Source organism: Elgaria multicarinata, chromosome 1 (genome assembly GCF_023053635.1).
Source record: "Elgaria multicarinata webbii isolate HBS135686 ecotype San Diego chromosome 1, rElgMul1.1.pri, whole genome shotgun sequence".
Lineage (NCBI taxonomy): Eukaryota > Metazoa > Chordata > Lepidosauria > Squamata > Anguidae > Elgaria > Elgaria multicarinata.
In genome coordinates, this window is record NC_086171.1 from 114,783,278 (window position 1) to 114,844,225 (window position 60,948).

Genomic DNA, 60,948 nt, shown 5'->3' on the forward strand with positions numbered 1-60,948 from the left:
TTTTGTAAATGTAGAAAACAAGGAAATCGGGTTTAGCATAGATGTACTATTTGATGGGCTAATTTACCACATGCACAAAGCTTTTGCATACATTCAAAAATATGAACCCTGCCCCCCAAACACACCTGTACTCTGAATTGTTACAGTACAGATTTCTAATCAGTCCCCTCATTCTGGGTAGCTTTAGATTACATGAGCTTTGAAAAATCCTAAGGGGGGAAAGAGATGAACCCATCCCAGATAAAAGATATTTAAAAGAGAACCCCGTTAAAAAAAAAATTGAAATACTCCTCTGTGCCACTTAAATCTCACAGTTGATACAACTGGCATTTTTGTTCTTACCTAAGGAACCTGGCACATCACTGTGTCCTTCCATTGCATATTATTGCTGGCATTTGAATTTTACTCAAGAGCCAGATGTTAAAGCCATAATGTCTCCACTCCCAATAGTAGGTGGATGGGTGGATGGCTACAGTTTATTCCTCTTTCTATTAATGACTGCTAAGAGGTTTTTTAAAAAATCATAGCTTTGCTACTGCACAGAAACATTTCATGCCTGAAGTCACAGACAGTGCTATTCCAGGTTTCAGAAGATCCTTGAGCAAGACATCTCAATGACTCTACCTTTACACCACCATTGTTACCAACTGCTATTGCTCGTCATCAGCCCAGTAGCCAGGTTGGGGCAAATGGATGTAACCCCTCCAAGCTGTGCTTTGCCCCTGCTAGAATTTGTGTGTGTGTGCACGTGTGGGAAATTGTCTTTTTCATTTGCGACATGACAGACAATGACAGCCTCGATTTCAAGAATGACCGCTTGTTTTAAGAACAGGAGCAATTTCAGGATAGGACCATCCAAAATATTCAGTGAATAAGGCAGGTCTCTGGAAGAGCCCCCGAAAGTTTGCTCACTGAAGTTTTTTCCTACTTCAGGGTGGATTTTTCATGATCACAATCACTCACTCTACAATTACTTAAATGATCCTGAAAAGAAAATAGCCTTGAGCAACATAACCTTGAAGAGTTAAATATTATGGGCCAAAGTAAGACTCTACCCTTGGGGTCTGCTTTTCAGTTCCATTCTCTACCCAGCCAGCAATAAATAAGCATGTTTGGCTGCAGTAATAAGCAGTTGTTTATTCTGCAGTTACTATGATAAGTAGAATGGGACTGCTAAAGGGTCAATTAAAGAGATAACTTAAGGTGACCTGGAAAAAAACCCTACCCTAAGTTACCTTTTACTCTTTTAAAGCATTCACTATACTCACAATCATAGTGGCTATATTTTCTTCCTTTTCTTGAGGACTGGATGGCAAGGGATGAAAGCAGCCCTAGAGGAATAGAAACAGCGCTGGGCACACTATAGTTAGTTGGCTGAATGGCCACTTAGGTTGTAACTCACGCCTAATTTCTGATTTTTCCCAATGTGTGCAGCTTAGCATGAGACCTCTTCAGGGATGCTGGGCAGAAAAATCAACCCAGCAACCAGTAAAACAAAAATAAATAAATCCAATAGCTTTTCACAATTAGTTTCCAAATGCTTGGTTAGTCCTTTATATAACAATCAGTTAAAACGTTTTCCCTTGATTGTCCGAGAGGAAGAGAAATCAGGAACGAGACTAGAAGAGGGAATCCTCAAGGAGGAATGAACAAACACAACCTGAAGTGTTTGTTTTCTTTCTGCCGTTCCCTAAACTTGTAGCATAGATAAGTGTGGTGTGGGTCCTTAGAAGCCTGACCATGCTTACCCTTGATGCTAGCCCTGGTAAGAATCCAAGAGCAGTTTAGCATTGCGCATCAGCAGTAAGGTCACCATTACATGTTGTGCAGTCTTGTTTTACTGATTGCATGTCAGCTGTTCTAGGAGCCTTTTTGGCCAAGGAGCAAGATAAAAATACTTTAAAGAAACAAACAGAGCTGCTGTTGAAAATGGCAGCCCTGTGTCAAACTCTCCCCTTTCCAAACTTCTGCTTTACACTTAGGCACACAGTCTGTTTTGTTTCTCCTCAATTCACCAGCACAGTGATGTGGAGTAGAGGCAGGAAAATGCAGGCATGGCGTGACGATACAATGAAAGAAGAACTACTACTTCCAGTGCCACTGGGATAATATGAGAAGACCTAGACTGGATAAGAGGAGTCCATGCTATATTTCCTCCTCACATGCATGTATCAGGATTGGTGGAAGCTAACTCCCCTCCTGCTACCTCCCAGAACTTCCCTAAAAATGATCCCCCTGAGATTGTGGCCCCTGCTGAGTGGTGTGAACTCATGGCTATTTTATACCCTCTGTCAACAGAAAGACTGGATCCTGAAAACAGTTATGATTTCAGGTCATCAATTGACAGGCAAATCGCAGAGGGCATTGGGAAACACTTTTAAACTGGAAGATGTGGTGGCCTTGGGTCTTTTGCAGTGTTTACAATTAATGGGTAGGATAAAGAAACGGCCCATTTTGCCTTGGACCAGGGCAAAATTAGAGCCAAGATTTGAAGATAAGAGCAGACCAGCACAAACACAGCAGAAAAAAAATAGTCTTTCAGGGGCATAAATCAATTGTGAATTAACATTAACAGCACGCCTCCTCCCATATGTACCTACCCGGACCTTAAGATCATCTACAGGGGCCCTTCTCCGTGAGCCCCTGCCAAAGGAAGTGAGGCAGGTGGCTACTAGGAGGAGGGCTTTCTCCGCTGTGGCACCCCGGTTGTGGAATGAGCTCCCCAGAGAGGTCCGCCTGGCGCCTACACTGTACTCCTTTCGTCGCCAGCTGAAGACCTTTTTATTCACTCAGTATTTTAACACTTAATTTTAACTTAAATTTAAATTATACTGTTTTAACTCTGTATTTTAACCTTATATCAATTTTGCTGCGTGGTTTTATCCTGGTTGTGCTTTTTATATTGTATTTTGTATTTGTATTTTTAACTTGTTGGTTGTTTTATGATGATTTTAATTTTTGTGAACCGCCCAGAGAGCTTCGGCTATTGGGCGGTATAAAAATGTAATAAATAAAATAAAATAAAAATAAATAAAATAAACATTTACCAGAAGGCTCACATGATGGCAAATCTAAGTTCCCATCAACACACATTCTGACTGAAGGAGATATGATGACATATCCTTTAACGCAGACAAATTCCATTAAATCGGCATGTCGAATCAATTCTGAACGTCTTTGCCCACCATGCAAAAGCAGGTTTCTGTCATCCAGCTGTTGTTTTGTGATACTGCAAGGTGCTGAAAGAAAAGGGGGTGGGGGAAATGGGTTATACTGCTAGATCTGACTTCAGGCTATTTGTATTAATGTAAGGTATCTTGCACCACTGTTGGCTACAAATCTATGCCAGTAGCTTGCACAATTCCACTGTGTATTCAGCATGTTAGCTCCATTTCTTTAGAAATATAGCCTACTTACCCAAACACTTTGGTGGAGGCGTCCATCCTTCTTCTTTGCACGTTGTCCAGTCAGACCCTTCCAGGTCATAGCCAGGGTGGCATGTGTATTGTACTCTGTCACCTATCCAATATTCTTTTTTTGTATTCTTCACAATATCTCCAAAATCTATTTCAGGTTGTTTACACACTGAAATTATATTTAGCATTACAATAGTCAATATTTATTTATTGTCTTCCCTTTCAAAGCAGCACAACAAGTAAGGAAAGCTATATGCCCCTCAAGTTAAATGCAAGTCAGTGGTTTTTTCCATGCTAGCCCTTTTCACTGGAATTGCTATACCTTGTCCATTCACTTGTTCAGTCCATTGCATCCCAGTCCTTTTGGTATTTTCCTCTCTTGCTTTCTCAGGACTGATTTGTGGCATTTATTGCTAACAATTTATAGCTGTGACAGACTTTGCTGTGGACAGGAAATGCTAGGCCTTTACGTTATTATTATTATTATTATTATTATTATTATTATTATTATTATTTATTTATATAGCACCATCAATGTACATGGTGCTGTACAGAGTAAAACAGTAAATAGCAAGACCCTGCCGCATAGGCTTACAATCTAATAAAATCATAGTAAAACAATAAGGAGGGGAAGAGAATGCAAACAGGTACAGGGTAGGGTAAGCAGGCACAGGGTAGGGAAAAACTAACAGTAGAAAGTAACAGTAGAAGTCTGCACAACATCAAGTTTTAAAAGCTTTAGGAAAAAGAAAAGTTTTTAGTTGAGCTTTAAAAGCTGTGGTTGAACTTGTAGTTCTCAAATGTTCTGGAAGAGCGTTCCAGGCGTAAGGGGCAGCAGATGAAAATGGATGAAGCCGAGCAAGGGAAGTAGAGGCCCTTGGGCAGGCAAGAAACATGGCATCAGAGGAGCGAAGAGCTCGAGCGGGGCGATAGTGTGAGATGAGAGAGGAGAGATAGGAAGGAGCTAGACCGTGAAAAGCTTTGAAGGTTAACAGGAGAAGTTTATATTGGATTCTGAAGTGAATTGGAAGCCAGTGAAGAGATTTCAGAAGCGGAGTAACATGGTCGGAGCGGCGAGCTAAGAAGATGATCTTTGCGGCAGAGTGGTGAACAGAAACCAACGGACTGATGTGAGAAGAAGGAAGGCCAGAGAGAAGAAGGTTGCAGTAGTCCAACCGTGAAATAACCAGTGCATGAACAAGCGTCTTGGCAGAAGAGACAGACAAAAATCCTTTGCCTTTAGTTAAACGCTTCCTGTTTGCAGGTTCAGCCATTTTGTTTCTTGGTGAGAATGGCCTGGGGGATCATCATATATACTTAGAGCTACCTTATTCTCAGACTGCCTATCCCTGTAGAAGGGGGAAGTATCCATAGGCTTGGGGAATCCCCAAGCTTTGCAGAATTATGCATTCATGTATTTTAGAAAACATGGGGGTGGGGGCAAAACAGCCCAATAAGGACAAAGCATACTCAGCGAGCATGGAATGATGATTGGTGTGGAGGGAGGGCATAAAGGCAGAAGAAAGTGCTGGTATGTAACTGTACCATTTAAGGCCATGAGTTCTGATAATGCTCTGAGATGTAGCTTGGGTTAGGTATCAGAGCTTGAGCAGGTATCAGGTTGGGTCAGAGCTCTCAGTAAACAAAGCTGAACAGGATCAGCACCACAGCAAGCCCCAAGTGGGGCTGGAAACCAGACAGGACTGTCCGTATGTTTCTCCAATGGGAACTTAGCAGCCCTTAGGCTGGTTGGCTCCACCTCTACCATTACTGAGCCTTTGACCCTTCCAGAGGCCTGGCCTGTTTTAGCAGCCTCAGCCTGTGGCAATGTGGGGCTGATTGGGGCTTGCTAGTATCCTCATGGAACAAGTCCTCAAAGCCTGAGGACAGAAATGGCACCTCCTCTGAACACAGGGGAGTCATCGCCTAGGGTTCTCCTGGAGAACTGGGTCCTGGGGAGATGCCTTTCCATTGGTTAGTCTTCTTTTACCAGAGCTTCTTCTGAGGACAAGAGTTCAAAATAATGGCTTGCAGTACTGGTCCATGATAGGAGTGGAATGACTGAAAACCTCAACTGGAGCACTCCAGTTTTATTGCAGGTCTCACTTGTTAGTAATGAATAGCCCATTAATTCCCAGCCTTTCTTAACTGGCCCATCAGTTTCTGTTCCCACAGGGTCGGTGGGTCGGGTGTCTTTAATTACTTGTTTCCTCCCAGCATTCTTTTTTCCCCTGTCATTATTCTGCCATTAAAATTAAAAGAAGTAGGAGAAAAGGCCAATGATTTAAGCCTTTAAACCCACAATGCACTGATCAGGAAGCAACAAAGCAGGGTGAGCATACAAGGAGAAAGTTTTTAACATTGCCAGGGACCTTTCCTGAATGAGGTTTGGCTGTGAACACAGAGGCCTTAGCTAGACCAGCGGTTATCCGGGGCTGATACCCGGGATCGCCCCTGTGCATCCACATGACGCACAGGGGATCCCAGGCTCAGGCAGGGATCAACCCTCCCTTGCCCTGGGATAATGGGCACCACTTTGGGCCTGGTTTTTCCCACGGACTTCGAGCATGTGGCCCATTGAAGCGGCTTCTCCCCAGCTTTGTGCGATTACTCACGGGTAGCCAGGAGCGCTGCACCCATCCGGGCTAGAGTGGGGGGAGCAGGGATATTTTTTAAAAAACCTACCTGCCATCGCTGAAGCGCTCCTGCTCTGCTGGCCCTTTAAAAAAAAAATTAAAAAATGGTGGGCGTGACAGCTCTCCTCCAGAGCTTGTCGCGCCTCATGTGTGAACAAGGACAAGATCCTACGATAGTTGCATCACGGGATCTCCCCTCCTCTAGCCCAGATTTACAGGTAGATCTAGTAAGGCCAGATTTTAGGTGGATTTTAACCATGGGGAATAGCACTGCTGGATAATATAGCATATATCAACCTACCCCAATCTGATACGCTCTAGGTGTTTTGGACTTTGACTTACAGCAACCCCAGCCAGCATAGGCAATTGTCAGGAATCCTTGGAGTTATCATCCAAAACATCCAGGAGGCACTGGGTTGTGGAAGGCTGGCATCTATGAACTACCTCCAGTTTAACTTTTGTAAACTGTCCAGAGAGCTTTGGCTATGGGGCGGTATATAAATGTAATAAAGTACAATAAATAAATAATTCTACTTCCAGCTAATTCTGGAATAGCAAAGCTTTAGCAGTGCTTTAAAAGCTCTTGTGTGGAAGCAACCACATATATCCTCTTTCCAGGCGTATTCCTCTTTCAAATTGTATAAGCTGTTCCAATTTTTGTTAACGAACAATGTTGAAATACTTCAGTACTTAGTTATGAACGTATTCCGTTTATTTAGATAGATGAAACTAAAGTGTTGTAGACTGGGTTGGGTAAAATGCAAGTAAATTGTATTTGATGTTGTTGTGAGCATAAGACTGATATTGCTGCCACTGCTAGGGTGGTAGAGAGGACAGGGCTCCTTCTGCACCTTCTGTAGCTGTGCAGGAAAGGGAATATTAGTAGGCATGGCTGGTCACACACACCATCTCTTCTTCTCTTAAATCTCTCCGCCATGCAGCATCCATGCTGAAAAAGTCAAGGAGTCTTCATTGGATGCTTTCTTCAAGTGTGGGGGGAAATGTCTCTTCTAGCTTGCTTAGTAGTGCATTTTCCTCACTCTACTTGCTGGGAGGAGCTCACTTGGGACTGGAGCTAGTGTGATTTAAGATGCGGCTGGGATGAGTCACTAAAAACTTGCTTTTTATAAGGCAGCTCCGTCCCCTTCCTGGCCTCTTCAGATTCAGCATGGCAACCCGCTCACCCATCCTTTTAAGTAGGATAGGATTAGCCAGCCAGAGGCAGTGACAGACTATTTTGCGTCCTAGGCAAGCCCCCCCCACAAAAAAAAATTGCCAACTTTGATTCAGCTGTTCAACAAGAGTTTCTGAACTATTATATTTTCCTTTTATTATGTTTTTTCTTAAAAGAGCTAATTTGTATAAAACAGTGACCCTTAAAGGTCAGGTACTGCGCCCCTCTGAGGTCTGCGCCCTAGGCGGCTGCCTAATTGGCCTAAAGGTAGCACCGGCCCTGTAGCCAGCACCTTCAGGGCTGGGTCAGAATTTGCAGGGGTGGGGGTGTTGCACTGTTTTCCACCTGCTCCATACTATGTACAATTTGTGATGTGGTGGAACAGAATTTGGCCGTTCGGCTTGTACAATACCACCCACAGTGACCAATAGCAATGAGAGCAACAAATCACAAACCCAACCATCACAATAACCATTTTATAACAGCCATAGGCAGTAATGTATAGGAAATACAACAATTTAATTATTATTTTTACCAGTGATAGTATACAAAAAAAATGATGTAAAGGAGCATTTCAATAACCTAAATGTAACAACATAAATAATAGTCTACGAAGCCATTCATTACATGCAATATAATCTGGCATAAACCCAACGCCCTTCATTAAGCAACATAATAAAAAAAATATCATACGAAGCAGCCGTATTATAATTGGAATAATTCATGATAATCAGAACTCTACAGCATCTGTAACAAATAGAGCAGGTATTTTTCCTGCATTAATTGCTTGTCTATCATCTTTATAACTTACCCCTTTGGGAAGTGCAGCATATCCACAGAAGAAATGAAACAATACAGACCAGCCACCTCTTCATTGTGCTTCAGGCAGCTTAACAATTATTTCCTATTTTTTTCCAAGGATTGACATTGCGTAGATCTTTCTCCTCCTTATTTATTCTGACCTTATGCCTATGTTTGGAGTAGCATCTAGGAAGAGAATGCATGATTACATTTAGACATTTCAACTGTTAAACCCCAATTGCTGTCAATTTTGTACTGCAATTCTGGTAGTAAGAATTTAATGCAAAATCCAGTTCTTCAAGCAGAACCACTGAATCATCAAATTCTATGTGAAACATTTGCCAAAGGGCTTTAAGAAAAAGGGCCAGATGATGGCAGGGGGGAAAAAGGCTTTGTATGTTCTGCATGATCAGAACACATCTTAGTAAGGCTGTTGCTCAAAGGTAAAGCACATGCTTATTATTTATTTATTTATTTATTTATTACATTTCTATACCACCCAATAGCCGGAGCTCTCTGGGCAGTTCACAAAAATTAAAAACATTCAAAGTATAAAACAACAGTATAAAACCATAATATAAAATACAACATAAAAGCTCAACCAGATAAAAACAGCAGCAATGCAAAGTTACAAATTTAAAACACCAAGTTAAAATTTATTTATAGACTGTTAAAATTCTGGGAGAATAAAAAGGTCTTCACCTGGCATCTAAAAGCATATAATGTAGGTGCCAAGCGAACCTCCTTAGGGAGCTCATTCCACAGCCAGGGTGCCACAGCAGAGAAGGCCCTCCTCCTGGTAGCCACCTGCCTCACTTCCTTTGGCAGGGGCTCATGGAGAAGGACCCCTGAGGATGACCTTAGGGTCCAGGCAGGTACATACGGGAGGAACCGTTCCTTCAGATAGCCTGGCCCCAAGCTGTTTAGGGCTTTAAATGTTAATACCAGCACTTTGAATCGGGCCCAGACCTGGACTGGCAGCCAATGAAGCTGGAAAAGGACTAGCGTGATGTGGTCTCGTCGGCCAGTCCCTGTTAGTAACCGTGCTGTACCAGTTAAAGTTTCCAGACCGTTTTCAAAGGCAGCCCCTTGTATAACGCATTGCAGTAATCCAAGCGAGAGGTTATCAGAGCATGGATAACTGTAGCTAGGCTATCTCTGTCCAGATAAGGGCGCAGCTGGTATATCAGCCTAAGCTGATAAAAGGTGCTCTTTGCCACTGAGTTCACCTGTGCTTCAAGTGACAGTTCTGGATCCAAGAGCACCCCCAAACTATGGACCCGATCCGTTAGGGAGAGTGCAACCCCATCCAGGACAGAGCAAACATCACCTCGCCGGACAGATGAACCACCTGCTAACAGTTTATTTTGCAGAAGGGCTTTGCAGAAGAGCCCAGGTTCAATCCCTGACATTTCCAGGTAGGGCTGGGAAAGGCTGGCTTCTGAAACCCTGGAGAACCACTGACAGTGTAGATGAGACATCTACAACGTGCCGTCCTCCAGATTTTTTTTACTTCAACTCCCATCAGCTCCAGTGTAGTGGAATATGCATTGCAGCGGGTAGAATTGATAAGAATCCGTTGTCTCTTGTAAGCATGACTATTTCTGTATGTATGTGTTGTGAGATAACTATGAGTAATAAAGATTTTTCTTGGAAATGGAGGGAAGCTGTCACGAATGGGTGGGTCAAGGGCTGGAATCAGCACGTAGCTTACCTTAGGAGGGATACATCCATCTGGGTGTTACTAGTATCAGTGGCAGACCTGGTTACATTGAGAAAAATGAGAATGGTGGTATGACCAGGTCCGAAACTAAAGTTGAGGTCATTGGTATCATGAAGGTCATAAAAAACCAAGGTTTCATCAGTTTAAGGGAGAGATTCTGGGAGAACAAGAAACCTGCTATGCCTTCCACTTAGGTAAATATGAACCTTTGATATTGACTTTTAGATTGAGAGGAACCTAGGTTTTACTCTATCAACAATATGCTTGCTGCTATTCTTGGTGTACTTTTAGTGATTATAACTTGTGTGTATTTAGGAATGTTTGTGATCTGCCTCATTTTAGCTAAAGAAAGCTTGTTATTCTCATAGACTGATAGAGCAATAAAAATGTATTTGTCACCAGCAAGCGTGGGTGATGGTCAGGAAAGCTGTGAGTTGTAGTCCAAAACATCTAGAGAGCCACAGGTTGGGGAAGGCTAGTGTAGACAATAATGAGCTAGGTGGACCAATGATCTTGCTCAATATAAGGCAGTTCATATGTTCATACCTCATTCCCCTCAATCTGGCACAATCCTGATGTGATATGGGATGGACGGACAGACACACACACACAAACACACACACAAAATCCTGAGACTGATATGATCAAGGCAGCATTTTGTAGTTTAAGACTGATGTCTTCACTTTTCCAGACTCATCAGGCCACATCTGCTTTTACAGGAAATTAAAAGTGACAGAACATAATGATCACACATCTTTAACATCTCATCTACCTTGGCCCTGTGATTGTTTGATTGATTGATTAAAACATTTGTATCCTGCCCTATATCACTAAGATCTCAGGGCAGCATACAGGCAAAATCAGAGCAATGTAAGCATAAATAATATACACAGCTAAAAACATAAATCATTAACAAATTAAAACCAGTAGAACATGTTTAAAAGCAATAAAAACGATTGGAGATGTCAAGGATTGGAGATGCCAAAGCCCCCCTATACATCCAAAACATGGGCTGTACCACTGAGTTGTGGCTGTTCCCAACAATAAACAAAAACAAAAACACATCAAGAGTCAGCCTAAAAGCAAGAGTTGTCAAGGGATCAAAACATCACAGCAAAGGGGTGTGACTTTCTGGATTAGATGAGTAATGGTGCAGGACAACAATGATAGTGTCAGCATTAATAACAAGGTCTAATGTCAAGGGTAGGCATGTCTGGGCACTGCCAAGGGCCCACACCCCAGCAGGGGCCCACAGAAAAGAACCACCTGGAATTTCTCCTTCTGACGATTGCAACCTGATTGTACGACCTGCCTCTCACTCTGGCTGAGACAATGGTGATGGTGAGAAGGGGAGCAGAAGATGTCATCATCTCTGCCTTTCAAGCAAACAAGTGGTAGCAATAACAAGAAAGCAGATGAGGAGCAATGGCAGCTGGTGACAATAGTGATGAGAAGGTAGACTCACTGAGGGAGGAGGCCTACTGAGTGTGTCTTACCCAAGGGCCCTCAAAACCTGGAGTTAGCACTGTCGGTGACTCATTTTCAAAGCTGAGGCAAGGAACCCTTTTGTACGGGCACATGATCTCATGATGATCTCCACAGTAAAAACAGCTCCTTCAGAGGTAGCATATTTGTTTACATACTACCCTATGAAATAAGAGACCAAAGTAATGCCAACTTCAAAACTGAGAAATCTGAGAGCCACCCACCAGTGAAGAATTTCCATGATGCTCCAAACGTGAATAAGCTGAAAATGTCCAGAAAAGCAATGCAAGGAGCAGGTGGTAAAAGAGTAATAGGAGTGCAACATTCTGAAAGAAGATGGAGCACTCTGTGGTCATGTCATTATGATGGCACTGAAGCAGAACATTCAGTTGGCAAAGGCACGCTTCCATCCTCTGGGGCCTTTGCTTTATCACAGAAAATTGGTTGGGGAGTGTGTTTGTTTTTCCTTACTGGCTACACAGTCCTCTGCTTCTACCTTCATATTTTGTGAATTAGGCAGAAGCAGTGAGAGCTACAAAATTTTGGGTTTTTTCCAGACAGAGTACACTTTGTGCTACCAGTCAAAAGACATTGGGAAGCTATTCCATCTTTCCTTCATTAACGGATTTCCAATTGTAAGAAAACAGATGGAAGAAGCAGTGGAAAAACACAGGAGGAATACAATTGGAAGACGACAACATCTGGACCCTCTGTATAATTCAATGAATGAGGCAGGGTCATAGCATAATAAAATCATCCTCTGGAGGCACCATTAGTCTTTTCAAGCTCCTACTGTGTTTCTACACCTACCTCATCATTACAACCTTTGCCGAAAACAAATCTCAGATATTTTGTTATAAGGAGATAGTTAAACAGACTGCCACTCACTGTCTTCTAAAGATTTCACCCTCCCTTTCACCAGGTTGCTAAGCAACAGCTTGAAGGAGTAACTGTCAATGGGCCTGATAGAGACAGACCAGGGACTGAGGGAAGACATTTCACTGTGTGCCTGGGGGTAGGGGTATACATGATACTGAAGAGAAATGGTTTGTCAGAGAAAGTGGACAAATAAGCCCTGGTTTCCTGAGTCCTGAGGCAGGTTGAACCAGAGAGGCACTGAAAGACAAACCAGCTAATCCAAGACACATAGAACAGAACTAGGCATCAGAAGAAGGAACTCTCCCTAATTCCTAGCACTTTCTGCAAGAGATTGGCTTTGTAATGTGTCCTGGGAGACTATAGGAATACAAACATAATGTTGGTGGTATTGTTCTGTTCAGAGAGCCAGGAATCAGCTAAAGTTTAGATTCTAAACCTTGTTTCTTTTCTCAACTCTGCAATTTGCTACAAATAAACCATATGTAATTTTGAGTTCATCAGCTGAGTAACATCCTTGTGTGCACTTCTATGTCCGGGGAGGTGGGGTGGGGGACCTCCACAGAGCTTTAAGCCTTAAAGTTTAAGGGAAAGACAGGAAAATTCACCAACTTGCAACGTGTTATACGTAGGGTGCCTTTGAAAACGGTCCGGAAACTTCAGCTGGTACAAGCCCACTGACTAATAGGGACTGGTCGGCGAGATCACATCACATCAGTCCTTCTACAACTTGATTGGCTGCCAGTCCAGGTCCGGGCCCGTTTCAAAGTGCTGGTACTAACATTCAAAGCCCTAAACAGCTTGGGGCCAGGTTATCTGAAGGAACGCCTCCTCCCATATGTACCTGCCCAGACCCTAAGGTCATCCTCAGGGGTCCTTCTCTGTGACCCCCTGCCAAAGGAAGTGAGGCAGGTGGCTACTAGGAAGAGGGCTTTCTCTGCTGTGGCACCCCGGTTGTGGAATGAGCTCCCCAGAGAGGTTCGCTTGGTGCCTACATTGTTTTCTTTCTGTCACCAGCTGAAGACCTTTTTGTTTTCTCAGTATTTTAACACCTAATTTAATTTAAATTTAAACTTTGCTGTTTTAATCTCATATTTTAACCTATATCAATTTTTGCTGTGTGGTTTTATCCAATTTGTGCTTTCTATGTTGTATTTTGTATTTGTGTTTTTAAATTGTTGGTTGTTTTTGTGCTCTTCATGGTTTTAATTTTTGTGGACCGCCCAGAGAGCTTCAGCTATTGGGTGGTATAAAAATGTAATAAATAAATAAATAAATAAATAAATAAATAAATAAATAAATATCTTGAATTTCAGGCAATTAGCAGTTAGTAATGTCATGGCAATGTAAATGTTTCTGACTCCATGCATGCATGTGTTGTCCCTCAAAGGGGTGAAAGGCTCGCTACCCTGGTGCGTAAATATCTAAACAAACACGAGGCTGGAGAATGCTCTTAATCATTTTTGCTTCTGATACTGCAGTATGGGGGTGCTCTCTGGTTCTACAAAATTGAGGCACCCAGAACAAAAGGATCTTACAGTTTATATATGTTCTGATTACACAGGGGGTGTTACTTTCTTTCCAACCCCTTGATTGGTCAGGGTGGAGTTAGCAAATTAAGTTACATTCAATTAGTAAGTTAAGGTGCACAATCTCAATGAGTCATAGGTTACAATCTATGCTCCATATGTCTTTGTCTGCTAGCACATGATGTCCACCATTAAGGAATGCAAATCTGGAATGCAAATAAGGAATGCAAATCATGTAGCCACCTGCAGCCACCCTTTGGCAGAGAAGCCATCTTTAACCCTTGACACATTACATTCTTTCACAAGATAAAATCCCTCCCTGCCGCTATCACATGCATGCGTACAAATATATATATAATTCAGCTTTTGATGGATCTATCTTGTTTAGTGCTAAATGAAAACTATTCATCTGTACAAGACATTATTTATGCAGAATAAGGGATGTCATTTCATAATTTCAAGACACATGAACAATGCATTTTCTTTGGTTTCAGATGGCATTATAGCCTGTTCTGGCTATCCTGAACAGGGTAGACTAAATGTATGGTTAGGGCCTCCCCTCTGTGTTGCTTTGCATGGCATTCACCCCACCCCACTGCCCTGCAGTTCAGACTTAGCTATATTGAGCAGCCATATGGAGTGAAGACTAGGAAGACTAGTCAGGACCTGGAAGGATATAAGGCATGAGTCCATAATCTTTTTGGCCCTGAGGTCCCCACACAGTATTGATTCAGGGCTGGAGGCTACACATGCAGACAGGCATGCACTTACAAACACACATATACCCCCTCTTCCCCCTCTCTCTCTCTCTCACACACACACTGCCCCTCAAAAGCCAGAAGGATGCCCTCTGAGTGTTAGTTTCTGGAGTGTCCTCCCAGAAGCAGCTGTCTCAGTGTTGATTCCTAGAGCATCCTCAGGGAAGCAGGCCCTCTGAGTGCTGATGCCTAGAGTGTCTTGAACAGTGGTGGCAGCAAATTAGGTTGTAATTCTGGCTGTGGGAGTCATTGGACCCATAAATAACACATGGTGTGTGTGCATGTGGCCTGCAGGTTTTGACCTCCTGATATAAGGCAGCAGCTAAAGCTGGATTGGTTTGAACAAGTTGCTTGCACTCAGTGAGCTGTCCATGGTCCTGCAAGCCTAGTCTGGAGCTGTCCTTTGTGCTTCTTCAGAACTCCAGCCCTGTATTGTCTTAATGTGTTTACTCAGCAAGTGAAGGTCTATAGGGAAACTCGGCTCACAGGGACATTGAGGGGAGGGGGTTAAGTGCCTGCCCACATTGGCCCCCCCCCACGTTAACCTTAAATGCTTGCAGGCAAATGTCTGATTAGGGCCATGATTACCATTATTAGTAAGTTATATGGTAACCATATATTATTTAGCTATGAAGTGACATACATGACACTTTTTTTTTCATTTGTATTTTATTTTTAGGTGTTTCCATATTAATAAATTTGACATTTCATCACATGAAAAATGGGATGGCAATGCAAACAGGAACCAGAGGGAAAGATAGGTGATAGACTTGAGGAGAGGAAGGTAGAATAGACAGGGAATTGCAAAAAGTACACCTAATTAAAAAGCTGGGGCAAAGCTTCACTCAGTATTCCAGGAGAGGCTGATTTTCTAGAAACTCAAAGCAGTGTCACTGTAAAAAAAATTACAAAGCCATATTAAACAACAACAACAAGAAGCAGCAATGTAAGCCACCTAATCAACAACAACAATAATATTAGGGAGAGAAAGTGGGTGGGTGGGTGGGATTTTACCTAGTATAGGAACAGAAAATAAACAGTAGCAGGCAGGTACTAAAATATTGGAATCACATATTTTTATTTTATATAATTATTTGCACAAGGACAATTGAGTCCCTTTGAATGTCTCACACACCTCAGGCCCTGGGCAGATTATTTGTTATCAGGAACAAGCTACAGGTGAAGCTAAATGTGTCATTCATCTAACATGCTTTGTAAATGCAAATTTCATCAGCTAGAGTGTGGCTAATAATTAATGGAATCAGAACAGGAAAGGAGGGGGAAATTAACCGTGTCTTATATGGTGTGTGGTCCTGAGGAAAATACCTTTTCTGAGGTTGGTATATGCTTTGCAGGTGAATCCTTTTTAGAATGAGGATTGGATTATCTTAATCTCAAAGGAGCACAAAGTCATGTCTGTACCAGGCTCGAACAAGCCTTTCTTCCTGTGGAATTGTGACTTTAAGATCTTTTCAGCCATTTGGGGTAACAGATTTTGAACCAAAATAATATATACTGAATGCAAATATTATAAGAATGGGCAGAAATTGTCAGATAATGTTCTGAAGATATGGAACGTTATACACCTCACTAACAAACGAGTAATCCTATTCTAAAATGTTAATGTAAATTAGCATTTGACAAGAGGGAAATCACCTCTTAAATCACTTAAAGTACTTAGTACAACTGTAGAATACTTAGGGCAGAATCCAAAGCGGTTCCTATGCTCCCGCCGATTCCCTTGCACTGCACCAAATCCGTTGTGCGAGCGGCCCCCACCGCTTGTGCAATGATGACTTCAGGCTTCTGGGGCAACCCAAAATGAGCAGAAGTGCTCATTTCTGGAAAAAGGCAGGTTTATTTATTTATTTAAACATATATATCACCCTATATCAATAAGATCTCAGGGCAACATACAGATAAAAGCATACAGTATAAAAACAGTAAACAGCTCACATAAGGGAACTCCTCCAACATGCCTCCTTCCTGAAATGAGTATTTCTGCTCCTTTAAGGACTTCCTGTAGGAAGTGCTAGATCTGTGTTGCATAAATGGTGACCCCACTTGCACAATGGAATTGGTGGAAGCCACCACTTGCAGAAGGGAATTGGCGGGGCTGTAAGCGCCTCATTGGACTCTGCTTTTTGAGTTAATAAAGTGGATTAAAGTACTTTACAGGCAGGATTAGGACAGACAATAATTTTTTAGAGATATTTTTTTCCTACAAAAGCAAGGGTGCCCTTTATCACACATCTTGTTTACTTCCGCAATAAAACATTGGAGATCACCACTCAGTAAGAGGAAAAAATTAAAAAGTTTAAAGTCTGAAAAAAATAACTGAAAATCTCTCTTTATGCAGATGATATAGCATGACAAACGCATCTACTGTATATTAGACCAGACTGAACAATTAGAGTGAAGCGATACATGAAATGAAGTCTGAAAAACTGGGATTTCAGATTTCAGTTTCAAATGTTCAGAGGCAAAACAGAGAATCTTAGTGCACTAAGTGCAATAGAACCCTGCACAGATCCCCACTTGAATGAGCACCAGAAATACTATTACTACTACTACTTCTATAATAATAATAATAATAATAATAATAATAATAATAATAATAATAATAATAATGTGGTATGAATTCTCTGCAAATTAATTAGGAAATACTTACTTCTTTATATACATCTTGGATATATCCATCTTCCCTTTAGACATTGTTTTCTAAAAGGTGATGACAACGGATCCTTGTGATATCCCACTTTACACTCAAACTCCATCCAGTAATCTGATGCTGTAATGGATGTTGATTTAGTGATCCATCTCAGCTGTATATTGTTACGCTCCATGTCAGCTTCATTTGCTCTACAGGTTTCTGAAGAAAAGCACAAATAATCCACCAGTTGTAGATGAACCCGATACTGGATAAATCTGTTTTCAATGGTTTGGGGCTTGGTAGCAAGGAGATGTTGTCATTCACAATGGCTGCAATCACACCAAGCAAAGAGCAAATTTAGTCTCTGCTCATTGGTGTCACCAACTGTGCCCATGTATTTACTTTCTCTTGTATAAGAGTAAATGATTGCCATTCAATAGGGAAAAATAAACCCTTGACCTTAGTGACATTGTTCACTGAGGGCAAATTCTGTCCTCAGGCTCTGACACCAGGTAGCCTCACTGACAAGAGTACCGCAAAATGGTGCAATGTTTATCTAACACGCTTTCATTATAATATTGGTCATTTTACTAACAGAACAAGAGTAGTCAGGATTAGAGATTGTATGCTTACCAACACATCTGGGCACACCTCTCCAATGACCGTTTAAACACTTTGCAAGTGGCGTGCCTTCCATTACAAACAGCCTGTAGCACTGATACATCACGGATGCCCCTGTTGAGTATTCTTGCCTTGAGCTGGTGAAGAGCATTGCATTTTCAATAGCAGGTGGAGGACCACAATTTCTTGGGATCTCTACAACAGAAATATTGAATGAGATGATGTATCAGAGAATGCCCACTAGCAGCAAATGCCATGTTGAAGGTACTATGACACTGTGCTTTAAGGAAATGAAAGAATGCAATGGTGAAATCATCTTGATTCTGAAAATGAAACCAAATGGTGAAGGGCTTTTTCCTCTTAACATTTTTATTGGGTTGTATGGTATAATCAGTTAGTGTCCCACCTACCACCACCCATCTCCTCCCATACCCCTATCTTGTTATGAACCCTGCATTAAGTAAGCGGCCTAACCATGGCTTTGCGTGTTGTCTGAACAGGCCCTATGTGACCACCTGAGTTTGAGACTGTAGGTCGTACAATTTAAATGCATATTTCTTTGTTTACACAAGCTGGATGATGCCTGGAATGTATCTAAAGTATAAGGATTTGTGCCCCCAACAGGATTTCATGCTGGATTTTTGTGTTTTAAGGTACTGCAGTTCTGCATCTTACCTGGATCAGTCAGTAGGTTCCTCAGGTCATCATAAGCAACTTGTGCCTGCTGGCTTACTTTGACTGAAAGAGAAAGACGGAGAATGTGCAAAAGAGGGTAGTAAGCTGAAGTGTCACCTATCTTTTTTGGGGAGTGGGGGGAAACCAGCTTAATTTTACATAAATGTCAGTAGTAATGTATTCACTTCTGGACTTGTAATCCCTGGTTGGATGGTGGTGGTGAACAACTGTGTTGCCTTCTCTTTGACCTATGTAAATCAAAGTAATGGCTATCTCACATTCTCATCCACTGAGAAAGGGAGTATGGTACACTTTTCAATGACAAATTAGCCTACCGTTTCTGAGGAGAGTGGGGAATGTAGTCATGTTCTATCCCAGGACCATCAAGAAATAATTCTTAAGCAACCAAGAATATCAAATATAACAAGGCCTAGCTCATATTTCAGTAATTGCTTTTCCATTCTGTTGAAGCATAAACCCTGTCAGTAACCCTGTCTTATTAATTCCTAAGATTTTAAAAATAGATCAATCAGCCTATCATTTATTTAGTTACTGTTTTTAAAGAACTATGTCAATCAATGCTTTCACCAAGAAAAAAATATATGCCAGGTCCGTATGTTACCGATCAGGTTTTGAGCTCACAGCAGAGGGTTGCTCTGTTGTTATCTGGATCCAAGCCAATATTATTTAAGCACACTTTCTGTGACGTTGCTCATTTATTCATTGCTATTGCTCTTTTTGAGCCATTGCTGTTAAACTCTTATGTTAGTGTGTGTGTGTGTGTTTTAGATTTAGTTTAGCTTTGTTTTTAATGCTGTAAAGGGGGTTGATTTAGGGTGGAAGATTTTTTTTAAAAAAAGAGTGGCAAAGTATATAAAATAAACTCTGTCCCTTCCTTACTGAATGGAGGCACTTCCTCATTCAACAAGTGCTTGTCCCTGACTCATGGCCAACCATTGCTCAGTCAGCAATATTCCACAGTCTTGAGGGATACATTTGCACTCTAGGAGTTTGTTGTGGTCCTGGTTTTCCCACAGTCCTTGCCACTGCACCATCACCTTGGATTTGAACACAATTGGGGTGGGGACTGGGGAGGATCACTAATGGCATCCCTGTGTGTAGCAGTGGAGATGATGCCAGCCTTGCCAGCCAGTCTAACAAAACAACAACAGCACCATGGTAATCTAGAGAATGGAAGACTTCAACTGACGACACCACATCATGCCAGTCCTTTTCCAGCTTCATCGGCTGCCAGTCCAGGTCCGGGCCCGATTCAAAGTGCTAGTAATAACATTTAAAGCCCTTAATGGCTTGGGGCCAAGCTGTCTGAAGGAACGCCTCCTCTCATATGTACCTCCCTAAGGTCATCCTCAGGAGTCCTTCTCTGTGAGCCCCTGCCAAAGGAAGTGAGGCAGGTGGCTATCAGGAGGAGGGCCTTCTCTGCTGTGGCACCCCGGCTATGGAATGAGCTCCCTAAGGAGGTTCGCTTGGCACCTACATTATATGCCTTTAGACGCCAGGTGAAGACCTTTTTATTCTCCCAGTATTTTAACAGTCCGTAAATTAAATTTAACTTGGTGTTTTAAATTTGTAATTTTGCATTGCTGCTGTTTTTATCTGGTTGAGCTTTTATATTATTTATTTATTTATTTATTATTTATTTATTTAAAATATTTATATACCACTCCCCATTGAAAAATTTCAGAGCAGAGTACAAGATAAAATGAAAATAAAAACAGAATAAAAAAGTTAAAACAAAATTTTAAAAGAAGCAAAAACAGAAATCCAAGGCTGCATGTTAAAGAAAGGCTTCTTGGAATAAAGATGTTTTCAGGAGGCGCTGAAAGGAGTACAAGGTTGGCGCCTGCCTGACCTCCAGAGGCAGGGAATTCCACAGGAGGGGCGCCACCATGCTGAAGGCTCTTCCCCTGGTGGATTCCAATCGGAGGATGGATCTATGTGGAACCACCAGGAGCAGGCCCTCGGATGACCTCAGTGACCAGGCAGGTTGGTAAGGAAGAAGGCGCTCTCTCAGGTATCCTGGTCCCAAGTTGTTAGGGCTTTATATTGTATTTTATATTATGATTTTATACTGTTGTTTTATACTTTGAATGGTTTTAATTTTTGTGAACCGCCCAGAGAGCTCCGGCTATTGGGCGGTATAGAAATGCAATAAATAAATAAATTAAATTAAATAAACTGGGAAAAGATGAGAAAGGGCTCATCTACACCAAGCAGGACATTCCATTATGAAAGCGACATATAAAAGGCAGGAGCCACAGTACTGTAGGGGTATTGAAGTGCACTGCAGGATCTTATGTGAACTGCCCAGGGAGCTTCAGCTATGGGGCATTATACAAATGCAGTGTATACCCTAATAGAAAGGGTTTTTTTTCTTGCATTTGAATAACTTTTTAAATCAAGTATTATTATAAGTTTTAACAAAATAAAACAAGACAAAAACAAAAAAATGCAAGTGTAACTACATACTTCAAAGGTCTCGGTTTTGAATTTTACAATGTTCTAAATGAAAAACTTAACATTTTGGAAAGTACACTTGAGTAACTTACCTTGTTGGAAAGTACATGTCCATAGAAGGCACAGAATGATATATCCAAACCAGCCCATGTCAGTATTCCAGGCTGTTGTCTATGTTCCTGCACTTCACAGTTTGGGCTCTTAACCAATGTCTCTAGGAACTGTCCTTGCAAAGGTCTTTTACCTTCTCTTCTTGTTCCCACAAATTAATTATTTACTCCTAGCCATACTGCAAAGTCCATCACGGTCCTTTCGTTGCTGCAAACAAAATGGATTATAAGATAGTTCTTTGAGGAAATTGCCTAGACACTAAACCTCAACAAAGATTCTCCAAACATTTGTGTGAATGAGGGGTGGGAAGGGAAACTTCTGAATAAATCAATAATAGAACTAGATCAGATTTTTAGCACCCTAACACCACACACTATACCAATATGCCCAATCATCCATCTCTTTGGTACAAAGCAGGTTAAGGAGGGGGGATTTTGGAGCAGACAAGTATCTGCTTCCCACATACTACTTCTCCATTCTAAATCATGTCCCCTTTAAAAGATATTTATTTATTTATTGCATTTATATCCTGCCTTTTCCCCTCTTGCAAGGAACCCAAGGTGGCTTACATAGTCCTCCTCCTCTCCATTTTATTCTTACATCAACCATGTGAGGTTGTATTGGATTGACCACAAATGCTGGTGGCATGGTCCTCAAGGTGCCCAAAATGGTTACTGAAGAAAGTGATTGTTTTACACACACACACACAAAGCTGTCTTGTCTTGGAGCTGCAAGCCCCAGGCAATTAAGCATGTTTCCTAGAAGGTAATTAGGAATCCAGAGAATTAATCAAATAATAAGGTAACTGGTACCAATTGAGAAGACACAAGCAAGTTCACAATGAATTCTGAGTAAATGAAATAAAAAATAATGGTCAGGTTGACCCTAGATAGAATCCAAAGAGAAAATAGTATTTGGTCACTGTAGTATAGCTCGTGCAGCTTTAACTGTTGTGATGAAGAGGGAATTTCACCAGGTGCTGCAGGCATACAAATGACACCTGCTGAAATTCCCTTTTCTACGCAACTGTTAAAGATACAGGAGCACTGTCCTCCTTTCCATATGGTCACCCTAATCTCTGTATCCTGTTACCTTCCTAGCTTTGTTGTGTGTTTGGACCTCTGTGCTACTGACCCCTGGAAATTTTCTTGACTTTGCTTTGGACTGTGTTTATATTTGATTGATCTCCTAGCTTTTGACCCTGGCTGCCTCTCAGACCTTGCTCTGGAAAAAAGACCCTGTGTCCAGTAAACTCTGTTTGACTATTTGCCTGTTAATTGACACCCCTATTGTATACATCCCTATATTTTCTTAGCAAGAGCCAGCCCCAGTTTAGAGCAGGACAACCCCTGCTTTATCCATATTTACTAGGGATGTGCTCCGCTTCTCTTCGGTTCAGAGAAGCAGGAGCGAGGCGGCCTAATTCGCCTCCGGAAAAGGCGGAGGCGAAGAGAGTCAGGGGAGCTGCGGATCGAGGCGAAGAGGATCGCCTCAATCCGGAGCTTCGCCTGCAGGTAAGTGGGGGGGAGGGGGACTAATCTGGCGCTGCCAGTGCCGCCATCCATGCGGCGGCGGCAGTGCCAGGTAAGGGCCGAGGCCTCTTCCAGCTTCAACCAGGGCCTCAATTGAAGCCCGTGACGGAGGAAGGTAAGGGGGTGGGGGCCTGGCCTACCTGGCGCCGCCGGCGCCGCCATCCATGCACCAGCGGTGCCAGCGGTGCCAGGTAAGGGAGCAGGGAGGAGGGACGCTTACCTTCCTCCGTTGTGGGCTTCAATTGAGGTCCAGGTTGAAGCCAGAAGTGAAGGCCGAGGCCTCTTCCGGCTTCAACCAGGGCCTCAATTGAAGCCCGCAACGGAGGAAGGTAAGGGGGCAGGGGCAGGGGCCTGGCCTACCTGGCACCACCGGTGCCGCCATCCATGCGGCGGCGGCGCCAGGTAAGGGAGCAGGGAGGAGGGACGCTTACCTTCCTCTGTTGCGGGCTTCAATTGAGGCCCCGGTTGAAGCCGGACGTGAAGGCCGAGGCCTCTTCTGGCTTCAACTGGGGCCTCAATTGAAGCCCGCAACGGAGGAAGGTAAGGGGGCGGGGTGGGTGGGTGGCTTATCTTGCGCCGCTGCTGCCTCCGCCATCCATATAGTGACGGCAGCAAAGCCAGATCTTGCTCCGCGGAGCGGGAGACGGGCGGAGTGGCGCGAAGAGGATCGGGCCCGATCCGGATTTTCCGGATCGGGCCACGAAGTGGATTGGGGGGTCCGTGCACACCCCTAATATTTACACATGTAAAGGAAAACTATTATGAATTTGCTCCACTGCTAATACATTCTTTCTGTTGCTTTCAGACTTGCAAGTTGAGATCCATTATAATGTAATTGAACAACAGGCATTTCAATCCATCCATTTCCCTATCTATAATCTTCTGCTGTTTGGTTTATTGGGCTTGTTTTTGCTGTTGTTGTTACCATAGATAAACAAGCTTTGCTATCCTCCTAGAATCTTATCTGGTATGACTGGTAACTGAAAGTTTAGTTAGGTAAGATATTGATCCTGTCCACATTCATACTTTCCAAGGAAGGAAGAAAAGGAGGGAGGGAGGGCCCAGAGCTACACCACATAGGTCTTCATCAGTGCACAACTGTAGTTAATACTTAAGAGCAGAAAGTTCTATTTTTGGGAGCACATCCCAAGGGTTTTCTTTGGATGAGTCCCTACCACCGCCACTGCTGATTGTATTAACAGTACAGAGAGACCACAAAAAGACCTATCAAGTGATGTGAGGGTCCCCCACAACAGTCATTCTTTTGGGGTTGTTCCTCCAAACTAATCCCCCTTCTTATGGTATGCCATTTGCACTAGCATTACCTACATCTGGACATATCTTGGCTTGATACACCTACCCTTCATTCATGCCTTCACTTAGTTACTATTACAAATCATTCTGCAAACAACACACCTTACATAATATGCCAATTGTCTTATTATTTTTCCAGCCAAATAACAAAATCTAAATAGTGGGATAGGAAAATGTCATTGGGATGAAGCAGTCCTCCTAGAGTCTACACAGTCTAATGCAGTGGTTCCCAAAGTGGGCAGTACCGCCCCCTTGGGGGCAGTGGGATTGCATAGGGGGGCCTTAAGAGGCAAGGGGATGGCAGGGGGCACTAAGAGGCAAGGGGGCAGCAGGGGGGTGCTCAAGGTGGTCTTTTCTGAGAAGCGCCTCTCCAGAAGGTCTTAAAACCCAGGGACATTTTTATGGGAGAAGGTAATTTGGTCCCAAGCCATATAGGGGAAGAATGCACACATGTATTAATACCGTTTAAGAAGAGTCCTTTTAACGGTGAATTGAAATGTTTCAAAAGCACAAAAACCATAATGAAGAGACATACCCTGCTTGGTGTGCCCTGCCACGCCGGCTGCAAAACAGAGGCATTCGCTCTCTTTTCCCTCCCTCCCTTGGCAAGCCTGCGGCGGGTGCTTTGGATTTTGAATAAATATTCAATTAATTGTTACTGTTTTGCATTTTATTGTTATTATCTTCCTTAGTGGGTTGTTGAAAGCCACTATTCTGAATAATGATTTTTATAGTGTAGGGTAGGGGGGGCACTGGGCATGAGTTTGTGGAACCAAGGGGGCGGTAACCTGAAAAAGTTTGGGAATCACTGGTCTAATGGATGGTGCAATGTTGTTCTTTTGATCGGAGTGCCATATTGACTTTTGCAGGACAGACAACACAAATGACAACAGTGCAAATATTTGTTGAGCATCAGACATATAACAAACCATAACCTTGAGTCTGCACTTGAGAGCTGATGTTGCAAACAGGATGAGAGCGTAAGCTGTAAGTAAGGAAAGCCCTGTTTCAAATCTTAGCTTAGGCAAACCACTATCTCTCACCTTCCCATCTACAATATGGGGATAATATAATACTGATTTTGCATACAGCGTTGCTGTAAAGATTGAGAATGTATGTGAACTGCTTTGAAAAAGAGAAAATAAAAACGTTAGATCCTGTGATTGAAATGGCTAATGCAATACAATATGACTGCTGATTCAGGATCAAATGCTACAGATAGAACTTTCTGACCAGCTAACACCATCTCAAACATAATGATTGCAATTCAACACAGAGTTTAGTGCGAGTTCGATTGTGATCAGAGGTTTTTAATGGCATTGGTTCACATATTCTGATATAAATGTTGAGTCATTAAGTAATGTACATGCATATATGAACTACCGCCAATTCTGATGATCACCCAGTTTGTATTGCTTGGTCAAAGATCCATGTGTGGTACAGTCATATGACACAGCGCTCGCCTTCTTATTTCCATATAATTTTCTTATATCTGGTCAGGACTCAAATACTTTCCTAATCAATATGCATTCCAGGGGTGGGGGTTGTCCACATGAATAAAGTTAAGGTTCTCAGGAACATAATGCCAATCAAACTAGGGGCATATTCCATAAAACAAAAAAACTTGTTTCTTCCTAGATAGGTGATCCTGGTGTTTTCCTTCCTATGCTTCCTTAGGAACAAATGAAGGGGTTGCATGGAGCATCCATTGGCTTTCTATTTCCTTTTCCCATAAGATGAGTTTGCATGCATGTAATGATAACCCACCGGTTAAACAACTAATGCATCATTGTGCAGGAGGAAATTGGCTGCCTCTTCCGCTTATACTCCACAATCCACAATTAACACCTTCAAAGGATGTGGATCCCAACACAGACCCCTGAGTCGTTTAGAGGCTAAGAAACACAGCCGTTAACAAAACAACAAATCATGGGTTAGCCACTGGGCATGGCCCTGGTTTGGACATCATGCTCCACAGCCTGAATAGGAGCTCATTGTGTGGTGTGCAGTAGAAGTGGCGGATATGGTGCAGACTTGTGCATGACAAACCATGGATTGTTGAACTAATGGGTTATCATTACATGCAAACCACATCGTCACCAGGTTTATGTCATTGTCAGAGCTAGATGATCTTTGGTAGAGATCTGGGTCCATGGAATTTCTTTAAAAAAAGCAAGAGGATAGTGTGCTTCAGAGGAGAGAAACAGGAAGTGGGGGAGAGCTGCTTAACCCTTCCTGCCACCTGAACTTCTCCATTTTATGGCCCTCACCCTGATGCTTTTCTCCCAGCCATGACAAACTTACATCTGGTTCGGGGTCCAAACACTATGTCCCGGTTCAGACAATCAGCAGGGGAAACAACAAAGCATCAGTTGCTTAAATAGCTCTGGTGGGATGTGTGTGGAATTATATTAGTTAGTTTAGAACAAATATGGTCAACATTTTTGGAATGTGTTTTATACTAAGAATCTCATGTCTGAAATAAGAGTAAGGGATGTTACTCCAAATAGCAAGGATATACTAACTGAGATAGTAGGGAGGGAAATTGTGATATGGGCCTAGTCTACACCAAGCAGGATATTGCACTATGAAAGTGGTATGAAAGTGGCATATATAAGGCGGAAGCCACACCAAGCAGGATATAGTGGTATGGAAGCAGTATATGTAGGGTGACCATATGACCGGATTTGCACGGGATTTTAATGACAAATCCGGGAGGAGGAGGGGAAATCCGGAATTTTTTTTTCAAAGAGCATCTCTAATGGGAATTAACAAAAATGCTCATAACTCCTTCATTTTTTAAGATAAAGACATGAAACTTGGCACAATGGTAGCTCTTAGGAAGGGCTTTAGTCATACCAAATTTGAAACAGATCTGTTCATCCATTGATATTTTAGGATTTTTTTTACAAATTGAGGTTTTAAAATTATTATTTTTAAAACTGTCATTTTTAAAGATAAAGAGATGAAACTTCACACCATGATAGGATTTAGGTAGAGCTTTAGCCATACCAAACTTGAAACAGATTTGTTCATCCATTGATTTTTAGGAATTTTTTAAAATTTGAGGATTTAAATTTTTTAAACAATATATTATTTTTAAAGATAAAGAGATGAAACTTGGCACCATGATTGCACTTAACAAGGACTTTAGCTATGCCAAGTTTGAAACAGATCGGTCAATCCATTGAGTTTTAGGATTTTTTTTAAGTTTGAGGTTTTAAAATTATTTTTTAAAAATGTCATTTTTAAAAGATAAAGGGCTGAAAGTTGGCACCATGATAGCTCTTAAGGAGAGATTTAGCCATGCCAGGTTTGAATCAGATCTGTTCATCCATTGTTTTTTAAGGATTTTTTTAAATGTTCAAAGTTTTAAAATTATTGTGTTTTAAAACTGCTGTAGCCATATCCTTCGAACTCAGGTTGTCAAACCTCCTCTTTGGGGTTTTGCATATTGAGCAGTTTCAGCCCTTGGCATTAAGGGGATCTCCAGTCTTTAGGTAAACTGCCACAACACCCACCCTAATGTTAGAGTAGAGAAACTTGTGACAATTATACACAAGCTTTTTTAAAAAAAAAATGAAATTAAAAAAAAACAGCCATCCAGCCGGCCAGTAGCAAACCCTGATAACAACAACAGCAGCTAGCAATGAGTGAAGATACAGTCAGAAAAGATATTTGAGGGAAGGGGAGACTGTATCACACAAAGCACAGCAAAAGCTTCAAAGCACAGCAAAACCTACAAAAGTAGGAGTGAGTGAAGTTAATTTCAGATACATCGACTCTCACTTGTTCTTTATTTCAGTGATTTTAACATTAAGATGCTATGTAGAACAGATTTGTCTTAAATGTGTACTGTAAAATCAGACATGTAACCAAGGCTATGTTCGGGTGGGCACGCCCCCTTGGTGCTGGACACGACCCCTTGGGGGCCGACCATGTTGTCCTTTTTGGTTTCCAAAATATGGTCACCCTAGGCCATGACAAACATTGTTTATTGAATCGAATACATTTCAGAAGCAAGAGCTGCTTCATCAGGGGCAACTTTGCCAAAGCCACATTCTGGAAAGAGGCTAAACCAGCTTTCAGACAGTCTGGTTCTTCTTCTCACACCCTCAGATCAACTTTCTTACCCTATGATGCCCTGACAGTATATATTCAAATGCTGGGACATTGCATCAGCCCAGTTCTGGCAGGCTGAAGGCACTGCAAGCCAATCTGGGCTCTCCCTCATCCACTACTATATGTCTGATCCCAGGGCCGGATCTACACTAGTCTTATACCGTTGCTAGTGTCCCTTTCTAACGTGGTTCTCTGTATCAGTTCTCTGTATCATGGGACACACTAGCGTGACTTATGTTTTGCTGCAACGGAACTTCAGGGCACATTGTTCCATCCTTCCGTTGTTCTCCCTCTTCTGTGAGAGCTGCTGGGTTTGCTCCGCCCACTGCCTGCCTCATTCCTAGCCAGCAGAGCAGGGCAGGGCAGGGCAGGGCAGGGCAATAGTCATAAGCACATACAAACCTCCTCCCAAAACATCTTAATGCAAGTCCCAGGGAATTGCCTCAGTGCATAGGAGTCAGCCACTTTGCAGAAGCTAAGCAGGGCTGGGTCTGGTCAGAGTTTGGATGGGAGACCAAATTGAAAAGTTTTAGCAGCAGCCCCATTTAAGCCCTGCTGGCCACTTTGGACCCTTGTTAATTTTCCTGCACGGAGCTACAGTGCTCCTTTGAGCGCTCCTCAGCTCCTTTGCAAAGAGGGGGGAAATGTTAAAACAAAAAACAAAAAACAACCACCGATGACCCAATTTGATTCAAATTTGGTATTTGAATTACTGTGCCAATTTTGGTGTCTTTATCTATAAAGCTTACGCAGATGTAAGCATTTGTTTAAAATCCTGCTCCGGCGCCCACAGCAGCGGCTGGGGCGAATCTTTTGCAAAAGGAGCACAATTAACGCTGGATGCATGGGACTACTTCACAATCAAAGCAGATTCTAAGGTGGAAAACTTCTGAGTCCTTTGCATGCAATTGTCAGTGATTGCACAGTATAACGCTGGTGTGATTTATCTGCTGTAGCAGATAAGATAGCAAACGGGGAGAAGGAAGGAGAACAGGAAGTGGGCGGAGCAAACCCAGCAGCTCTGAGAAAGGGAGAGGAGAATTACCGGTAGGACGAGGAACATAAATCTGTAGCCACGCTGGAACTAAGAAATAGAACTTGTAAGTACAACTCATTTACAACATTGGAGACCCAGGGTCATATGACGCTATGCGTCACAGTAACCCATTCAAAACATAAGAATAACATCAGTGTAGATTCCCAACAGGTTGCAGCAATAAGAGGTGCAGTTCACGTCATGGCACATGGTGTAGTGGTGGTGGTGGGCACTGGCATGCATTGGACCTCTGTGTGCATTGCCAGAAGAGACAGGACCTGTGTCCCTTATGAGCAGTGTGTTGGGGGCACCATGGATATGGTAAGACAGACAGACACGAGGCTACTCCTAGAAAGCACATGTGCTGCTCTAGCCTGAATCAAAAGAAACACGCATGTAATAGCCAGGAGATGGACATAAATGAAAGGCCAAACCCAGAATAAGGCCACGTCACAGTAACAATACCCCTGGCTGCTCAGTTGCTAAAGTCATTGTGACACGCCCTCCCCTGTGACACATGACACAGCTGGTTCAGGGGCCAGCTGGGCAGAAATCCTGTCACCTGATGAGTGAGTGGTTTTCGTTGTTGCGCTAGAGGGAGAGAGGGAGAGAGAGAGAACAAGAATGTAAGTAGAATTCCTTAGCAGCCCTGGTTTCTGGTTGGCCCATTATCCAGCGCCTTCCGAGAGCTTCCTTCCTCCCCAGCAAAGGCCGGGCTACCCTTCAGAGGCCACATGCAGGGCAGGGCGGCAGGAGGGGGACATCTTCACAACTCCAGCCAGTGGCAGGTGGAATGAAGCCACGAAGAATAAGAAATGGGCCTAAACCCACACAGACCAGGAGGAGCCGTCAAGCCCCCTTTCTCACCTTCTGCTCACTCTCTTCTAGGCTGTCAAAGTTGAAGAGGTTATTCCATTGCAAGAGGAGAGCCAAGGTGCACCCAGGAGAGGCAGGAAGCAGCGAAGAAGCTGGAGCAGTTGCGGAGGTCTCCAAGGCTGGTCGCAGGCGCTGGCGCTTCGGGCCGTGCTGCCGAGGGAACCAAATACGGCCCATGGTGGAGGAGGAGGGACAGGAGGCACCAGCACCTCTTCCCAAGAGGAGGTGGTTTTCCCTCTGCAGAGGGAGAAAAGCTGTCGTGGTGGAAGAAGAGCCCAAGGAGAAACCCTCTCTGGGATGTGCCATCCGAGGTGAGGAGATGCCTCGATCCTTAGGGGGATGGATAGGCCAAGGGGGATCGTGACCAGGGGGGCTGGCCGCTGCTTGAGGCACTCTAACCAGTGCCAGCTCCAGGGTCCAGGGGGGGGGGGAATGGGCCCCTCCTTTGGTGAGTCTTGCTAATTATGTTAACATGGTCTCTGTGTCTCTTCCCCCCCCCTCCAACAGAGTCAAGATCCTCCAATGTAATCCAGGTGGTCCCCTCTTCGTCTACCCTGGACCTCAGCTGTGGCCAGGTGTCATCGTCTATTTACAGTGCTGACGTCTCAAATGTGGACGAAGAGGGTAAGAAACAACGCAGAGGCTTCCCTCGTAGGTGTCTTCTGCATCAAGGACCTTTCTTGCTGCTGAGCCATTGTTTTTCAGCAAAGAGGCGTCAACTTACGTTTAGATATTAAGACCGCGGTATGTTACTACTAGGTGTAGCTATGCTTGGTTGCCTAGATGTATTTCTTGTATTGTGCAGCAGTCTCCTGTCTGCACACTACAGTAGATGAAATACCAACCACGCCATATGGCAAACATGGGTCTTGGTGAGAAAGCCTGGACCACAACCCACAGGCTTGGAAGCAGCAGTTCCCACCTCCTTTGGGAGCTTGATTGCTAGCCCCAAGCCAGTGACCCCCCTCCTCCCAACCATTTCTGAAGTCTAATGTTCTGCTACCATTAAGACCTCCCCCCTTCTCCTTTCTGCCTTACAGGTGATGATCTCCTGGTGGAGGATCTTGACTCTTACAGGATCTGAAACATCTTGGCACATCCCTCCTTCTTTCTTTCCTTCCTTCCTTCCTTCTCTCTCTCTCTCTTAGCCTTTCTTTCTTTCATCCTTTCTTTTCCAGTCTATCTTTTTCCACTTTCTTTTTTTCTCCTTGGGGTTTCGTCTTTGGCTCATTTTCCACCGCGACAGACTTTTCCCCTCTGCAGGGGAAGAACCACTTCTTTTTGGGAAGCTGTGATGGTGCATCCTGAACCTCCTCCTCCAGCCTGGGCCGTACGTTGCTTCCTCTCCAGCACGGCCCAAAACGCCACGCCTGCGACCAGCCCTTGGACCAGCCGCACCAGCTCCGCCTTGCTCGCTGCTTCCTCCTCCTCCTCCTGGGTTCACCTTGGCTTTCCTCTTGCAATGGAAAAACCTCTTCAGCTTTCACAGCCAAGGTCTTGCCTACCAGAGCCCAGTCTGGGGCACTTGCCAGCCTTAGTCATTTGTCGTCATTATCATCATGATTATCATGATTATTATTCTTATTATTAAATATTTGTTAAATATTAAATCTTGTTTGGTTGTCTTGTATCCTTACGGATGCATGGGGAGGGAACGATGGACTTGAGTCTACTTACATTTTAAAAATGCACACGCACACGCACACAGACCAGGAACCTTTAAATAAAAACCTCCATAATAAACAGTTTAAAGGCACCTAAAGCAACTCACTTCGGGAAAACTCTGTCTCTCTCCTACATACTTTCATGGTTATTCCTTGTTGCCTAGGCTACGCCCATTCCCCGCATCCTGCCTGGAGGCTTTAGAGCGTGAACATACTAAAATCAGATGCATGCTTGCCTTTGAGTAAACCCCATTGAACACAGAGAGAGACTTCTGAAAAAATAGTTGTAAGACCTCAGAAGTAAGCATGGGGTTGCAGAGCACTTCTTTCCAGTTTGCTGTTATAGACTTCTTTTTAAAAAAAAAGCTTCTGAGTGACCACACTATTAAAAATCAGTTCTGTATGTGATTACTCAGAAGAAAGTCTCTCTCTGTTCAGTGGGGTTTACTCAAAGGTAAGCCCACATCTGATTTTAGTATGACTGGGATGTAAATGCAGTTGAAATCAATGGGATTTACTTTTGAGCAAGGGAACCAGCAGATCTCTATTTTATGAACTTGAAGATGTACAGCTTCGCATGATCAAAGCAATAGAAGATCGATCCTTCAATCCTCCGGACTTGTGGACTACCAGGAAAAGGGTTTAAGAGAGGGAAATTAAACAAAATCATTAAAAAAAATCAAGGGATGACCGAATCTGATTCAAATTTGACATGCTGAAAGCATGTACAGCTTCGCATGATCAAAGCAATAGAAGATTGATCCTTCAATGTACTAGCCAGGGGATGGACATGAATTAGGCTGCCCATACCCTCCGGGGAGAGCTGGGGGTCCGGAGCAACCGGACTTAGGGCCCAAAATACCGGGGTTGTGGTTACTGGGCTCGCAGCAACCACATCTCCAATTTACCAGGCCTAAATTTCTCCGGCGAGTGGCGGCGGCCATCTTGAATCTCGCCCGAACTCACGAGAGATCTCGGCAGCTAGCTGGGAACTCTGCGAGACCCAGCCAACAGCCAAGATCTCGCGTGAGTTCGGGCGAGATTCAAGATGGCTGCCATGAGGGGTGGGCGATGAGAGAGAGGTGAGTGGTTGGGGGCTGCATGCAGGAATTTCCAGCAATGCAGCCTCCAGCACCCCAACCCCCAGCGCAGAAGAAGCAGAAGCAGAAGAAGCAGCAGCAAGAAGAAGCAGAAGAAGCAGCAAGTAGAAGCATAAGAAGAAGCAAGCAGGAGGAGGAGAAGGTAGAGGAGGAGGCAAGACTGAGGTTTTTGTGTGAGAGAGAATGTGGGGGTGCATGGGGTCTTTGAGTGAATGCACGTGTGCATGCATGTGTGCATGCGTGTTTTTGGAGTGAATGATGCTGAGTGTGTGTGCGTGCACGCACATGTGTGCTGGCAGTGTGAGTGTATTGATGTCTGAATGGGATGCCTGGTTGTTTGAATGAATGAATGCATGTGCATGTTTGTAGTGGGGGTGGCTGTAGTTTTCTGTGAGTTGGGGGGATGATTTGGAGGTGATGTTCCTATTAAATAATGCATTTTAGACCCATAGACCTTCCTTTCCAATTTGTTTACTATAATTGGCATGACGTATATTTTGTAACAGTGGCTGACAATTGTTCATCCTTCTTAAAGAAACGTTTAAAAAATTAACAGGGTTGCTATCATCATCATCATCATCATCATCATCATCATCATCATCTATCTCTCTTTTCTTGCTTGTGGTAGTTTTTCTAGATGAACATGATGGGCTTTATCAAGTCATGCTGTCTTTTACTGATTCAGAAATGCCCTGACTATTGAACATGTTTTAAGTATGACTGCTTTCTGGATGTTGGCGTGCATGTATTTTGGTAGGCCTAATTTTTGAAGGTTTTCTGTAAAAACAACCACGATGTCATGCTGGTGACTGATGTGACTAACAAATAATCGTAAGTTTTTCCTGTTGCCATAGTTCTTTAACTTCCATATCCATTCATGTATATTTTTCTTTTCTGCAACATTTTTGTCATTAGGTATTGCAATTTCAATGTAGGTGTATTTTTCTTGGTTGTTTTTGATTGTTATGCCTGGTTGAAGTTGAAACAAGCTAAGACAAGCTTTAATCCATTTTGTTCCATGGCTAACGTTTGCAGGCTAATAGTAGTTTATACTCTTTCTGAATGCTTGGTTGTTTGGTTGTTGTATACTTGTCAACTGCTTCATTTGTTCAGTGGTAGCAGTATGCAGTAAGGTGATGGGGAAACAGTGTTAAATGTTAGGAAAGGTTAGACTATGGTCATCCAGTGAAGGATATGCAGTCAGAAAAGATATTTGAAGGAAGGGAAGACTGTATCACACACAGGGCTCATCTACACCAAGCAGGATATTTCACTTTGAAAGCGGTATAGAAAAGCTAGGAGCCACACTACTGCTTTATAGCAGTATTGAAGTGTACTGACAACTGTTGGGGCCCATGACACATACCATATACCACTTTCACACCACTTCCATAGTGTTATATCCTGCTTGGTGTAGATGTGTCATGGGCCCCAACAGTTGTCAGTGCACTTCAGTACCACTATAAAGCAGTAGAGTAGCTCCTGCAGTGCAGTTCAATACCTCTATAAAGTAATAGTGTGGCTCCTGCCTTTTATATACCACTTTCATAGTGGAATACCCTGCTTGGTGTAGCTGAGCACACAGTAGAGCAAATGCTTCAAAGTACAGCAAAAGCTACAGAAGTAGGAATGAGTGAAGTTAATTTCAGATACATTGAATGTCTCACTTATACTTTATTCCAGTGATTTTAACATTAAGATGTAATGTAGAACAGGTTTGTCTTAATTGTGTGCTGTGAAATCAGACCTGTGACCAAGGACATGTTTGGGTGGGCATGCCCCCTTGGGGGCTGGACATGCTGGTGAGCATGCCCCCTTGGGGGCTGGACATGCTGGTGGGCATGCCCCCTTGGGGGCTGGACATGTTGGTGGGCACACCACCTTGGGGCGGCCATGTTGTCCTCCTTTTTGGTTTCCAAAATATGGTCACCCTAGTATATGGTACGTGACAATGGGTCCCAACAGTTGTCAGTGGACTTCAATACCGCTATAAAGCAGTAGTGTGGCTCTTGCCTTTTATATACTGCTTTCATACCGCTTTCATAGTGCTATATCCTGATTGGTGTAGATTAGGCCATGGAATGCTGGGAAAATCCAAAATCCCTCATACAGAAAACTTCCCTAAGGAAAGACATCTGGATCCTGTTCAACAAGTGATCAAAAAATGCATATTCATTGGGTTCTAAACTTATGTGAACCTGGTGGTTTAATGGTACCTGCGGCTTTTCATGAAGCTATTTGGTCTTTCCCAAAGGGGCAATAAGGATTGCTGCAATGGAAAGAGAGTCTATTCCAGTCTATTATTAGATTGTAAGCCTATGCGGCAGAGTCTTGCTATTTACTGTTTTACTCTGTACAGCACCATGTACATTGATGGTGCTATATAAATAAATAAATAAATAATAATAATAATAATAATAATAATAATAATAATAATAATATTCACAGCTTGTATTTTGTTAGGTGGGCACCTAACATGTTTTAAGTATGGATTTGAAACCTAAAGTGTGGACTGCAATGGTAAATACACTTGTCTTTGCAAGATTGCATATTGCGCTCTCTCGCTCTCTCTTTCATACACACACACAGGGCTAAACCTCCCATTAGGCAATGTGCGGCAGCTGTTTGGGGGTGTCATGAAAGAGCAGCAACTTGTTAGTTCTCTAATTGACTATTATTGCATAATTATTTTTTTACTGCCATGCTGAGCCCATTACTGATAAGAAAAGTAAAAGGAGAATGAGGTGCAACTTCAGAAGTCTAGTGTTTGAGGTAACAAAATGCAAGGGGTGTCATATGAGCACTGTTGCTAATCTTTATTACAGCAAACAGATTGTGGGGATATGCACTTCAAAAGCGTCTCCAAACGGTGTTCTAAGTTGAGGTCAGTACCAATTTCAGTAGACTTGAGTGCCTAAGGAGCCTTGTGACAGTAAACATCTGAGCCAACATTCATATTGGTAACCAGCTTGCAACATGGGGAGAGGCTGACGAACCATCCAAACATCATTTCCCCAATTCCCTTTTACCTAAAAACAAAAACATGGCATGTTAGCTCAAAGCTGAGACAAGTATAGCCAATACCTCCAAAACTTGCTTTTGGGTACCTAGATTATAATAAAGCAGCAGCATTGCTCAGTGTGATGTCTGCCCCTCCTTTTACCCAGGCTTTCCCTTATTATCACTTCATGCCTAAGATAATAAGCCTGAAGAGTGGGACGTCACTGCCCAAATAGTTGTACCCATTGACTTAGCTAACTTTTTCCACAGCCACAATTAACGTCAAATGCATTGAATTTATCACTGTTATTGTTACTTCTAATTTGGGAAGTGGGTACTGGCTATTATGTGTTTATATATGAGGTAGCGTAAACGAAGACCAAGCTGGCACATGGACTGAAGTCAGAAAAATAAAATAAAAGTTTATTATTTACAAAATGTTAATTAGCCTAAGTCTGCCTCACTACCCTTCTAAATCCTCCCTTTCCATCCCTCCGCCGAACTCCAAACCCTATCTCCAAACTGTCAAGGCAGAAAATAAACCCGCCTGTGACATCACTCAAGCCAAGTAGAACTAAAACAGCCAATCACTCGCAAGCCCCATCTTGCCCACAGTTAACCCTTTCTTACCTCTACATACATTTCCTGCTAAACTAAATACCCTGATATTAATACAACAAAACAGCTTAACATCACAAGCAGTTGATTTTGTCACACTCAGCTTTCCTAAAAGTGGAGGTTCTTTAAGCACTAGTTTGAACACTGAACAGGACACACTCTGCAGCCTTCACTGATACTATTTCATTGAAGTTAGATGTTGGGAGATCACATGTCTTGAATGAACCTCCAAGTTCAAACGTTCCTACAAAATGAAGAGTTTTCTGTTCAGGTAGATAGTTTCTAGACTAGCATAATCTCACACATTCTAGCACATGAGTCCCCACACATGTATTCGTAGTTTATCAGCCCTAGACAGCTTAGCGAATGGCGTTGCATGGTGAGAATTGTAGGAGAAAACATTTGAAGGACAACAAGTTGCCTACCCCTGGAATAGACAGTGCCATAGGTCCTGCTCACGTTCTGGATTATACCCACGTTGCAGAGTAACATATCATCAGAGCAGTTCACTCACAATGAACTGGTGGTGCCTCACCAGTGTTGACATTTGAGTATACATGAAGATGATTTAGTAGCTTACCCTGGTATCTCATTACAGTGCGGATACAACAGTTGCCCATTCTGACACTGTATTCTAAAATCAGACGGTGAACTTGAACGTGGTTTAAAATAGTATGGTTTGCACATAAACTCAACAAATTCTCCATGTACAAAATAAGGTCGTTGGTCAAAACTCCACCTCAGATCCAAATTATTCTTTATCATCTCTTCTTGTGATAAGGTGCAAGGCTCTTTAGAAAACAAATGCAGTATTAATATTTTCTAACCATACTGTATAATTTCGTAGGGCAATAGCATTAAAGACTTTTACTTTGGTTTCTGCCATTTTTTCTTTTCTTTTTTTACTCAATTAGATCATTAAATAGAAGACAATTTGGTCAATTACTTGCTAAAAATAATTCTAGTATTTAATACTGTATTACAAAAATAAGGTAGTAGCTGAAGTGCTGTACTATTATCTTTTGAAATTTGCATATTGCTGTTGAAAGCATACTTCAGATTAATTGGGTGCTCAGTTTCTAATTAATCTGATGCATGCTTTCAGTGCTAAGATACATAATTAAACAAATTTGCATACAATTAATTACCATGTGGTTTGGCATGCTCATTGGACTATTGCAGATCTTTACATGCAGGCCTCTCTACTGCATGTACTTTACCAACAGTTTTCTAGAATGGACCAAGAAGGCATTAGAAACACAGGAAACTGACTTAGACCATATCAGACTATTGGTCCACTGAGCTCCATATTGCCTACACTGACAGGCAGCAGCTCCCAGGGGTTTCAGACAGGAGTCCTTCCCAGGGCATCATCAGATGAGCATTTTATTGCACGATCTTTACTGGGCACTCACGGATTTTGTTTGGAGAGCTGTACCATGCACATTGCATCGCCTGCATATTGGTTGATTCAAAACAATTACCTAATAAATAAATACATACAGTTCTTTCCTCCTTCCATAACACCTTTTATAATGGAAGAATGTCATATACGGCTGCTTTATCCCAGTTTTATTGGTTGAGCAACACAAGACTGAGACACCTGACAATGAATCAAGTAAACATAGACAATATCTTATTGTTACTAAGCGCAAAAATGAGTGACATGGTACAATACCTATGCAAATTGGCGGGGTAGTCCATTGCCCCTTTGAGCAGGACACTGTTCTAGACCCTTGCAAAAAATGATATTCATGGCAACTGTACTCTACTGATGACCCATGGGCATAGTCTGTTGTCAACAATCCCACAAGAACTCCATTTTCTATGGAAGGTGGAGAGCCGCAATTGTCATTTGGGTCTAGAAAATTAGAAAAGCATGTATTAAAAAGAGGTGAGAGAAAGTCAGCCTAAGATAGTTATTTACAGATAATGTGCTGTGACTAGGGCCTTAGCTAGACCTAAGGATTATCCCATGCAAATGGAGGGGTCATCCCTGCCCACTCCCAGGATCCCCTGTGTGTCATTTGGATGCACAGGGATGATCCTGGGATGATCCCAGGATATAGGCCTGGTCTAGCCATGGCCTATGACTGAACAAAAGTAGGGGCAGGTGCATTATGCAAGAAATCTTTTGCCCTGTTATGGATTTGGCCCTTGCTGAAGATTTTCAAGCTATAGTTTCAGTATTTCAGAAGCCTTTGGCTGATCAATACACTTCAAACAAAACTTACATCAAAAAATGTTTTAGGTGGATTCAATTTTAGTTTTGTACTAACAAAAATTAGTAAGGAGAAGAAATATCCATTTTTTATTTTATTAGAAGTATACTTGTAATATACATCAAACTATAATTTCCAAAAAAGTAACATTAAAATATTTCTTGCTAAAGAGTCTTAGATATTAATAGCTTAATAAGACATAGAATTTTCCAAATGTTGTTAGACCTTTAATCCTAATAGCTTAATAATGAGAGATCTCATTTTATGTACCAAGTTCACATTCAAATGCATACACCTTTCAGGCTAAAGACAATCAATTCTGAATCAGAAGATAAATTCTTACTCAAAATTTGCTAATTAGACCTAATTCTATATTTTTTCTACACTTCTTTCTATCAAGCATCTTGATGTGAATAACTTACATAATATTTTTGGCTTGTTAATTGGTAAGTGAAAACTTTAAGTACACTTTTGACCTGCAATGCTAAAGGCTTGCACCTGCTCATTACTCAAATAGCCCAATGATCCAAGTGACTCATCATTTTCTCTTCGGATACCATCCAGGTCATCTTGACAACTATTTTTTATGCCAGTTACCCAGAATTTATTGTGAACCTGTTTGTGCCATTGTTTGTGTTTAAAAGAGATGGGTTAGCATTTTCCTAACAGCCTTCCCAGCAACTCCGATAAAGCAAAAATAAATATTTCCTTAAAACCCAGGACAGCCCCACCCCAAGCCCTTGCTTTGATCATTTGGGGGCATGCACTGCACAATTTCACCCATTAAGAATGAGGGCAGGAAGTACTGCCCTCACTCTAATTTGACTTTGTGGTGTCATCAAATAGCCAAAGCTGGTTTATTTATTTATTTATTGCACTTATATACCGCTCCCATAGCCAGGGCTCTCTGGTTGACTGTCCCCTAAAGAAGCCCATTCCCTTAAAGAAAACTAAGATAAATAGTTGTGGACTGAGGAAAGAGAAGTGGATGTTAACCGCATGTTAAAAAGGTAAGAAAGTGCAGTTTTTGAAATCTTTGCAACCACACAAGACCCAACTTTCACCCTGAAATGTTTTTCCCCGTTAGCTTCGATAGCATGTCAACGTTCAAAAAGTGGGGCCTTTGATAGGTTCTATATGATCAAATGACTAAACAAAAATTAACCTGACACCAAAAAAAATCCTCTCGCGATCTGCTCTGTAACTAAAAATGAGAGGCAGCATGGTACAGTGGATAGAGCATTGAGACTTATCCCAGGGATACCTAGTTTGAAACAGCTGTTCCGTCATGAAGTTTGCAGAGACTTTTTGGGGAAGTCACTTCACCAACATTTCTCCAGGGTTGTTTTGAGAATAAACTGGGATAACCCAGTTTGTATGCCCTCCTAAGTTCCTTGAAAGAACAGCATGATCCAAATAGGATTCAAAACAATCCTACTTATATCATATTGCATGTAATATTGTGCAAATCAAACTTAAAGTCTAATTGTAGTTTGAGACCAACAGTATTTTCCTTATCAATATTACTACAGATACTGAGAAACTTACATCCATGTCCAGCTAAGAGTAACTAGCTTCACAAAACACATATAAAAAAGGCACCATTGTTTTCCAAAGATAGCAATGTTTCAAATTACTTAGATGTTCACCTTATCTGTTTACTGCATATATCCAGGCACATATCCAGGCAATAACAGCAGTGTTTTCTTGCCAGAGCATAGCAAGTTTAAAAATGATTAATCTTGGTGAAATTCATCATTTCAAATACTATGATACCCATTAAAGCTTCCACTGCAACACTATAATGAAACATAATGGTTGCACTTATACCCTGTTCTTCTTCCAAAGGGCTCACATCAGTTTAATAGGGTTCCCAAGCAATCTCCCAGTTTATGGGATCAGACCTGTTTAGCTCCAACAACAGAATTGCATAATGGACCATCTAATGATTCTCTGGATCATAAATGCCGGCAGAACTCTAATAAAACTTCTGCAAGGAGGACAGTATTTTACCTTTTGAAATACACCTTGGATATCTCAGTTCTCCATTGGTGCACTGAACCAGGAGCTGAGATTCTCTGATAGATGGTGGCAAAGCATAGCCTGGTTTGCACACAAATTCAATAACGTCACCATGTAAAAAATGTAATAATTCTTCTTCCAGGCGCCATTTCATTTCTATGTTGTGGTTGCCAGCATTTTCTTCATCAATCAAACATGGTTCTGCAGGACAAAGTTCAGTAATTAAGAGATTAGAGAATTAGGCATCCAATCATTTCACAGCACAGAAACCTAGCTGACCCAGAGTATTGATAGGAGAGAATATTTTAAGATTACTGGTTAATTGTCATCTGCTTCTTCTCACAGTATCCTGCCCTCGATGCACTGAGACAGTCAAGCCCAATGGTGGTCAACAATGACATAGCCAACAGGGTAAAGAACACCCCCTGCAAGGCTAGCACCATAGAGAAGTGTCTAAAATGACTGGTCCATAATTTTGATTGATTGTTCATATTTCAGCAGTTCCATCCATAATGAGAAAATGCACTGAGCTTGACCACTTGTTATTTCTCATAACATAGGATTAGATCGCCAGTTACGAAGGTCTCAATGTGTGTCCAAACACACTTCAATCGTGCATTCAATTTCAAAATTGTTCGGAGGGAAGAAAATCCCTGAAGATCCACAGCAACTATGCTTTCAAAAAGCGATTAGGGTAAGCTGTTTCAAAGTATCATATTGCATAGTATTATCTGAAAACTAAATTTGCTGTGAAAGATAGTAAGGCACTATAATGTCATATATGTGATTTGTCTTGCTTTATTTACGAATGGGACCAGACACCCAAGAATATACCACGCTCAGAATTCCTGGGGAAATCCACACTGGTGGAGTCTGCAGCCATTACAAAGGTCTTTTGGTCCTTGTGCATGCACACTCAAGGGGCATCTGCAGTTGCTCAAGGACATCATTATTCTAGATCCCACTGCCCACCTCCTGAATTTCCATGGCAATCTGTCACCAAAATTCCAGCGAAGCATTTTCTATGGAATTCTCTGCTTAGATATGTTCATCCCTAATTAATTCCACCCAGTAAAAGGTGGAAAATGCCTAACGCAGAAGTGGGAAACTTATGGCCTTCCTGATGTTTTGACCTACACCTCCCATTAGCTCTAGCCAGCATAGCCAATGATGAGGGATGATGGGAGTCGTAGGCCAAAATATCTGAAAGGTCACAAATTGCCCACCTCTGACCTAGAGGTTTACCATTTGTAATAAGGTTATATCATTACCAGACCCATTCCACCATAGCACCCTCCAGTTTCTGAATATATGAAATTTGTTTGTTCTTCTCCAAGACTTACCTAAACAAATCGGTGGCTCTGTCCAGTGTCCCTGGACACAGTGAACTGCATTAGGTCCTTTCATCAGATGAAAGGAATTACATCTGTATCGCACTGAAGAATCAGTTTTGTAGCTTGTCAAGAATCGATCAACTGTACTAGTAATCAAACCATTTTTAACTTCAGGTGGGGAACTGCAGTTCCTATCTGGTTCTAGGTTGTGACGAACATCTGTGCTTGCCACGCTGCCCACATCGGAGACAGGAGAAAGGACTGATGGAAACAGAAAACGAAACAAAACAGATTATTCCAGCACCCCCAACTTCAGCTAAAACAAATAAACAATGTTTTTCCTAATAGACCTATTGTAAAACAGCCGACATAGATGCTTCATCATACACTATTAACTGCATTATCTGGTGTCCAAAAGATGACCAGTAGGGAGCTCATTCCATAATCAGGGAGCCACCACTGAAAAGGCCCTGTCCCTTGTTGCCTCCTTCCAAACCTCCCTTGGAGATGGCACTTGGAGGCGAGGCCCAGATGTTGATTGTTATGTCCAGGAATGTTTGAGTCGAGAGAGGCATTCCGTCAGTTATTGTGGTTTCAAGCCACATGAACTGATCTGATCAGCATCTCTTGGACTAACATGCAGATCTGAAATTGACTCTCCATAATGTTTTGTACTTCTCTGAATGTTGCAACTCAGTTCCTGGTGGTTGAATATATCAAAATATGCATTTAAATATGGTTTGGGAGAAAATGCATGTATTTAACTATGTATTAAATGTGTCAAAACTCTAATTGGTGATCTTCTAAATTTTAGCCAGTTTTAATCCAAGGTTTAATGGGGAGGGGTGATGCAACTAACCAGTGCATTTGGGAGGCGAAGTCCACTTGCCATTCTCACACCGGATTACATCAGAACCTCTGATCTGAAAAGGAGGCTTACACATCAAATGTAATATGTCTCCATGATGGTATGTCCTTACATTGCTTAGCTCTTTGGAGTTAGGAGGTTGGGGTGGAGGAGGACACTTGTTTCTTCTTTCTGGTAAAAAAAAGAGGGGAGAAAGACACCCAATTGATATTGGATTAGATCCATCTTCATGATACAATCCTTTAGGAAGGCCGGTGCTACAGTAAATTTGGGCTCAGGATTATAGCTTGGATCCAGAGATGACTTCTGCAAGTGGAAAAGCACTTCCATTTGGATAAGGCATCCCTGTCAAATTTCTTCGATTTTCCCCTTTCTGCATGCCCCTGTGCCCCATCTCATGCCATTCCTGGAGGGTCGATCGACCATCAGTATCAGTTTTTGTGGGTGCAGAGTTCTGTAACAGGCATGAGGAGAAATCAGGAAATCTCTGTTGCATAACCAGATTTCAGTACAATCTTCTCTGAATCCAACTCAATGGTTTTGGAGGCTCTTACCATAAGAACGTAAGAAGTGCCATGCTCAATCAGACTAAGGGTCCATCTAGTCCAGCACTCTGTTCACACAGCCAACCAGCTGTCAACCAGGGACCAACAAAGCAGGACATGGTGCAACAGCACCCTCCCACCCATGCTCCCCAGCAACTGGTGCACACAGGCTTATTGACTCGGATGTTGGAGGTAGCACACAACCATCAGGGCTAGTAGCCATTGATAGCCTTCTCCTCCATGAATTTATCCAACCCTCTTTTAAAGCCATCCAAATTGGTGGCCACCAGTACATCTTGTGGTAGTGAATTCCATAATTTAACTACATGCTGTGTGAAGAAGTACTTCCTTTTATTTGTCCTGAATCTCCCACCAATCAGCTTCATGGGATGACCCCAGGTTCTAGTATTATAATATTTTAGTTGCCTTTTTCTGCATTTTTCCAGCTCCATAATATCCTTTTTTAGGTGTGGTGACCAGAACTGTACACAGAATTCTAAGTGTGGTTGCACCATAGACTTGTATAAAGGCAGTATGATACTTGCAGTTTTATTCTCAGTTCCATTTCTTATAATAAGTGCAAAAGCAAGGAAAACCCCATGGGGGAGTAAAAAGAAAAGGCAAAGGCAAAGGTAGAACCAGGCAATCTTCAAAACAGAATATTTACAAAAGTTTATTTACAGTGCCAAGGTGCCGCCTACGCATTTTGAACGCAACTGCGCTCTTCCTCAGGGCTGTTATAGAGTTCGTTAAGTTGTCTGCAGAACGCTGCTAGGAGCGTTCTACCTTTGCCATTTCTTATAATGCCTAACATGGAGTTTGCCTTCTTTACAGCTGCTGCACACTGGGTTGAAATTTTCCTTGAGCTGTCTACCACAGCCCCAAGAACTGTTTCTTGTTCCATCACCTCCAGCTCAGATCCCATCAGGTTATACTTGAAGTTGGGGGGTGGGGGTTGCCCCAACGTGCATCATATCACACTTGCTTACATTGAACCTCATCTGGCAGAGTTACAAGGGTAGCTCCCACCCAATACAAAAAGCTAAGCATGATGTGAAAAAACCCCACCTCTCATAACTCTAATATATATCAGGGTAATGCAGCTTATAAAAGAGCATGTTTCATAACAGTAGCTGGTTTAATTTGTGTGCATTCCTTTTGTCTTCAAACAAACAAAATCAAACACATCCCTTCCTCTACCCTGCCCTCCCCCACAGAGAGAGAGAGAGATTGAAAGAGGAGATCAAAGCAGCACTCATGTAACTTCAAATAGCAGGAATTTGAAAAACAGCAGATTTCGGCAGATGGGGAATAGTTTAGTTTAGAGAACAAACAGACATGATATATACGAAAAGTAAGCACTTAAATTTCTCGTCTTCAGTTGATGGTTTGGTGTTACTTATGCTTCCCTCATCGTTTTGTAATGTATGTAAAAGAAAATTGCACAGTCTTTGGTACTGGTGTTATGTGGGTCAGAGAGATTTAAAAAGGGAAGAGAGGTTGATGGGGAGGGTTTGAGATTGCTGGGGAGAACAGAAATCCCCCAGTCCCAACTTTGTAAAGATTGTAAAAGACTTACCTTCACATACTGGTGGTTCTGGGTACCAGCCAAAGTAATAGCATTGAATTAAATCTGACCCTTTTAAAGAATAACCTTCCAAGCAGAAGAACTGGACCACGTCTCCTTCATCGTAGCTTCCCTTCCTGGGATGGACACCTCCACGTTCTATAGGACTTCGTAATGAACATCCCAATTCTAAGAAGAAATACAACGCAAGAACGAAAACAAGCAAGTATCCCACAAAAGCTGGTGAAGGCCAGACAAGACAGTTGAAAAGGAAGAACGTGTAAATCAACATACTAGTGCACTTTGGGATAAGGGACCAGTCTGGACGACGACACTGTACTTCTTCCCTTGTGTGACCTCCTGCTGTAAGATATCCATCGTCACATTCGTATTGGAGCTTTTCATTCAGCTTGAACACACGTTGGGCTGTATGATAGTGGCCATGGAGCAGGTCTGGTGCTGAACATGTGTCTTAAAAACAAGAAGTAGCATTGGAAAGAGGGGAGGGAAGGCGGAAGAATAGCAAACAGTGGCAAATGTACAAAAAAGACCATACTAATGTTTTTGTTCCTTTTACTGTTCGTTTTAACTGTTCATGGAGCACTGAGGTCCTGAATTATCTGGAGGTAAAGTAAAGAAAACCATGGAAGTGGCAGCTGAGTATGCAGTCAAACAAGAACGTTACTGTTGTAAACTGCCCAGAGAGTTTCAGCTATGGGGCAGTATAGAAATGAGATGATGATGATGATGATGATGATGATGATGAGCTAGTGTGGTGTAGTGGCAAAGGTGTTGGACTGGGAGTCGGGAGATCCAGGTTCTAGTCCCCACTCGGCCGTGGAAACCCACTGGGTGACTTTGGGCCAGTCACAAACTCTTTAGCCCAACCTACCTCACAGGGTTGTTGTTGTAAGGATAAAATGGAGCCGAGGAGAATTACATACGCTGCTTTGGGCTCCTTGGAGGAAAAAAGGCGGGATATAAATGAAATAAATAAATAAATAAATAAACAAGCAACAGGTTGCCCTCAGAGTGAAGAGCCTGTCATCAGTTTGAGGCTTTATAAGATCAGATGCAGCCTGATTGGTGTTGAACAAGTAGCATCACCCCAGAGCTGGGCAGAATTTCCCTGTCCCCCCATCTTCACAGGATCAATTGTCCCTCAAAAAGGGGTGTGGCCAGGGGAGGTAGAATATCACCAACTTTCAGGGGGTGGGTAAAAGACACATCACTTCCAGGTGGGGTGTCCTTACATTTGGTGGCTTGGCCGAAGGTCTTCTCTTTCCTTTTTTTCCCAGCTTAAAAGAAAAGTCAAGATGCTGCACCAAGCGGTGATCTGGCAAGCAACAGTCCCCTTTGATAAAAGGGCCAGAATGACTAAGGATAGGGAGAAATTTCATCTTTTTACGGGGAATGGACCTAATCCTTCAGACTGCATCCTTCTAAGAACTTATGCAATTCAATTCTCAGCTCAAAAGTTCGTAGAAAAATAATGCGTATTTTCATGATTTTTTTTTTAAATCACAGATTTAATACAGAAATTTGACTGAATAGAGACATCTGAAACTCAACACAGACCAGAAATAGACTGATTTGTATCTCCTTTAAGTATTGTTCCCAGGGGGACATTCCTGAGGGGGACCAAAGACCCGTCTTATCAATCCTTTATAGAATTTAGGACCAGAAAGATGTTGCCTTTGGCAAAGCCACCAAAAGGGAACAAAGAAAAAAATCCACCCCACTTTCAGAGCCCCATTTCCAGCAGAGAAACTACAACCTTGATGTCGCACTTTCACTTTCTGATGTGTAGCATGGGGTTTACTGAAGAGCGGGGCAGGAGCGCCCTCCCCTGGCAAGCTAGTGCAGTGGCACAAGCAATAAGATGGATTGCTAGAAGATGGTCCAGTCTGGTCACCAGAATTTCAAGACTGAGGCCCCTTACAGACAAAACCGGCGTGATGTTTTACTGCTTGTTGCCAATGTTGTGATGTACGTATTTGCAATGTTTCACGATTTATTGCTGTTTAAGATGCCAATGTATTGTAGTAGCTAAGGTGTTGGACTGGGAGTCAGGAGAGCTGGTTCTAGTCCCCATTCGGCCATGGAAACCCACTGGGTGATTTTGGGCCAGTCACAGACTCTCAGCCCAACCCACCTCACAGGGTTGTTGATTTGAGGATAAAATGGAGAGGAGACGGATTATGTACGCCACCTTGGGTTCCTTGGAGGAAAAAAAGGTGGGATATAAATGTAATAAATAAAATATGTGCAGTGGACATCGGATGGTAAGTGGTTAATGTGGTTGAGAGGGGGAGGAAGGGAGTAGAATGTGTGAGGTGAATGCTGATTGGCTGGTGGTACAAAGGTTTGTATTGTCAGTTAGCAGCTGGAGGGAGGAGTTAGGGATGGAAGCAGTTAGGATTTGTGTGTGGAGAGTTAGAGTCAGGGTTTGTCTGTGTAGGGTCTAGAGCAAGTGTAGGAACAATGTGTTTCATTATTTTGGGGAAAAGAGGGAGAGGGAGAAGAGAGTGTAGTCTAGGGGATACAGTAGGCAGGGTTGCCATTGAAATACAAGTATTGAACCTGATGACACCATCAGCTTTGTACACTGCATAACCTTACTTACTGGTTGCTTAATAGAAGTTATTCTGTTTTATTTATAAACTGGAATTGGATTCATGGAGAACCTGAGGTATTATTATTATTATTTATTTATTTATTTATTTATATAGCACCATCAATGTACATGGTGCTGTACAGAGTAAAACAGTAAATAGCAAGACCCTGCCGCATAGGCTTACATTCTAATAAAATCATAATAAAACAATAAGGAGGGGAAGAGAATGCAAACAGGCACTGGGTAGGGTAAAACTAACAGTATAAAGTCAGAACAAAATCAAGTTTTAAAAGCTTTAGGAAAAAGAAAAGTTTTCAGTATTAAATGGTGGCAGCGGGGAAGGATAAGGTTGCATAGAGGGTGCTGGGCTTGGTGCTGTGGGGCCAAATAGAGCTGGTGAGTCACAGAGCAGCCTTCCGATGACCTGTCTCTTGATTGGGACCCTTTGATTTATAGTGAGAAATAAACGGAAGATGAATAGGGGGTCACCACAACCAGTTCTCACTATTTTGCAGGTTGCCCTGTTAATAACTATACCTATGTTAATTACCCCAAAATTACCCCCCAAAATTAATCTGCATTTTAATTATACTCCATGTTAAACTCATCCGACAGAGCCATCTACTCAGATGCTCCATTGAGTTAAGTGGGATGTACTTCCAGGTAAGTGCGTACAAGATTTTAGCCTAAAGTGCACCCTATATATCAGGAGTGCACAACCTGTGCCCACCAATGAATTTCCCTATCCCACGGATTTCCCTGCTGCCTGTAACTTCCATTCCCTTTACCCGAGACACTCATACAAATCAATTTTGCCCCACCACTGTTAGCAGCAAGGAAAAATTAGTCTGTATAAGGATGGTTGAGGTGTTTGCGCATGCAGACCCCAGCCCCTGAGGCAACATACATGTGTCCCTTGAGCTCATAAAGGTTGTGCACCCCTGCTACACATATTTACACAGAAGTAAATCCTAATGCCTAAATATACCTAGGATTAAGTTCCATTTCACACAATAGAGCTTACTTTTGACATGTATAGGATGGTGCCTTTAGTCTCTTTTCAATAGAAATAGGTTGGCAAATATATGTCAAAGAGAATAAACACAATGCAACTGGGCTGGCAGAAGTGAACTTCCCTTTCTCTTCCTCTCCATAGCACCCCTCCTGAAATTGCTACACAGGGAGGGGAGAATCCTGCTGAATGGGGCAAGCTGGGTCCAAGGTGATCCCTGAAAATCAGGCAGGGGCACCTTTCATAATCAGAGTCCTCCTATCCACAGAAGGGAGATTATGCATCCAGTTCAATACTTTTAGTGAACCACTTCCTGGTGGCATTTGTATTAGAGCAAAAACAAAATTCAACCAAATTTGGATATGAAATTTCATGTTTTGAAATGCCTAGGTTTTCAACATTCTCATTGGGAAACAGACATAAAACCCTTTCATAAGTTTGGTTGATACATTTCCCAGCAATAATGGTTAATGACTAACTTGCTGAATTCAATAATATGCACTTTTTCTAAAACCTGAAAATATGTAATTCTGAAAGGCAGTAAGATGTAGATGCCATTTCCCCCCAAGAAAATCTAAGCATTAGGACATTACCTTGTGAATACAGTTTCTAAAATTCTTATTTCTAAGACAACCCTCCCTCCCCCCTCCCACACACTCAGATTCACTGGGAAGACCCACAGAAATGATGTCTGCCAGACCATCACCAAATACATTCAAAGTGCCCCAGCATCAGTGAAAACATTGTCTGGAACCATTTGAACAACTTGTTGGAGGTGGAGGTTTACCTAAAGCCATACTAGTTGCATCTGCGTCTGTACACTGTGCCAGAGCGGACCATCCATCCTGGAGACACTGTATTGTTTCGTTCCTGCTGCCTTCAGGAGTCTGATAGCCTGAATCACAACGGTACTGCAGGCTCTCCCGTATTTTATAGGACAGTTTCTTATCAGAGAATCCACCATGATCCAAGGGAGGTCTGGCACATTTCTCTAAACAATTAGGTGTGGGTTGAATAAAAAGACAAGGAAAATGTTTCATTATTCCTTTGTTAACACATCTCCATGCTCATGATGAAAGACACATGGAAGACACCTAATCCAATTCCCTACCCCATGATAGACTTGCAGTATCTAGGAGACTGTTAGATCCAGTTTCAACTTGAGAGATTATATTGGAGGTAGTGGGCTCTCCCACACTAGAGGCAGCAGGACAGCCATCTGTCAGGATAGCATTAATGTAGATTCCTGCATTGAGCAGAGGATTGAACTCGATGGCCTTATAGGCCCTTTCCAACTACTATTCTGTGATTGACCAGCCACAAACATAACCTCAACAAGCTTCTGCATCCAGTATAATTTCTTCAGGCACCAGCAAGCGGTACATGCAACCTCATATACAGGGTTTTATATGTGATTCGATGCATGCGTCTTAATTTGTGTCAACTTTTCGTTTATTGCTATGTCCCAGATTTTCTTTTTCCACAGTGATATTGTCAGTATCCAAGCTGTCTTCCAGTTTCCTGCTATTACTTGCCTCATGGCTGTTAACCTAAACCCTATTAGTATTTTTTCTTTTCTTTTAGCTCTCTATTTTAACATACATATTCAACAAGGCTAGTTCTGGTGTTTCACAAACCTCTTGCTCAGTAATTACTCGTATTTCCTGAAAACCCTTGACCCAGAACTTTTTGACCTTCCTATATTCCCACCACATATGGATTTGTGTCCCATTAGTTTGGCATCCCCTCCAGCTCAAAGGTGATATGTTATTATTGACTTTTGCCAATTTTACTGGTGTCAGATACCATTTCTGTACTAATTTAAGCACACCTTCTCTTATTTTTGTAGATACTGTTTGAAAGGGGGGGAAATTCTCCCATTCTCCTCTCTCTATTTCTTCTTTTTATTGTCATTATCCTGTCCAACAGTGATAGGTTTATCTTTTCCCATCTGATTATACCTTCCTTTATGTCTTTCCATAGTTTTCCATAATTTAGTCTTCTGTCTTTTAAGGATCTCAAATCCTAAATATCTAAATGATTTTGTTACTATCTAAATGATTTTGTTCAAAAATTTCATTTTTGAAATTTCTACTTGTTCTTGAGTAATTTGTTCTACTGTAAATTTGTAAGTGGTTACTCTTCTGCGATTTAGCTCCCTTTGCTGTAGCATTGTTTTGGCTTCAGCAGCTGTTTATGAATTTTAGATTATAAATGATTACCTTAGGTAATTAAAGCCTTGTGTGTCGCAGAGTTGTAAGCGGCAGTTACTGCAGCTGAAACTCTCCCCACGGCCTGAGTTCGATCCCAGCGGAAGCTGGTTCTCAGGCAGCCAGCTCAGGTCGACTCAGCCTTCCATCCTTCTGAGGTCAGTAAAATGAGTACCCAGCTAGCTGGGGGAAAGGTAACGATGACTGGGGAAGGCAATGGCAAACCACCCCGCTCCAAAGTCTGCCAAGAAAACGTCAGTGAAAGCAGGCGTCCCTCTAGGAGTCAGTAATGACTCAAGTGCTTTGCACGAGAGGTTCCTTTCCTTTTTCACCCCTAGGTAATTAAATAGTTTGTTAGTTAAGTTCACTTACCTTTCCTTGACCAGTTGCTTAACTCGCTTGTATCCTATGATATGTCCCTGGGGCTCCTTGTGCTCAGAGAATAAAATTTTGTAAGGGACCTCCCTGCTGCACTCCTCCTGACAAACTCCTGTTTGCCCTCCCTGTTTGCTCTCTCTCTGGGAACTGGCTTCATTTTCTAGCTTCTACTTCAGCTGGGACAGCTCATTTTCTCTGCTCTGCTCAGCTAGGAGTCAGGAACCAGAAAGAGGCCTACTCAGCTGCTGACTGCAATCAGGCTACATGCCTTCAGGCATTTGGAAGCTCCAAATTTGTTAGTGCCACTGACAGCAGCATGGAAAGTCTGCTTGCACTGGAGTGCCACGCATGCATCGAATCACATATAAAACCCTGTATATGAGGTTGCATGTACTGTACCGCTTGCTAGTGTCTGCAGAAATTATACTCGATACAGAAGCTTGTTGAGGTTATGTTTGTGGCTGGTCAACCACAGAATAGTACTTTGAAAAGGCCTATAAGGCCATCGAGTTCAATCCTCTGCTCAATGCAGGAATCTACATTAATGCTATCCTGACAGATGGTTGTCCTGCTGCCTCTAGTGTGGGAGAGCCCACTACCTCCAATATAATCTCTCAAGTTGAAACTGGATCTAACTTTTGAAATAATGCCCTTTTTTATGGTTTCCAGGTTGCTGGAAAACAATTTAAAACAAATTGCCGGACCCACCTTCAATTTGGATACTGAACTATGCTAGCCATTAGTTTCAATTAGAGGGGATTTGTAAGATAAAAGAGCCCAGATCAGGGAGGGATCATAAATACTTTTCTTCCCTCTTCTCCATCCTGCTAGAATCATACCAACTGTTCTTTTGGATTCGCTGGAGGCTCTGACATTGGAGCTCACAGCAAACTGTAGGATGGTTCTACCCACGTATCTTTTCCCCCATCAAATGGAGGATTCACATTAACATATAGTTTTACTATATCATTTTGCATCATGAAATCTGTTAGTCTATGAAAGACAATGACACTGACTTACTGTAACATTTCGGGGCAGGCGCCCAGCCTCTCGTTGTGCAGTTTATCCTTGCATCTTGACTCCCACTTTCGGTCGTAAAGCCAGCCAAACAGGAATACGAAAGCTTTTTGCCTTTCTTCATTGGAAAGTAATAGTCTCTAAAACTATAGTAATATGGGGCAATTCTTCCATTTTCTATGTTGGGCAAGTCACAAAGCTTGTCTAGAACACATGTGTTAATGTTCAGTGAGAGGTATTTATCGAGTATACAAGCATGTTTTTTTTTTTAAAAAAAAACTCATACTGAATTCTGTTCAAGTACATTAAATTGAAACAAGGACAGTGGGCAAAGAAGAATAACGTGAAGCTTGGTAGGCTGCCACCAGAAAACAAAGTTTTCCTAACCCAAAAATACTCCAATACAAAATAAAAGAATGCAATTTAGAAAAAGCAATGTCTAATGCTTAAATAACCATTCTAGCAGATCTTGAATATTTTCCCATACTCAGTAAGGACAATTTTTGCAGTAATTAAATATTCAACAACTGAACTCTGTCTGACATATTTTGTACATGATTCAGCAACATATTCAAAGTATCAAATTTATTTATTTATTTTATTACATTTTTATACAGCCCAATAGCCGAAGCTCTCTGGGCGGTTCACATTCTAATCTAATGCCTGATGATTTGAGTAACTTGTATCCAATAACTTCAAACCTTTGGACGACTCCGTAAAATACACAAATCTGCATCTATTCTAGTACATTTCCAGCAACTACACACATAGTTTGATATATTCTATTTGTTCCTGCAGTTACATGCAATCTGAACAAAACCTTAAATCAGCTTTTTTTATGTAGTACTTAAAAATACTTATTTAGCTCAATAGATTTTCTACCATGACTTCTCTGTAACACATGATTTCAAAGCTTTCCCCCAGAGCTCTTAAGTAGAGGACTTCCTCCTCATATTTCATCCAATTCCACAGTGTTGTAGTTAAAAGCCAATGCTGAGATCCATCAAGGCCTTTCAATCCATCAGCATCTAAGGCCTCCTCCTCTAGGGAGGCTCGGAAAAAGGCAACAATGAAGAGGGACTTCTTGGTGGAGATCTATGGAATGATCTCCCCGATGGGGTCTGCCTACTGTCAACATTGTTCTTTTCAGCATCAGGTTAAGACTTTCTCTTTTCTCAGGCATCTGGCAGCATACAATGAGTTTTTCATCAGGTCTCTGGTCGACAGCTGGTTGGCCACTGCATGAAGACAGTATTGGACTAGATAGACCCTTGGTCTGATCCAGCATGGCACTTATGTTCTTGGATTTATGTTATAGTTGTTTAAAATTGTTTTAGATATATAATATATATGTGTGCTATCTATTTATAAGTTCTTACATAAATGATTTTACACTCTGTATAATGTATTTTAATGGCTTTGGCTATGGGGTGGTGAAGAAATGTAATAAAAAAATCAGCTTGTATACCTTTACATATTTTTCATACTAATATCTCTCTATTCCCTTCAGCATACAGGATCTTGTCCTTAGACAGCAGCATCAAAAGAACTATCTTAAGCGGGGAACCCTCGGAACGATGGGAGTAAACATGCTACATAGGAACTGCATCCACTGAATTGTGTTTGATGTGTTTATAACACTCTGGGTTGTGTGACCTATGATAGCAGTTTCAAATTTTCAAGTCAGTTGTTACTTGATGCCACAAGCCCTAGACTGATCTATGTGCAAAAACATTTAATTTCAAACTAACGCTGGTCACTTCCATGGGTCATGTAATCCAGGACTTGGGTTTTGAAGAATCTTTGGTCATGGCTCCAGTTTTTCTACAGAATTACGTTCCTGTCTTCCTGGGGGAGAGAAAGCTTATGCCAGAAAAAAAAAATGCTTGTCTTTAAGGTGTCACCAGACTCTCCGTTCTAATGAATATAGAAGTGAATGGAATGCGGTTGAGGGAAAGCACATGCAAAAGAATATACGAACATACATTGTGTGAAAAAATATGTACAAGCGTGCACACACTGGTGCAATTTTGTATGGCTCACTACCCAACTTAAGATTGACAATAGGGCACCCAGCAAAATCCCGATTCTATATGAAATATATATATTTATTTTTAGCTACAATTTCTCAGCAGTATATCTGAGAAAATTGAATTCAGAGGTAAGTGACCTAGTGCCCTCCAAATGTTTTGGGTGACAGCTCCCATAATACCTGACCATTGGCCATGCTGGCCAAGACTGACAGATGTCATCCTTTAAAGCATCTGGAGGACACCTGGCTTCCTACCCTGGACAAGATCATTATCACCTTCTTGTTAAGTTTGTAGACTAGTTGATCTATACACATTGTAAACTTACCTTTCACCTACTTCTATGCCTGATTTAACAACAAGCCCTTTTAACTTGGAGTCCAACACAGATTCATAAAAGCTTTAAAAGTTTAAAGATTTCATAGATAAATTTGCTTTAAAAGAGATGGAAACAGACATCTCACTAACTCTGTTTGACCAAATTGAAATGTTAAAAAAGGGAAAAAATATGCTTCTGGATAAGGAATCTTAATTGAAATTAGGGGAATTGCAGCTTTAAAATATGCCACCATTTTCTACTGAAGTTTTGATCAAAAGTTTTGTCATTTGCAGCATGTCAATAGCTTGAAATTAACACACACACCCTTACCAATTTAAGAAAGCTTGCCTGCCTTAGAAGCCCTTTCTACTACATGCTGCAAAAAAGAAAGTATTCAAAAGTGAGAAGATCCTGTAATGCACTTAACGGGTCCCTCCTTCCATAAAGCTACAAATTTTAGCATTTTGAATATACAAACCACTTAAGAGTCTTTACAGCAACTGTGAGTGCACCAGTATCAGTAGTGAAATATCCTATAAGTGCTAAATAAGATATGGATACTGTAATGTTCATACTTGAATCAATGATCTGTGCAACTGAAGAGAAAGCACACTTTATAGAATATACTGTTTTTTAAACATACAGAACAAAGAGGTTTCAGTACTTTTACCTTCTGTAAGAAGTTCCCCTGTTGCAGCCAATATAAATGGAAAAATCCAGCTTCTACATCCCATCCTGAGTGCTCCCTAGTAGGTTGGTATTTTCCTAGTTCTGCAGATTTACTCAATTCCTGAAGGAAACTGAGTTAATCATTTATAAAGAAAGCCCCATAGTTGTTTCCAGTGTTAGAGTTTATTCAGTAAATAGGACTTTGTGTACCTACATCTGTGCTGCAATAAACAAAACCATCTTTCTGTAGAGAACAAGACTCCTGAATACCATTCCAAGTTCCATAAATACAATCAAAGCAGATTTTAACTTCCATCCACCATTAAGAATGCACTAAACAATTACAAAAATCCACTGTTAAGTAGCCCATAACTAAAGATTTTAGCAGACTAGTTCAAGTGCACAGAGTAGCTCTCCACTGTTGATCAGTTAATTACAAACTTTTTTTTATGAAATAGTGTCTTTTAATATTATTTTTAATAGTAGTGCTTGCAAAAAATCACAGGTGCCAAGAATAACTGCTCACTTTATTGAACATTTAACCTGTCCAACATTTAATATTGTGCCTTTTTCTTTCAGCTGTCATTTCTTGAGAGCATCCTTTTCACAAAGTAGCATACTTTCTAAAACCTCTCTTTATATGGGACTGTGATAATGACGCTTGCTCAGGACATATTTATCTGGTAAATACCTGAACCTGATTCCGTGCCTGACAGTCCTAATGTTAGGTCAGCAGTGGGCAACCTTTTTGCACATACACAAATATACATATTTCTCCCACTCACTGTGTCTGTCTCTCACAAACACGTCTAACTTTCCTCCATCACTCCCACACTATGATCTAACGATAGTACCCACCCACATATTGCTAGTAAGCATTTATTTATTTATTTATTTATTGCATTTTTATACCACTGAACAGCCAAAGCTCCCTGGGCAGTTCACAAAAAAATTAAAACCATTCAAAGTATAAAACAGGATAAAAACATGATATAAAATACAATATAAAAAATACAATATTTCCCCTAAGCTTAATAGCACTATTGGGAGAGAGGGATCTTCAACATAATCTTGCATGACGTCCCTTCCGAAAGCAGGGAAGTCTTTCCTTTCCCAGCTCAGAGATTGATTGATCTAGCCCATCTTACTCCAAGGTTTCTTTCTGAAGAATACGTTTCCGGAGACATAAGCCATTGAGTATGGAGGACTAGAGCATCTTTTACTGCTCTAATGCTTGTTCGTTGTTTCATCTCCACGGTTTATTGTGACATAGAAACCATGGAGAACAGAAGGCTAGATCAGCATCCTGAAAAATGGGGCTGTTACAAGACCTGGTGCTTGTCTACACCAGCTGGTACCTGCAGGGAAAGAACACCACCATTAGCCAGGAGAGAGAATGAGAGGAGTGCCTGAGGCTACTGCCATCTCCTCAGCCATCTCTGTCCTGGACTTCTGGACTAACGATTATTTCACAGATAAAATCTCTCAGGTAAGAGCCAATTTAGATGCCATCATTATAGCAGAAGCTGACCAGCAACTCCGCGAGTAGGATTATACTGGATCAGTTTCAGTTGGTGAGTATCGAGGATGCGGACAAGCTGCTTGGAAGAGTGAAGACGACAACTTGCCCTCTCAATCCCTGTCCTTCATGGTTGGTCGTCCAGGGAGGAGATGCAGTTAGACAACAACTACAGCATATTATAAATGCATCTCTCAGGGAGGGGAGTTTTCCATCATGTTCAAAAGAGGTGGTAGTACGGCCACTTCTAAAAAAAGGCTTCCCTGGACCTTAATAGTGACAGACCAGTATCAAATCTTCCATTTTTGGGCAAGGTGATTGAGAGGGCAGTTGCCTTCCAACTCTTGGATGATAGATTTTCTAGACCCATTTCAAACTGGCTTCAGAGCAGGATATGGAATTGAGACAGCTATGGTCGCCTTAGTGGATGATCTTCGCATGAGTATTGACGGGGGAGTGTGTCCTTGCTGGTACTTTTGGACCTCTCAGTGGCTTTCGATACCATCGACCATGGTATCCTTCTGGAACTCCTGATGCGTTTGGGGATCGGGGGCACTGTGCTCCAGTAGTTCCGGTCCTACCTCTGAGGTAGGTTCCAGATGGTGATGCTTGGGGATAGCTGTTCCTCAAAGAAGAAGCTGTTGTATGACATACCACAAAACAACATCCTATCCCCAATGCTGTTCAACATCTACATGAAACCATTGGGAGAGATCATCCAGAGGCATGGGGCGGGGCGCTATCAGTACGCGGATAACACCCAAATATACTTCTCTATGACTTCGACAACAGCGTCAGCTAACAACGTAAGAACATAAGAAGTGCCACGCTGGATCAGACCAAGGGTCCATCTAGTCCAGCACTCTGTTCATACATAATAATAATATAATATAATATAAATATAACTCTTGGGTATGTAGGTATGTTTCCGTAAAGATTCCAGCGTTGCTAAGCAAATGCAGGTTGCTTACCTGTAACTGTAGTTCTTCGAGTGGTCATCTATGCATTCACACATATGGGCTTTGCGCCTGCGCAGAGACCAGACCGGAACCTACTATAGCTGAGTGGAACGTTTTTGGCGGGAACCCCTCCCCCCACGCTACCGCGCATGTCCATGGGGTTCCCGCCCTTACCTCAGTTTACAGGAGTCCGACGTTGTGCCCCCATAAACATGAGTGTAAATAAGTAAAGTACATTCCACAATAAAACAGTGTCATTTATAAGTCTCACACCACCAAGTGGGGATGGTGGGTGGGTTGTGTGAATGCATAGATGACCACTCGAAGAACTACAGTTACAGGTAAGCAACCTGCATTTCTTCTTCGTGGTCTCTATGCATCACACATATGGGCGAGTAGCAAGCTGACATACCTTTGGAGGTGGGTTGGTGCATCATCTGAAGATCTCTGAAAGCACTGTCCTCCCAAATGAGCAGTCCTGCCTCGCACGGGTGTCCAAACTGTAGTGCTTGACAAACGTGGATGGAGTGGACCACGTTGCGGCTCTACAGACGTCTGCCAAGGGAACACCTCTGGTGAAGGCCACCGATGTTGAAACAGCTCTGGTGGAATGAGCCGTCACAGGTTTCACTAACTCTAATTTAGAAATAGAGTAGGCCAATTCTATTGTCTCCACTATCCAGCGTGATAGTCGTTGGCAGGAGACAGGGAGTCCCTTAGAAGGCTCACCATAACAAATAAACAGTTGCTTTGTTTTTCTAAATGTCTCTGTCCTGTCTTTATAAAAAGCAAGAGCCCTTCTCACATCGAGAGTATGCAAGGAAGACTCAAGAGGTGAAGTTGGATTAGGAAAGAAAGCAGGCAAAGTAATATGCTGAGACAGATGAAAAGTTGACACTACCTTAGGTAGGAAGGCTGGGTCTGTGCGTAGCACAACCTTGTCCTTATGAAAGATAGTGTATGGAACATCTATCCTAAGAGCTTTAAGCTCACTTGCCCGTCTTGCCGATGTAATGGCTACTAGAAAGACAGTCTTTAAAGTAAGTAGCCTAAGGTCTGTCGACGCCATGGGCTCAAAGGGCTTGCGTGTCAGTGCTTGCAGCACAACTGACAGGCTCCATGGCGGCACGATACTTTTCACAGTCGGTATCGTGTTCTTCAGACCTCTTAGAAATTTCTTCGTTGTTGGATGGGTAAAAGGTGTAAAACCATCCACACCCCGGTGAAAAGATGTAATCGCAGCAAGGTGAACCCTGATGGATGCGAGCTTAAGTCCCTGCTGGAAAAGTGTCAATAAATAATTAAGGATGAAGGGTAAGTGGCAAGATTCTGGTGTTTGATCTTGTACTGAAGCAAAGTTCCGAAATCTTTGCCACTTTGCTGCATAAGTTTTCCTAGTGGAAGGCTTTAGTGCTGCCAATATAATGTGATCCACAGTCAAAGTTCTAGTTGCAGAGGAGGAGTTGTTGTTATCCTCCATGCAGTCATCTTGAGGGTCGACAGATCTGCGTGTCGAACCCTGCCCTGGTGTCGAGACAGTAGCTTCGGTGTCGACGGGAGCCTGATGTAATCCCCTCTCGATAACCGAAGAGCGTGTGAGAACCACGTCTGTCGAGGCCACCACGGCGTGATCAGGATGCAATCGGAGTTGTCCATCTGGATCTTGGCTATCACTCTTGTCAACAGTGGAAAGGGAGGAAACATGTACAGGAGATTTCCTCTCCAAGTTCTGGTGAAAGCGTCTCCTAGAGAGCGCTTTCCTCTTCCTGCCCTGCTGCAAAACTTGGCGCAGACTGCGTTGTCCTCGGTAGCGAAGACATCGACAACAGGGCGGCCCCAGTACCGAAAAAGGCTTTCCCGCACTTCGACGTCGAGCTCCCACTCGTGGTCGACATGGAAGGATCTGCTGAGAGAGTCCGCAAAGACGTTCTCCTTGCCGGCTACATGGATCGCCGTCAGGTAAGTCCTCCTCTTTATGCACCAGTTCCATATCCTGAGTGCAGACCGGTTCAGAGGGTGTGATCTTGTTCCACCCTGCCTGTTGATGTATGCCACCACGGTAGTATTGTCCGTCGCGATCAAGACATTCTTGCCCTCGATCAACTGTGCAAATGCTCTTATTGCATTTTCTACAGCCATGAGTTCGAGATGATTGATGTGCTGTTCTCTCTGGGCTCGAGGCCAACGACCTTGAGCAGTAAGGGAGTTGCAATGAGCTCCCCATCCTTCTAAAGATGCATCCGTCGTGATCGTTACCGAAGGCGCCTGTTGTTGGAATGGAACGCCTTCGAGAAGAGTCGACATCGAGAACCACCATTTCAGCGATGCCCTGACTTGCTTCGGTAACGAAAGGTAAGTTCGTCGAGCATTGAGCCTGAGATCGAAAGTCCTTAAGAACCAGGCCTGCAATACCCTCATTCTGAGTCTTGCAAACCTGATGACTGCCGTAGTGGCTGCCATCAGGCCTAATAGTCTCTGGACTGTCCAAGCCGATACCTTCCGGCGGCTCTCGGTGTCGATGGCTAACTGCTGCAAAGTGTTCGCCCTGGTTGAAGGTAAGTATGCTCTTCCGTCTCGAGAGGATAGGGTTACTCCTATGAAGTCCAACCTCTGCTGTGGGGTCAAAATGGACTTTTCGTGATTCACCCAAAGCCCCAACGAGTCCAATAGGTTGAGGGTGGTTAGTATGTCCGTTTGAAGCGTCTCGCTGTTGTCTGCTACTAGGAGCCAATCGTCCAGGTATGGATAAACGTAAATGCCTTTCTGCCTTAGGTGGGCGCACACCACCGCCATGACTTTGGTGAAGACCCTCGGCGCCGTGGCCAACCCGAACGGAAGAACGGTGAACTGGTACTGGGATGCACCGATCGAAAACCGCAGGTAAGCTTGATGCGACTTCCTGATGGAGATATGGAAGTACGCATCCTTCAGATCCACCACTGCGAACCAAACTCCTTTTTGTAGAAGCTGTAGAATTGAAGCAACCGTTGTCATACGGAACTTCCTCGGGGTGATGAACTTGTTCAGTTGTCTTAAGTCCATGATCGGTCGAAGACCTCCATCTTTCTTCGGGACCGTGAAGTAACGAGAGAAAAATCCCTGATTGAGTTCCTCTGCGGGTACGGGAGAGATGGCTCCCTTCGATAGCAAGGTCTGTACCTCGAGCAGCAGAGGAGGGGATGGAGCCGTTACTTCCACGCCGGAAAAAGGAGGAAGGGCATCGAACTCGATGGCATAGCCCGAGTTGATGATAGTGAGCACCCAGGAGTCTGTTGTTATTGACTCCCATAGATGGTAATGGGGTGCTAGGCGGTTCGCAAAAGGGGGTGGATCTGGGGCCGAAGAGTCAAACACGCTGCTTTTTAGAAAAGTCAGGTTGCCTCTTATCTTGTTGATATCGGCCCTGGTATGGCCTCTTCCTTTGCAACTGCTGCTGTTGCTGCCGAAGTTGAGGCTGGTACT

The 60,948-nt window shown here is 42.5% G+C and overlaps 3 protein-coding genes across 5 annotated transcripts in view; all 3 read right to left on the reverse strand.

Annotated features, from left to right (window-relative positions):
* The window catches only part of LOC134404449 (complement factor H-related protein 2-like), an 18,673-nt gene extending 8,877 nt beyond the window's left edge, over positions 1 to 9,796 (reverse strand). Inside the window, exons 1-4 of the mRNA XM_063135141.1 lie at positions 9,742 to 9,796; positions 8,038 to 8,213; positions 3,418 to 3,585; positions 3,048 to 3,239 (exon numbers count right to left, since the gene is read on the reverse strand). Coding sequence (XP_062991211.1) covers positions 3,048 to 3,239; positions 3,418 to 3,585; positions 8,038 to 8,101 — 424 coding nt within the window. The 5' untranslated portion in view covers positions 8,102 to 8,213; positions 9,742 to 9,796. The remainder of the gene's footprint in view (positions 1 to 3,047; positions 3,240 to 3,417; positions 3,586 to 8,037; positions 8,214 to 9,741) is intronic.
* Positions 9,797 to 15,053: 5,257 nt separating this feature from the next.
* On the reverse strand, positions 15,054 to 21,049 carry LOC134404465 (complement factor H-related protein 2-like). 2 transcript variants are annotated; one of them, XM_063135165.1, is made up of 5 exons: positions 20,918 to 21,049; positions 18,348 to 18,410; positions 17,685 to 17,867; positions 17,070 to 17,270; positions 15,054 to 15,291 (listed from the first exon to the last, which is right to left on the reverse strand). In XM_063135165.1, the coding sequence occupies exons 1-4, from the start codon at positions 20,973 to 20,975 to the stop codon at positions 17,074 to 17,076; spliced, it is 501 nt and encodes a 166-aa protein (XP_062991235.1). In that variant the 5' UTR covers positions 20,976 to 21,049; the 3' UTR covers positions 15,054 to 15,291; positions 17,070 to 17,073. The 2 variants fall into 2 exon arrangements, with proteins under 2 accessions (XP_062991235.1, XP_062991244.1); XM_063135174.1 differs by lacking the exon at positions 15,054 to 15,291 and adding an exon at positions 15,397 to 16,239.
* Positions 21,050 to 35,398: 14,349 nt separating this feature from the next.
* On the reverse strand, positions 35,399 to 55,098 carry F13B (coagulation factor XIII B chain). Of its 2 annotated transcripts, XM_063135074.1 has the most exons (11): positions 55,010 to 55,098; positions 51,994 to 52,194; positions 49,173 to 49,376; positions 45,051 to 45,227; positions 44,769 to 44,945; positions 42,636 to 42,815; positions 41,786 to 42,037; positions 40,434 to 40,643; positions 37,877 to 38,059; positions 36,779 to 36,989; positions 35,399 to 35,609 (listed from the first exon to the last, which is right to left on the reverse strand). In XM_063135074.1, the coding sequence occupies exons 1-11, from the start codon at positions 55,071 to 55,073 to the stop codon at positions 35,606 to 35,608; spliced, it is 1,863 nt and encodes a 620-aa protein (XP_062991144.1). In that variant the 5' UTR covers positions 55,074 to 55,098; the 3' UTR covers positions 35,399 to 35,605. The 2 variants fall into 2 exon arrangements, with proteins under 2 accessions (XP_062991144.1, XP_062991153.1); XM_063135083.1 differs by lacking the exon at positions 44,769 to 44,945.
* Between the last annotated feature and the right edge of the window lie 5,850 nt (positions 55,099 to 60,948).

Bases quoted from the DNA above. Each gene is read 5' to 3' on its own strand.
- F13B (XM_063135074.1), bottom strand. From the start codon at position 55,073: ATGGGATGTAGAAGCTGGATTTTTCCATTTATATTGGCTGCAACAGGG. The intron at 45,228-49,172 runs GTAAACCTCCAC...CTTGTTTTTAAG, and splicing joins TGCAACTAGTATGGCTTTAG to ACACATGTTCAGCACCAGAC. The intron at 42,816-44,768 runs GTAAGTCTTTTA...TTTTTTTACCAG, and splicing joins AGAACCACCAGTATGTGAAG to AAAGAAGAAACAAGTGTCCT.
- LOC134404465 (XM_063135165.1), bottom strand. From the start codon at position 20,975: ATGGGCTGGTTTGGATATATCATTCTGTGCCTTCTATGGACATGTACT. The intron at 17,868-18,347 runs GTAAGATGCAGA...TTTCTGTTGTAG, and splicing joins GAACCTACTGACTGATCCAG to AGATCCCAAGAAATTGTGGT. The intron at 17,271-17,684 runs GTAAGCATACAA...GCTTTTCTTCAG, and splicing joins AGGTGTGCCCAGATGTGTTG to AAACCTGTAGAGCAAATGAA.